The sequence below is a fragment of the Erpetoichthys calabaricus genome, chromosome 4 (genome assembly GCF_900747795.2).
Source record: "Erpetoichthys calabaricus chromosome 4, fErpCal1.3, whole genome shotgun sequence".
NCBI classification, from domain to species: domain Eukaryota; kingdom Metazoa; phylum Chordata; class Cladistia; order Polypteriformes; family Polypteridae; genus Erpetoichthys; species Erpetoichthys calabaricus.
Genome location: NC_041397.2, coordinates 307,119,794 through 307,191,882, shown reverse-complemented (window position 1 = coordinate 307,191,882; position 72,089 = coordinate 307,119,794). Strand labels below are relative to the sequence as shown.

The following is a 72,089-nucleotide window of genomic DNA, read 5'->3' as shown; positions in this document are numbered from 1 at the left end:
CATGTTTTATCAGAAATTTTGCCATCTGTGTTCTTTATAGAAACAGTAGCTGTGTCAGAAAAAAAATTGAAATTCAGAGTCAGTAGTTTCATTTTGCGGACGTGCTCACCCCCTTCGTCTACCGGCTGCTAAGCGAGTTTCTTTCTCATCAAAGGTTTTGTTTTGCCTCACTTTTGTATTAGCGGCTAAGCGAGTTTGTTTTTTCTCGGCGGTTTCACTTTGGCAACTGAGTCGCTTTCTTTCAACTTAATGCTGTAGCCTCGTACTTCTTTCTTCTCCCAACTCGTTAACTAGGGGCTGCCTTGCCTGATCTTTGTGCTTCATCCTGTAGACTCGCACTTCCCGGCAGACAGACAGACAGACACACTTCCATACGTAGACATTTACATATAAGATCATACTGACTAATAAGGTTAGCATAGGAAAGCACAAAAATTTAAAAGATTATTTTACTTTTGAAATAATGTTTATTGAAGTTAGAAGGTGGGGCTTTGCAGCAGTGCTCGTCAATATATGTCTGTGTATCCTAATTTCATTTGTTTTCTCCAAACACAGTGGATTCACAAAGTATTCAGACCCCTTCACCCGATTTTGCTTAAGATGTAATTTGAAATGAATACATTTGACGCTTTTGTCAATCAATCTATACTCAGTAATGACAAAGTGAAATTATATTTTCAGAAAGGTTTGCAGATCTCTCTAAATAAAATAAAATAAAAAAATCTTAGGAAGGAGACGAGGTGTGATTTTTTCAGAGAGACACTTTCACTTCAGACAAGACTTTGTGCCAAGAGATTTAACCAGGCCCGGGGCCGGAAATAAAAGACAAAGAATAGATGACAAAGTAGAATGTTGTAAAGAATTCAAAAACGTTGGAGCGATACACAGGCAGAGCAGGTTAGAGCTAATGGAAGTACGAAAAATCAAAAGTCTCAAGAAAATGATAGTAAAGATTGCATTAGCGCAAACAAAAGGAAATTAATACTCGGTGAAATAACGGAACTGTGAAAAGAGATTGAATATATTATTTGGATTTAAATTTTAAGTCAGAGACTTGTAGATCGTCTAATTCGTGTTGCCATCAGGGAAAAGTAGTGTTTCTTCCCAATGAAGAGGCGTATCCGTGAGAATTAAAAGATTTGTTGTTTGGTGAATGAAGCGCAGGCATGGAGGTTTGCAAGCAAAGTGAACAGGGGGCGAAGCCCCCTAGTTTATCAAAAATTAAAAACTGAAATCTCTCCTTCATACAAGTATTTGAACCCTGCGTTGTGGCACTTCAATTTGTGCTCAGGTGCCTCCTGTTTGCTTTAATTCTCCTTGAGACATGTCTCAAAGTTCATGGGCAAACCTAAACTGATTGGACATCACTTAGAAGGGCACACATATACCCTTCTATACATGTGTATAGAAGACCCCACAATTTGCACTGCATGTCAGGACAAAAACCAAGCCATGAAGTCTAGGAACTCTTATAGAGCTCCGCTGTCAAATTATGGTGAGTCACAAAGCAGAACAAGGGGAAGAACAACCATTACAGCAGCACTGCACCCATTAGATGTTTATGGTCCCCAGATGGAAGCCACCTCATATGACAGATACTCCGGATCTTTCCATCTTTTCCTACTCCTTCCATGCTATGGACAGTGAAGGACACTGTTGTGGTAACTAAAGGGGCGCACCCCACCACTTCCCAAAACCCTAGGGCCTCATATGGGCTTTGACTGTCGCTGAAGATAAGGACAAATTTTGGAGTAGCATATGCTTCCATTCGCATGCCATCGTTTTCAGGGACATCCTTGTATTTTCCAGCAGGACAACATCAAATCACATTCTGCCTGGGTTACAAGTTCATGGTTGTATAAGTGGCCAGTGCCGATTCAGGACTAGCCTGCCTGCAGTCCTGACCTGTATGGAGCATTATTAATTGCAAAAAATGGCAATGAAGGCTTTGTATAGATGAAAACGTGCGTAATCGATGAATGGGCGGAAATTCCATCTAGTAAACTTAACCACCTTGTGTCCTCTGTGCCCAAATGGTTAATACATGCTATTAAAAAAAACAGAGAGGTGACACACTGGGACACACTCGACTGGCCCAACCTTTTTGGAGTGTGCTGGCAGTCATCACATTTGACATGTGTGTCTTTGGGATTTAGGAGGAAAACCAGAGAGCCTGGAGAAATAAACACTTAGAAATGGGGAGAACTAGAGCAACCAAGCTGGGATTCAAAAGAACCCTCTTTGTTTTGAGAAATTTGCCCAATCTTGTTGACGTTTTGGTCTTAAATTCTAATGAAACAGCATGACCTCCGGTTAGCACCCATGGCAACCCGTGATTACGTCTAAGTGTTCAAAATAGTCTCATTCTTATAAATTAATTATAGAAGTCTGTAAAAAAAAATTAGAGTGAAACTGTAATCCCTAATGCAAGATAAAACTAGGAAAAACAAGAAATGTATCAATTTTAGTTATCATTATGAAAGTGTGATGGGATATTTATGGCTAGGAACACCAAGTGCAACCATCGATGGCAAGCAGTGAATGGAAATAGAAAATCATTAATTATGGAAAATCAAAACAAGTACTAAAATTGATTTAAAAAAATTATGATTTTATTTTTAAATATTTTAATGACACCCTCTTTCTTTGATAATTTATAACATTTTCACACCCACTTAATCCACTTTAGGGTAAGAAGATGCCAGGGATTTATCCCAGCTGCTTCATGCATAAGGCTGGAACCAACCCGCTGTTGAAAGCACATTTAAACATACATTTATTGGACTTTGTTATGTTAGGTAGAATGCCCAAAGGGGACTGGGCGGTCTCGTGGCCTGGAACCCCTACAGATTTTATTTTTTTTCTCCAGCCTTCTGGAGTTTTTTTTTGTTTTTTCTGTCCACCCTGGCCATCGGACCTTACTCCTTTCTATGTTAACTAATGTTGTCTTATTTTAATTTCTTATTTTGTCTTTTACTTTTCTTCTCTTCATTATGTAAAGCACTTTGAGCTACTTTTTGTATGAAAATGTGCTATATAAATAAATGTTGTTGTTGTTGTTGTTTTAATAATTTACAAATTAATATAATAATTTCTGTTGACTGATTTTCTGAAACTCCTGAAGCAAATCCTAGCAGCCCTGATCAAAAGAATAAAATCAACTATGACTAAACAGTCAGTTCACCTAAAGACGGGACAGTTTACGGTCTAGATGACACTGGGATACAGTTTCACAAAGCTGACACTAAAATTTATTTCACAGGTGATTTTGCAGTTGTGGAATGCAAAATTCAGTAAAAACTTTATTTGGGGTTTTAGATTAGATTAGATAAACTTTATTAATTCCATGGGGAAATTCAGATGCATATAGCAGCATAAACATAAAAAACAATGATACAGAATCACAGACCAGATAATACAGCCAATCAATCAATGGATAAATAAATAAATAAATGAATTGCCTGATAACAGTGGGCACAAAAGAACCTCAGAGGTGCTTCTTAACACACCATGGTGGAATGAGCCTGGAGGGGATTGAAGGGCTTTTTCATGATGGCATCTAATATTGCCATCATTCTCTTTTTCATAGCAGCTTCTAGTACAATCAGAGTTCGCCCTGATAATTTTGTTCAGGAATTATGCTTCTTTTGAGCTCAGGTTGCTTCTCCAAGAGTGCGTCTTAAAACACCACACTGGCTACTATGGACTGGTAGAACATTTCCAGCAACTTGCTGCACACCTCAAAAGACCTGAGCCTCCTGAGGAAGTCCAGTCTGCTCTGGCACTTCTTGTCCAGCACCACTGTGTTGTCAGACCAGTCCAGTTTGTTGTTCATGAGAATCCACAGGTAAACCTGCAGTTGTGCACCACTTCCGTGTATTCACCCTGGATGGTGACTGGTTTCAGAGGTTCTTTGGCATGCTGGAAGTCCTCCAGCAGCTCTTTTGTCTTGCTGATATTGAGTTTCAGGTTGTTGTTCCTGCATCACAAGATGAAGTCCTCCACAACCTTGCTGTATTGTGCAAAACACCTCGTACATCTACAGCAAACCTTTGACACCTTCTACATTCTATAGCAAACTCAACATTTTTGCTGATCTTGACTTGCAAATGGTTCTCCGTGTACCACAAGACAAAGTCCTCCACAACTTCCTCCCAACCTTAACAATCCCAATGTACGAGAAGAGAATAATTGCTAGAGGACCTATGCCAACCATAGTGACTGTGGATGATAACGTCAGTAAATATTTTTGATCTTCATTATAAGAAACATGCACCATTGTAACATAGTCACAAAGACAGTAAGGCAGCACATTACTGTTTTTGTGACTATCTCCGTTACCTTGTGACTTATCTCTGTTATTAATGAACTGACTGCTGTACCATTTATTGCCAGAATTTTGCAGTATTGGTCTATACAAATATGATAAATAACCTCTATCAAAACTCATAAAAATGTAAAGAAATGTATTAGAAAGGAATGTTTTTATTATCAACAGTAACTCTGTCAAAAATGTAAGGAGACTGTTAATTACTTAATATAGGTTCTATTCAATAAGGGCACGCACAAGAAGGCGACCTTCAAAAGGGTGACCTCAATTGAGCGCCGAATAAAGGCGCGCGTAAATAAAGGCGAGCTTCAAAAGGACGACCTCAATTGAGTGCCGAATAAATGCGCGCGCAAATAAAGGAGCGCTTTAAAAGGATGACCTTCAGAGCGAATTAAATTAATTGTCCTTGATTATGCTAATAGTTTTATTCGCCGTGCCCAATTGAGGTCGCCCTTTTGAAGGTCGCCTTTATGTGCACGCCCTTATTGACGGATACCCTTAATATACATCAGCAACACTAAACTTTTCCATGTTAATGAGAATCCTAGAAGTATGGCACCACACAAAAGCACATGTGCAGTCAATATAACGCATGTCTCCCATGGTTGTTGCACACAACACTTTTGTTTTTTGTACACTAGTTTGCACTCATTGGGTGGAACAATGTCCATGTAGTGCTGTCCTGACAGTTGGAACAAGTCGGATGCCTTGTGATGAAGAAATGCCTTCAGGGCAGCAAACCACAGGCTACAGGTTTCACATCATCCAAGTGATTGTCTTTATCTTGATCACTGTCATTATCATCAAAATATTCTTGTTCCAAAATATGTAGTTGTTTCAAAACATGAGCAGCTTTATACCTTTTTGGCGATGACATAACTACAGACTATTTATAGCATTGTTGAGCAAGCTGTTGAGTCCAAAAAAAAAATTCTATGGCTATCCACAAGATAACTGAGACATGGCAGCAAAGCTCAGCACCAAGATGGCTAGGTCTACAGTGGCTGTATACTGGAATACGAGTTATGTTGTACGTCACATTTTAACAGGCTCAATGAGGTATGACTTAACTTGTACCTCACATTCTATGTGTTAAACACTAAATGACAGGCCAACACATGCAGAATTAATACATGAAAACGCTTCCAGACAACAATGAAACATCTTTCTTCTTGTATGAGTGGCATGAATTTTGCTGGAAGAGAAACACAATTTAATTTGCAGATTTTTTTGCGAGGTGACACAGTAAGTTTTACTGTGAACTTAATTTTGTCAAATCATTTTAGTCATCAGTAGTAACTAACCAATTTGATCTTATCAGCTTTGCATTTCAGGAGGAAAATGTAGTAGCAGATGTAACCCTCCTGGGCGCAGTGTTTCTGGAATTGAAAGGCAGCCAACACCACCGACCCCTGTGCAACTCTGCCATCCAACACTTTAATTTGTTCTTTTCATAATAATTTAATGTGGGCAGGTTTGTCACTTTTGTTGGGGATCTCCTTCAATGGAATGACATATTTAATTCTATGTATTCATTAAATTATATTTTCTAAATTTTCATTGTCACACTTTATGTACCTTCAAGTGTCGTTTTCCTCCCTGATTAATTAGTTCACTATAATGCTTATCGAAATCTTGACACATTTTTAGAAAAAAACATTTTGAGAATGCTCATTTTTATATCATGGTTTCTAAAGCTATAGATGATGGGATTCATCATGGGTGGCACCACATTGGCTATGATTACCATTACGCTATACGCCTCATTAGACAGCCTTATTCCAATACCAGGTAAGCCATATGACACCAAGAGTGGGAAATAAAACAGGCCCATTACTATTAGGTGGGTCAGGCAGGTACTGAAGACTTTTCTTTTCCCATCCACTGAGGAGATCTTTAATGCAGCCTTAACAATCCTAATGTACGAGAACAGAATGATTGCTAGGGGGACTATGCCAACCATAGTGACTGTAGACGATAACGTCAATAAATATTTGGGATCTTCATTACAAGAAACATGCACCATTGTAACATAGTCACAAAAACAGTATGGCAGCAAATTACCACGGCAAAATGAAAGTTCAGCAGCAAAAAACATGTATGGGAGAAGGAGCACAATGCTGGTGATATTAAGCAGCAAGATGCCAATCCAAACCACCTTGTTTGTAACGAGTGTCGGGTATCGCAACGGATAAACCACAGCAACATAACGGTCACAGGCCATCAGTGCAAAAAGAAAAGACTCGCTCATTTCCAAGTGGCACCTTAATATCATCTGAAAAAAGCAGAGCCCATACAAAATAACAGAGGAGTCTAAAATAACAGCCACCATTTTTGGATTGACATTAGAGCTGTTTAGCAAGTCAAAGAATGCCAGTGTCCCGATAAACAAGTACATTGGCGTCTGGAGGTGACGATTACTTTTTATGACCAATATGACCAACGTGTTTCCAAAAAGAGTTACAAAGTAGATAAATATGAGGACAGAGACTGTTTGGCTCCTCTGCTGGGAATCGATTGCACAATGAAGAATGAATTCTGAAACAATGACAGTGTTGTTGTTCATCGTGCCACTGCTCAGTATACCCTGAAAATAAAAAGAGCATATTTTAGCATTCACATTTTAACAAATAAATTATTCATTAATGTATACCCACTGAGCCAAATTTAGAGTCTCAAGTTAACTCACTGTGTCTTTCTTTGGAATGATGTGCGGAAATTATGTTGGAGGATTTGAAGATACAGTGGAACCTCGGGTCACGACCGTAATTTGTTCCAAAACTCTGGTCGCAACCCGATTTGGTCATGACCCGAACTAATTTCCACCATAGGATTGTATGTAAATACAATTAAGCTGTTCTAGACCGTACGAATTGTATGTAAATATATATATTTTTTAAAGATTTTTAAGAACAAAAATAGTTAATTATACCATAGAATGCACAGTGTAATAGTAACCTAAATGTAAAAACATTGAATAACACTGAGAAAACCTTGAACACAGAAAACTAACATTGCAAGAGTTCACGCTACAGCCTTACGAACCGCTTGCTGTAAACACTTTTTTTAATGAGTTTTAAGCACAGGGAAAAAATGAAAATTTGAAAAATCCTTAATTTATACAAAAACAAACCATAAACAACCAAGAAAACTAACCTTGCATGAGTCGAGTTCTGGCATGAAGGAAGTGAGGAGGAAGAACTAGCCACTCGTAGAAGGATAGTTTTGCAGCAAATCGCCATGAATCTTCCTGGCTTTCTCACATAACATCACCTCGCTTACGCTATCCCCTGCAAGTTGCTTCTTGTTCAACGACACTAGCAACAGTTTTTCCACCTCTTCCAGCACTTGAGGCCTCTGCTTGGTTAACACTGTAACTCCTTTTGCAACATCAGCTGCTTTAATGGCCTCTTTCTGCTTTAGAAGTCAAAATCGTAGATTTTGACCTCTTGTACTTGACGGCAAGATCAGTAACACGAACGCCACACTCATACTTTTCAATAATTTCTTTCTTTAATTCGATTTCAATTTTCTTCAAACCTTTCTTCTCTGCTTAGAGGCCATGATTAATTGCAAAATTAATGCAAAAGCACACGAAATAGAGCACAAAGAGTTCACAGCGAATGCACGCATATCTGACCGAGAACAATGTACAGGGAGAGACTGAAGACGTGCGGAAATCATCGGCGCTTACGAACCGGAAGGGAAACTGGCTTGTTCGTCACCCGAGTGTGTGGTCGTGAACAGATGCAAAAGTTTGGTGAACTTTTTGTTCGTAACCCGATTTGTACGTGTTCCAAGACGTTCGTGACCACTGTACATTGATAGATAGATAGATAGATAGATAGATAGATAGATAGATAGATAGATAGATAGATAGATAGATAGATAGATAGAACTTTTTACAGAACTTTTTACAGAAGCTCTTTAAATAAATAAATATACATAGACACACGATATGGCCTGAACACACAGTAGAATGACTAAAACGGAAGAAAATTAAAAAAGAAATAAACCCTCTTGTGGTTGACTTGGCAGTCCCAGTCCCAATGAGGTGCTGTACAGGCACATTGCTGTTGGTATAAAGGAGACCCTGTAATGTTTTTTGACACACTTCTGCTGAATAATTTGTTGGCTGAAAGTCCTCAGTGTCAGTGTATCAGAGAGAGGGTATGCAGCATTGCTGATAATGGCATTCAGTTTTGTTTTAATTCTCTCCTTTGCTAAGACCTCCAGGGAGTTCAGAGTGTGTCCTATAAATGTACTTGCCCTTGTAATTGACTAGTTGATTAGGTGGTCCTCTCCTGAAGTGATGTTACGAGCCCAGCACACCACACTGGCCATCACTGAGTTGCAGAAGATGTGAAGGATCTCACTTCCCACATTGAAGAAACACAGTCCACTAAGGAAAAAGAGCATGCTCTGCACTTTGTTACGTAGTTCCTCTGTGTTCCAGGACAAATCCAACCTGTTATTGATGTGGACCCTAAGAACTTGTAGGAGTGAACCACCTCTGCGTCTATTCCCGGAATAGTGACTGGACATAGAGGCTATTTGGTGTGGTTAAAGTCAAAGACCAGTTCCTTGGATTTGGTGATGTTAAGATGCAGACAACTGTCAAAGTTCTCCCCCTGATTCCTCTCCTCTATCTCATCCCCTTTATCAATACTTCCCATAAGTGCAGAATCCTCTGAGAATTTCTGCACATGACAAGACCTTCTGTTATGTTTATAGAGTGTATAGAGTGAAAAGAAGAGAAGGCAGGACTGTTCCTTGTGATACTCCAGTGTTGCTCACACAGTCCTTATGACTCACAAACTGTGGTCTGTCTGACTGATAGTCCATTATCCAAACACTGTAGGCTTATCCACCTGCATATCTCTGATTCTCATAAGAAAGAGCACTGATGACTTCAGTTCTTTATTTTTCTTTCTTTGCAATTCTTAAAGTATTGAATACTATTGTTAATTTGAATTATATTCTTGATATTTGTCTGGCGTTCATTGTTTGTGCAGTTGGCTGCCATGATTATTGGTTATGATCTCACTGATGATTAACATCAGGACGAGTATTCAGGAATCGATTATTAAACATGGTAACATCGGTTACATGGAGCTAATACAACCGTCACATCTACATAAATGAGGAATGACTAAATAAAAAAAACTAGAAAACAGGGATGAAGAGGATGTGTTCACATCAGTGGTAAACACCATGGCCATTGACCTCTGCCCAGCATTTTTCTGGTGTGAACGTGCTAGACAATGAGCTAAATAACATTCATGCAAGACTAGCTTCATGAAGAGACATCAGAATCCTCTGCTGTTTTTGTGAAATATGGTTAACCACTGAAACACCAGACACCTCAAAACAACAAAGTTTTGTAATGATCAGACTAAAATGGCAGGTAAAAGAAGAGGAGGCGAAGTGTATTTTTTGGCAAACAATGCACAAATATTAGAATTTTCTCTAAATATGGCTCACTATTGATGAGAGAATCGATTCGTAAGAAACTGAAGTTGAAGCAAAACTCAATTGTTCACTTTACTAGAAAGTTCACAAAACAAAATGGTGTTTTTGATTCTAGCAACATACCTGCCACTGACACAAGAAGAAAGGTGTTAAGTTTCTGCTTGGAATTATTTACTAAATGCTGACGTTCTTTCTTCTATGGGAAACGAAACATCTAGCGCCACACATCTGGCATATCAGTTTGTTGTTCTTGGAAACAAATACATTTTTCAAAAATTAAAATTTTCTCTGTTACTTCACCGTTAAATTAGTGCAAATGCTCAGTCATAACAACAGATTAAAAGCAGAACCAAACACCTTGATGTTGCAATTGTGCAGCTCACATTTCGTAAACTTTGCTTCATAAATACAGAATATCTGATTGGTCTGATAAGGCCCACTTTAAATGGAATTGGTATGATTGGTGGGTTTTTAATTAAACTGAAGTATGTCCACTGCAAAGGGCTCTTTATACAACGACTTGCATTGTGCTCTGTCAATTAACTGAGGAATGAGTCATGTCTAAAATATGAAAGAAATGAGCATTTTTAAAGAAATATATCGGGAGATCAAAATTGGCCAAGAAATACGCAACTACTCCAGGCAACACAAGGCACCTGGTAATCCTAAGAATACATTTCATATTGAAATGTAAACTTTTGTTTTTCCGTGCCAGTTCATGCAGTGTTATTATTACAGGCTGACTTATTTATCACATTTATATAGCAACCTTCACAACAATTTTATACAAAGAATGTAGCTCATAGTACTTTACAAGATGTTATAAAACAGATATATAATTAATAGTAGCGACAACTATATGCAAAATCATATTGTAAGTCTCTAATGACATTACAGGAGGAATAATACAACACAAATTACACTCTTAAAAATCCTGGCTCTTTAATGGCACCTAATGGTTCTTCAATGGGTTGTGTGGTTCCTGATAGATCTATTGTTTGGCCAAACACCATTTCATTCTGGGAAGTGTTCTCTGCATATGAAGTTGATTGTTTGTGCTTTAAAAAGCTTTCTTATATGTTGAAAAAACTGAAATATTTCAATGTATGGTAGGCTACCTAGCAGGACACTAACAGACCGAGACCAGTTGGTATTTTACAGATCCGTTACTACTGTATCTATTCACAGTTATTTACTATATGAAGCATTCTACGGGTCAAAACAAAATAAGGTTCTTTCAGGAAACTTCATGTGGATGGGAGTTTTGGCAATCAAAGGACCCAACCATATAAAATTTCCAGAAAGAATCTTTATTTGGATCTGTAACCAGCTCTATATGGTAAATAACTATAAACAGATGGAAACAGATTTGTGAAATACCAGTAAGTTGTGATCTGAAAGGGACTCATGCTGAATACATTGACACCGGCCATGTCCAGGTTTTCTTAATTCTCTTAGTGTCCTGCTAGGTAATCGTACATTAAAAAATTACAGTTTTTTTCCCCCACATAGAAGAGTTTTTCAAAGTACAAAGAACCAATTTCATATCTAGAGAACACTTCCCAGAATGAAATGGTGCTTTGTCAAGCAATAGTTCTTCGTGGAACCACACAAGCCAATAAAGCACCATTAAATGCCAGTAAAGAACCAGGATTTGCAAGAGTATACAGTACAATTCAAAATACCAAAAAACCTCAGAAAAATCTTTATTTTTACTAATTATCAGCCATTATATTATCACAAATAATAACATTCAGATGCTAAATATTTCTACATACTGTATTCCTCAAAATGTTGTTTTCTCAATGACTAAAGTGGACCTAAATGAAAGGCTCAGACTGTCTTTCTGCTCAATCACCACAGTGTCACAGTGTACATCACCTTACCTTCTGATGAAGCGAGTTTTCAAATTCTTATCTTTGATTCACTTTTTTCTTCTTGAATGTCTTTTTAGATATCTCACAGAATTTAAACTTTTCAGAAGCAGTCCCTAATTTCACATATCCCATGTGTCACCCAAACAGACATCAATTCTTTTTATCACCAATTTAGATTTTGATCGTTCTTTTATCTTTCGCATTGAATTTCTTAACTAACAATACTAAAAAACATCAAAAACACACTCTGTAGTATCAGAGGGCACCTACAACTCAACTTCAGCATCGTCTCTATAGCTGCAAGTTATTTAAATCAATTTCCTCCAGTGGCTGCGCATGACATCTGTTACAAAGGGGATTAATTAGACGTGTTTGCTACTAATTAGGCTGGTGCAGCAGTTTAGTACATATATTCATAGCTTCTTTTTTAATAAAATGTATTTTAATTTCAGTAAATTTACTTTCATGGTCCAAAGATTTTAATGAAAGTGGCCTCTTTATAAATTCAAAGTAAGTATTGTTAAACTGATTATGACGACAAAGAATTTTTTTTTTCTTTGTAAGCCTGGCCCTGGGAAATCAAAGTTCAATAAAGGAAGAAATGACAGACTTCTTGATACATATTGTGTAATTATTTTTTTGGTTTGGTTTTATTTGTTCAGCCTTATGTTTCTGAGTATACTGTCTTGTAAGTACAGTGTCCTCACAAACTATTCAGACCCCTTCAGCCTTCTGCTAAAATCATTAACTATTTTTTATTCCCTCATCAAGCAACACTCAATACACCAGAATGACAAAGCAAAAATGAGGATTTCAGGAAAATGTGTGAATATTTTTCCTGGGGGGATAAGTTTTTGGAACAAAACACACCCTGAGGTCTTTCTCTATTTGAAAGGTGATCTAACTCTAAACACAGTTAAAATATCCGATTGCGCCACACAGTTTTATTAAGAGACTGGGAACTCTTGAGCTATACAGATAATAGCACACAGGTTTCTTTAAATTGGGCGGTGAGTAAACACACAATGAAAGACATGACAGCAATTTCAGGAAAAGCAACAGTGACTTGTATTACACAAGACAATACAAAGTACACCAAGAAGATAAAAGAACATAAGAATCTAAAAATATCAGGATTGAAAACCAAAAAGCAGAGTCCACACTCTAAAAGTCCATTAAAAACATAAAAGTGGAGGATACAACCTTTAGTGGTGTGGAGTCCAGTTTGCACATTGTGTTACCAGAACAATTAATCGTCCACCACGGATACACTCTGTTCGCTGTACACTTCTTTCCCAATAGAAGTTTTGCCAAATTGTTGAATCACAGTCGGCATCTCTTCTTCGTGGAGTGAGTATTCTTTTCTTTTTTTCACTTCTGGGCTCCTTGGGTTGCTACGATGACCTATGCACACCTCTCTTCTCGATCCTTTTGTGATTCTTCCCTCTTTCGCTGGACCCACAACCTGCCATCTCTCTGGTGGAACTGTCTCTTCCTCCCAAGAGGTAGGTGTTGCCGTCCGTGTGCCTCACGTCCTGTCAGCCATGTACCCTCGTCTGCATGCAAGCCTCTGTGCTCTGTGAGACTGGTCTTGGCAGCGTTTTCAGTGGACCATCCCTCACTCTAGGCCATCTCCATACCACCCACTGCCCCAATGTATATATCTGCTTCAGTATCTGCCTAGATCAACATGACGATGGATAAAACAATGGTACACGCCAATTTCCTGGGCTTGATAAATAATGTAAACACAGGTTAAACAAAAAGTATTGTTGCCAACTATCAAGCAATACACATATGCTGATTAGAACCCAATGTCCCCAGACATGTTAATTTTCAAGCCAGGTAAATACAAACTTTTTCCAAGGAAGCAGGCAGTTCTGTTATCACAGTACAGTATGTATGCTTAAAGCAGCTGCAAGACAGGTAAATATCTGCGTCCTGTAGACTGCCATCACAGTAACTTGTAACACAATCAGGAGATTTGCCTTTCCACCTATCACCCCTGTCCCAACATTAGGTGCTTTTACGTTTAATGTTTACATATTTCTTTGTCTACGAGAAAAAAAAACAACCAGCGTACAAAAATGTTTCCCTCTGACACCTACACAAATTGAGAATCTGTGCAAAATTTAGTAGCGATAAATTCAGAAGTGTTGATTTGCATAAGGGCGGCATGGTGGCACAGTGGTAGCGCTGCTGCCTCGCAGTTAGGAGACCTGGGTTCGCTTCCCGGGTCCTCCCTGCGTGGAGTTTGCATGTTCTCCCCGTGTCTGCGTGGGTTTCCTCCGGGCGCTCCGGTTTCCTCCCACAGTCCAAAGACATGCAGGTTAGGTGCACTGGCGATTCTAAATTGGCCCTAGTGTGTGCTTGGTGTGTTTGTGTGTGTCCTGTGGGGGGTTGGCACCCTGCCCGGGATTGGTTCCTGCCTTGTGCTCTGTGTTGGCTGGGATTGGCTCCAGCAGACCCCCGTGACCCTGTGTTCGGATTCAGCGGGTTGGAAAATGGATGGATGGATGGATGGATGGATGATTTGCGTAACAGATTAAGACACAAACAAACATTCAGTCGTATATATTTTATTTTTGACTTTCTTCGTATAGATCCTTAGGTACAGTGAATTCAGAAGGTTTTCAGACCCCTTTATTTTTTCACACTTTTTTATGTTGTAGCCTTGTGCTAAAATCATTTCAATTATTTTTTTTTTCCCACCTCAAGAAACACTCAGTATCCCAGAATGACAAAGCAAAAACAGGTCTTTTCCAAATGTACTAAAAATACAAAACTCAAATATCCCATTGACACAAGTACTCAGACGATTGAAGTTTGGCTCAGGTGCATCCCATTCTCTTGATCATCGTTACGTGCGTTTACATGCACTTCAATAACCCGGTTACTCACAGAAACCTGATTTCTAACATGCCATGTAAATCCTTATTCTGGTTAGACTTAGTCGAGTTATTGGCCTCTGAGAAACCTAATTAACAGAAGTAGATTTCTCCATGAATAATCTGATAATGTGACCATGTAAACCCTTAACCAAGTTACTGTTAAGGATAATGTAGTCTGTGCATGTGCGTTGCACTGTCAGCCGCATACAGTATATGCTTTACACACGCTTTCAGCAGCGCACTGATAAAATAAATTCTCAGAGGCAAATGTTCACCAAATCATATCTTTTCTTCTTCTGATTAAAATAATCTGTCTCAATATTTCAGAAAGTGGTAAATTTTTATTGATGAACTGAATGTACAGTGCTAAACTCAAAAACACAATCTCAAGAGCAGTAGGGTAACACATTAAAAGTAATATGCGTTACATATTCCTATTACCTGATAAAGCAACAAGTAAACTGACACAATACTTAAATTACTGAAATAAACATACCTGCGTTATTATTACTCCAGCGGCACTGGGTGTAAGGCAAGAGGCACATGCACCAGTTCATCAGTCTTTTGCAGGGCTCAATGGCACAGTCAAGCAGAAAAAAATTTGCTGCTGTCAGAAACCTATAAAACAACTTGACTAAACATATTTATAAAAGACAAGAACATTCTCACAGGCATTGTGTTTATTTTAATTTATCTGATTGAATTCCTTACCTAAAAACAAGGACCCCTGCTTAGAGCTTCACTTGTTTCTATGGTTATTATGAATATTTGGTGTGCCTTTTTGATTATGAGTTTATTTTGCAGTTTTTGCTTAGACATTTTGGTATTTTTAGTCTTCTCAGGTACAATCTCACCTTTGTCCATGACTTTGATTTAATTCCCAATCCAATCAAAATTCTTTTATACTCTCCTTGCTCAGTTATTAAACAGAAGAGATGACCGTTTACTTGACTTTTTGGTTACAAATCTTAGTCGTTTTCTGGTTCACGTCTTATCTTCTTGTCTGATTTCAAATTGTTTTCTGCCTTACTTGTTCTGGAACAACACTTTCTGTTCAAAAAATATGTAACACCCACTACTTCATAAAGGAAGACAGTATTATTAAATACCTTGGCCACATACATGTTGTGTGTTGCTTAAGTCAGTTATCCCATCTTGTATTTAATGTATGTATTTTGTTATATTCATTTTCTGTTATTATTATTATACTTCTGCCTCTAGTCTATGGCACGCATAAAAATATTTCCTTGTACTGTGTGCACATAACAATAAAGTAGAACTTGACTAGACATATATGGTGATGTGTAGTCGTGATTCAGATGTCTATCATTTTAAACCTGAGGTTACATAACTTGAGGTGTTGGACAGTAACAGCACATAGGCTTTGTAAGGCTTATGGTCAGTATCCTATGTGCCTGGTAAACATCTACCTTGAATGATTACAACAGTGGCTTGGAATTTCCCAAGAACTTCAAGATGGGCATCATGGGCTGCATCAGAACTGGGCAGGAGGAGGAGTATAGGAACCTAATCAAGGACTTTCTTAAATGGTGTGACTCAAACCACCTACAACTGAACACCAGCAAAACCAAGGAGCTGGTGGTGGATTTTAGGAGGACCAAGCCCCTCATGGACCGTGATCATCAGAGGTGACTGTGTGCAGAGGGTGCAAACCTATAAATACCTGGGAGTGCAGCCGGATGATAAACTGGATTGGACTGCCAATACTGATGCTCTGTGCAAGAAAGGACAGAGCCGGCTATACTTGCTGTTATAAAACACAACCATTGGCCATCTCCTGGTCATTCTCTGGCAAGTGTAGGTGGCAGTCAGCTTGTCCAGGTTGTCCACTCCACCTTTCTTTTTATTATAGTCCAAGATAATTATGGGCTTTTTGTCACTTGCTGATGACACAGCTGCGTCTTTGTGAAAAGTGGACATAAGTATCACACTCCGGTGTTTTTTTGGACAATATGAAACAACCGTGGTGGTGTCTGTAAAAGCAAATTTTGAAGAAAGTGGAGTCCTGTCCTTCACCTGCAAAATTTCAGCAGGCAGCTCAGGTTTATTTTTTTTTACTGTGCCTACCATGGTAAGTTTCCACCTGAGAAGTTCTTGTCCAAGGTCATAGCTGGTAAAGAAATTGTCACATGTGATATTGTGACCCTGCAGGTCAGTAGTCATATCGAGGACTACACGTTTTCCTTGATTTTTCTCAGGAATGCCACTTGCATGTTTGCCTGTGTAAATCTGTAGATTCCATGCATAGCTGGTTTTTGCATCACAGGCTGCCCAAATTTTTATGCCGTATTTCCCTGGGCTTACTAGGCATGTACTGCCGGAAAGGGCATTTTCCATGGAAAGGGACAAAACGTTCATCTACTGTTACCTCTGGCCCTGGGTTGAACATCAGTGGAAGGAGCTGCACCCACCTTTCCCAGACATCCCTGATGGAAGCAAGCTTGTCAGATTTTTCTCTAGTTTCTCTGTTGTCAAATCTAAGGACTCTTGATATCATTCGAAATGACTGAAGTAACATTGTTGCCTGGAAAATATTTCTGCCTGTCGACGCATCCCAGAGACTATCAGTGGCCTCATTGCTGGATCTGTAAACACCAGCAAGAAGAAGAACACCAATATAAGCATCCAGGTATTCCTCATCAATGTCATTCCACATGTCGCTATGAACCTTTTTTCCTTCAAGGTTTGTCATAGCAATCATGACTTTCTTTAGTGACAATGGCATAAACAGATCAAAACATGTCTTGATGTCACTTACTCTCGTCACAGCAAACCTTGTGATTCCAGGGGTCATTTTGATGACATTTGCAGCAGCTGCCCTGCCATGTAAGTCAGGAGGTACTGAGCTCCAACAGATTTTACCACTTTTGGATTTGAACGTTTCAGCAGGAGTGAGTGCATCTTCAGCACCGGTGACCTCCTCATCAGACTCATCAGATGTGTCTGTGCCTTCTGGTAGATACTCTACAATGTCTTCCTCCTCGGAAACCTGCTCATCTGTATCACTATGCTGTTCTGTGTCCTCTGCCTCATTTTCAGAAAAGATATGATCCAGAGCTTGGCTTACTGTAAATCTTCTCCTCATTTTTGACTGCTGCAACAGGAGATGTGTACTCTGCAAGTCACCAACGCTAAACTAAATTTGCCTTATGCAAGCCTTACATGTCTGAACCTGTCTGTCTTTGTGTGTAAGGAGACACACAGGCAAAGAGAGAAGCCCCTCAAAGTGTGTTTAGGATTTTTGTTTTGACCCTAACTATTGTTTTATAACCTTAAGTTATAACTGGGTCAAAACTGACCCTACCAACACAAAGGTAATAATTTTCACCAGAGCATGTTATAATTTAGTACAATTGTTTTTTTCTGTTTTATTTTAATTAAATACAGATTCCTGACAAAGTCAAAAAGCCTTGATGCAATAAACAAAATTAGGTAGTAGTTTTATGCATTTAAAAAGTAAAACGGGTCGGTGCTGACCCTAACACAAGAGGAAGGAAAAAGGCTGGCGTCTTTCAACATCTGCAATAAGATGCTGCAGATGTTCTATCAGACGTTTGTGGCGAGCGCCCTCTTCTACACGGTGGTGTGCTGGAGAGGCAGCATAAAGAAGAGGGACGCCTCATGCCTGGACAAACTGATGAGGAAGGCAAGCTCTATTGTAGGCATGGAGCTGGACAGTTTGACATCTGTGGTGGAGCGATGGGCGCTGAGCAGGCTCCTGTCAATCATGAAGAATCCACTGCATCCACTGAACAGTATCATCATCAATACCACCAACTGAATGAGACAAAGAGTGAATCTACGTAAATCACTTGCACTGTTGTGTGTAGAGTCTTCTTTTGGTGGATTGTGGGAGTAATAAGTGAAGTCCATCTGAGACCAGAGCTTCATGACTTCATCCATATTTCATCAATAACACTTTCAGCTAGTGCTTCACTAGCTTGGTGTACCTATCAACTGCAAACACTCATTCTTAGGGCATACACTGGGTTAATGAATTGTCTGTGGACTTGAAATATTCAGCAAAACCACCCAAGTCCATTCAGTGCCTTGGCAAAATGGCCTGCCATATCATTTGTTGAACGTTCGTTGAACTGAATGACTATCACTACCTCATATTGGGAAAGGCTCCTAATATGAGTTTCAGTAATGGCTATAATGTTGCCATTTACCTAAACCTTTGGGAACCATACAAAATAATAAAAGCGCATTTGTTCTGTTATATTTGTACCTTTTGTGAAAGTGCTTATTTGATATTTGGACTTCAGTCTTCACACATTATACAGTTCATGTCAAAATATTGTCATTAGTACTGAAACATGAAAAAATTTTGTCTTTTAGGTATGTGTTCAGGTGTTCAACATTTCTTGTATTTCCTGTCATCCTACACTCACTTAGATCTTTGTCAACACAGAACACACATGAAATGCATGTGTTCCAAATAATATATTTTTTAGGCTATACAGCTCTAGGTACCTCACTCCCTGATAAACAAGGCTTGAGCTGGGAGAGCTTTTTGCCCTTTCTGCAGCGACGGTTGGGGTTGGGTCGGTGATGGCAGGCTGCTTGCTGCTTGGGCTTATTAACACATTTACAACACAAAAGATGCTGAATGGAGAGGTGCGAATGGATTTAAGGTGGGCCGGGTTTACAAGTTTTTCGTAGGCTTTGGTAATTCTAGTGTTAAAGAAGTTAAAATTTCTCCAAATATTCAAATCACCATTATTCAATACAAAATTGCCCACAGGATTTATTCAACTCCTATTAAACAACATTTTTTGGGTTTAGCTCCTGTTCCAGTTTGTAACTTGTGCTCTCTTAAAGTGCCTGGTCATTTTTTTATATCTTTTGGTTCTGAACCTCCTGCCACATATCTTTGTGGACCTACATTTTTCTTTCACTCATTTTTATTCATCATATTCCTTTGAAATCATTTTTTTAATTGATAAAGTGAGTTCTTTATCTGCCCAAAACCCTCCTGGCACATTGCTAAAAAAATCCAAGATTTAACATTTATTGAATGCCTGGAAGAAGTTATATTTTATAACAAACTTCTATTAGAATTTTCTGCTGCTCGAATTATTTTCTCTCCTCAATCCACTATATCATCTTTAGAGAAAGCAGTTGCACTTCATTTTTTTTGTTTCAATTGGGGTGTGTAGGGTGGCATGCTGCCAGCACTGAGGTTTTTTTTTTTGTTTTTTTGTTTTCCTCCATCCATCTTTGAGTGGGATGGACTGAGGAGTTCATTCTCTTTTTAGTGTTGCACTTTTCTTGTTTGGTTTTTCTAAATTTTGTCTTTAAAAAAATAAAAACTGTTTACAAAAAACAATATTTTACCAAATATCATCATCTTTGGGACATTGTAAGCATGCAACTGAATGACTTCATGTGAGGAATATGAAACACAAATCATGCAAGATATTTTTAATGGATGTTTTATGGAATCATTTACTGCATTTCCATCTCTTTTGTATCCATTCTGCCAAGAACTTAAATTTTTTTCTCAGCCATCGCTACAGATTACACGGGTTAATTTATTTTAAAAAAATCTTTTTTGGGAGGAATATTCCTTTTCTCATTTATATTGTGTTTTATTTATTTTGTATTATGTGTTATTGATTATATTTGTTTTAATTCTTTCTGTGTTTTATTTATTTATTTTGCAGTATTAATATATTTGTTTTCCATATTTTCTGCCCTGTCCCCTTTATGTTGAGCCACATGGGATGAGGCCACCTAATGCTGAAGCTGGGACCCACCACAACAGTATTTATGAAGAAACAGCATTTCCAATGGCTGGAACAGCATTGAGGTTTGTTCCTGCTTTTAGGTTTATTCTGCTTTTAGTAAGCAGAGTGATATTAATGAGGCTGTTCAAGACAAAGGACATGGTCAAGGTGTAGCAAAATTGTCAAAAAACGTAAGGTTGGTAGTACAGGCGATGAACTAAGATGTTAGGCAAAAATCAGAGTTAAAATATTTAAGAACAAGATTATAACCAAAAGTACACACAAACAATAAGTATTTTAGCACAAAAGCTTGTACGAGTTTATCTGTAAACTCCGATATCAAACTGCCACTTTAGATGACCTTTTAACTTGGTATGAATTAGTTTTTGAGTTGCAACCTCCATTATCCTGTCCTCAATTACAAGGCTTCCCTAGTGACGGGATGACAAAGTAATGACACCTGTAACAACCAAAATGGTCAGTCAAAATGATACAAATTTTTATAATCTCAAACAAGGCACAGAAACGCAATTTTAATAAGAAAATGGATTCTTTGACCTTAAAATGCCTAGAAAATAATCTTTCCATAACAGTTTTGTGCTTCCATTCTGATACTGGACTTCCTGATTTTGACTTCTGGTTACAGTTCTGTTTTTTACATTGGTTTTATTTGCTTTTAGATTTTCTTTTTTAGATTTTCTTTTTCAGTCCTATTGGTATTTTATTGAATCATCTAATAAAAATATACCACATTAATGATGCTACATTTCATATCCCAGCACTGAACAGTTCTAACCTTGAACAACTTCAGTGTGTGAGCTCTCAGTAATGAATATCATTGGGTTATTCACTGCTTCTGACTTTGTTAAAATTTACAGCCCATCTTTTTGTTACCTAATTCTGGCTATTCTTCTTCACATTGTTCATAGTTTATTTATTTATCACTTCGGTTTTGGCAACAATTAGTCTAATTATTAATATTGATCAAGTTTCCCAATCCCATGCACATCTTCCAGTCCCCTATCATTTCATCTTGCTGGGAGGCAATTCAGGAGGGCCTGCTGCAACTAAAAAAAACAGGTGGTAGTGGTAGTAAACTTGTGGTCCAGCAGACCAGATCTAGAGTGAGGTGCATCACATCACCAGTGGTTCAACTGCCAATTACACACAGGGTCTAAAAATGCACTGCTCCTCCTCTGTATTTGTACTCTAGTCATCCTCTCTAAGATTTGACAAGATCAACAACATTGCTGTTGACACAGAAGTAATATTTACCAACTGTTTTTTGTTGGTGGCTGGGTTCCACACTAGTTCAATTACTAGCACTGCTGTTTCATGGATCTACCTTTGCGTGGTAATATTGTATTCCTGGATGTTTCCCATCTGGAATTTTTACTCGTTTTTTTTTTTATTTATCTGCATTTCCTGGAGAAAATTCTTCATGGACACATAGGAAATTTCCGGAACTATGCCCCAGACAGATATTTAATTTGTATATAGCAAACCTCTGCTTAATGGAACAAGTCAAGACAAGTCGGGGAGTATGCACTGGTACAGTGCGTTGCCGCACCCATTACATGACAAAACAACTTGGGATCCCAGTTGGCAACCCCCCAGGCAGACACGTGGTCCACTCCCACCTTCCGGAAATGACCCTCTATCTGCCGCAGCCAGGTGTTACGTGTGCGACCCCTTAACCTGGTCCATTCACTCAGGTCCCCAACAACAAGGATCTTATGAGCTGGATCACCCTCAGGGAAACGTGCCACATGGCTGTAGTGCCATAACTGACGCTCCCTCACAATGCAGGTAATGTACCTCATTCGGGACTCCATGAGCAACCTCTCATTCGAGACAAAGTCAAACCAACGGTACCCAAGTATTTTATGGAGAGACACAGTACCAAAGGAGTCCTGTCTTCGTCTCAGGTCACTGGATAGCGTCCATGTCTTGCAACCACACAGCAAGACAGGAAGCACCAGGACTCTAAAGACTTGGACCTTCGTTCTTCTGCATAGATATTGGGAGCGCCACACACCCCTTTCCAGTGACCTCATGACCCCCCCATGCTCTCCCAATCCGTCTACTGACTTCATAGGAAGAGTCACCAGAGACATGAATGTCACTGCCAAGGTAAGTAAACCTCTCAACAAGGTCGACACTCTCTCCGCAGACAGACACACTGCTGGTGGCTGTGCCTAAGAGGTCATTAAAGGCCTGGATCTTGTTTTTTATCCAGGACATTCGCAAGCCCAGACTCTCAGACTCCTCACTCAGTCTCTCGAGCTCCCCAATCAGAGCCTCCATTGACTCCGCGAAGATCACAGCATCGTCAGCACAGTCAAGATCCATGAATCTTTCTTCACCAACAGATGCCTCACAGCTGCTGAACCCCATGACCTTGCCCAACCCCCAGTCCATACAAGCATTGAACAGAGTAGGAGCAGAACACACCCCTGACGAACCCCAGAATCAACTGGGAAAAACACAGAGTTCTGCCTCCACTCACACTTCTGCACAGAGTTCTGCACAGCACTTACAGTACCAGAGTACAGGCCGACCAGGATATCCAGCAACCTTGAGGGGATCCCGCAAACCTCAGGATGTCCCACAGGGTAGCTTGATCAACTGAGTCAAACACTTTATGAAAATCGATAAAGGCTGCAAAGAAACTCTGCCAATATTTGCGTTTGCTCTCCATGACAACCCTCAGTACCAGGATGCAGTCGATGGTAGACTTCTTAGGCGTAAAACCAGACTGTTCCGGTCGCTAGTAGGTGAGCAAGTGATCATGGATCCTATTGAGGATGACCCTAGCAAGGACCTTACCCGGCACCGAGAGCAGTGTTATTCCCACTGTAGTTGCTGTAATCCAGGCGATCACACTTTCCTTTCCAGATAGGGACAATAAGTCCCGTTTTCCAGTCAGTTAGGATGATGCCAGTCTCCCAAATGGAAGCAAAGATTGCTTGCAATGCCAGGAGGACAGCCTTTCCACCAGCTTGGAGAAGCTCATCCTGGATACCACAGATCCCTGCAGCCTTTCTTCCCCTCAGCTGGTTCACCACCTGTGCAATCTCAGTGAGATTGGGTGGTTCACAGCTAATTGGAGGGCCAGCCTCAAGAAACGTGGACCCAGAGATATCCAACGTCCTAGCCGGACGGTCAGCTTTGAACAACTGCTCAAAGTAGCCAGCCCAGCTGGTTGCAACTGCAGTGTCATCCGTAAGGACCGTTCCATCAGCCGCCCTCAGTGCGACTCTCGAGGAACACATTTGGATGTACGTAATGCTTCAATTCCTCTTTAAGCAGGACGTGGGTCGCTAGACCACAGATGGTGCATCACTTGCTCACAGATTCCTCTAACAAACGCCTCTTTATATGCCCCCAGAGCCCTCACAGCCGTCCCTGTTAGTTCCCGGTACAGACCAGAGTTGCCATTGAGCCGTGCGCTGAAACTCCTCTCGATGATATACAGGGTGCCCTGCGAGATGAAACACCTCCTTCTGGGAACACTGGTAACACCAACACAACCCTCAGCAACCTTCAGGGTCTTGTCACGGAGGGTCTCCCACATCGCATTAGGATCGTCTGTCGTACCCAAATCTGCAAGTTCATCACACAAACTGCGTGCAAACTCATTACAAACAGCCTGGTCTTGGAGTCTGGTCAAGTCCAGGCTCATTTTCCTAGTAGAGTAGCAACAACAAGTCTGTGAAATGGACTAATGGAACACTCCACCCAAAAATGTTATTTTTATAAGCTAATTACTCTATGTACTTTGTAGTGGTAGCTGTAGAAAACTTTGAATGTCATGTTTCCATGCTGAAAAAACAGAAAGAAGTTTACGACATAATATCAGACAATAGTGTCCAGTGCTGTACAGTGTTAAATAATGTGAAAAATAATCTTGGAAAAAGAAAAAATAATCTTCTGTTACTCGTTTCACATAATCGATATGTCTGTTATATACTTGCTCGCTCAAAACGTGCAAAGCAAATTCTTTTTTGTTAAATATTTACTTCTAGAATTATCAGGGCAGTAGTAAACAGGACTGAAGTCAGGATTCTTGACCACTGAGTGACAAGGAAAGGCAGGTCTTCAAACCAAAACGTCTCTCATCAGAATCTTTAGGTTTCCTGTTTGTCTGCAGTGATAATATAGTATTCTTAATACAAAAAATAGACAACTGAACAAAAGTAACCTTGCAACATGTACCAAGATTCTTATCCACTCCTCCTTTATGCAACTCTGTCTATTCACCAGCTTACAAAGAAATAGATACACACATAACTGTTATAAGTTATCCTATGAATTACTTAGTTTTCATATACAAGTGAACTATTTCAATAAAATTCCTGAAAGTTTTAAATTAAAATTATTAAAAATTTATATCATTATTAAAAATAAAAACCAAATGATAATAATGCTGTTGTTTAGTAAAGTACTCTGAACCATTCTGAAATGATAAATACATCTAATTAATTCCCCAGACTCCTACTATTGTGAATGTTGTTATGGACCCACTGAATGGAATTGTTTTAAATAGTTCAGAGGACTTTATGGTGGGTACTGTAGTCAAGTTATACTGTAAATGCTTTTTCATAATGTTTTTTAATGCTATTACTCAAGTAATTATGTTAGGATGAAAAACGAATGAGAAACACTTAGTTAGGCCATAACAGATAAAGAATTTTGTCCAAATAAAGTGTGGGATATGTATTATTTAGGTTTTGCTTTGGCTACTCAGGTTCCGAGGCACATCTGAGGAGACATAAAGAAGAAAAAGTTAATTCAAGATAAGAATTTGAAAACTGACTTCATCTCAAAGGTAATGTGGTGTATAATTTAAAATTGTTCACCTTACAATGATGATTTGACTTGCTGATTTGGTTTCTGTGAACTGTTAGTGAAAATAAAATAAACGGTTACTTTTCACTTTTACATGTACAGGAATATTTAAGCCGTGAATTTAACTGTCTGACTTATGAAAACAGAGTGGTCCTTAAAAAGTGAATGGATGATCTTGTATTTTATTTTGATATTTTGGATTGTGGTCTAATTTGATTTTATAGCATCTTGTACTACGGATGCTACAATGGCCAATGACTGATTTGAACCTCGGACTCTGGAGCTGTGAGAGAATGTAAGTGAACAAGTAATAGAAAGTAGTAGAAATAAATACTTCAAAAGAAGGTTTTTATGGAACTAAGAACATTTTTAGAAAACCTGAAACCAGTAGTAACATTCTCCTTACTGCTGTCCCACGAGTTCCCTTTTTGTCAAAATTATCGAACAGGAGGAGACAAGCCTATACTGTAGATTCAGTCATTTGTGACAGTGCAAAGTTCCATGCCCCGTTTTTGGTGGGATAATAATGCAATGACATATTTTGTTTGTCTTAAAGGTGAGATAGTGAACATGGTGTTAAGTGATTCACAACTTTAACACGTAAGCAATAAAAAAAAGTTAATTTCTGGATAATGGTAGATAATTTCTAAAGTTAACTGGCCACTGTCCATTAATTAATGAACAGATTTTGCTGGGCCCCATTTATGTTAATCAGTTACACACTACTTTGTATTTCCTGTATGTATAAACCAATCAGTGTCTTTATGTGTATACAAATGGCTAATAACATAATGAAAAGTTGTGGTTAAAATTGAATCAAGCTGAATTAATCTGAGGCGGCACGGTGGTGCAGTGGTAGCGCTGCTGCCTCGCAGTTAGGAGACCTGGGTTCGCTTCCTGGGTCCTCTGTGTGTGGAGTAGGCATGTTCTCCCTGTGTCTGTGTGGGTTTCCTCCGGGGTGCTCTGGTTTCCTCCCACAGTCCAAAGACATGCAGGTTAGGTGCACTGGTGACCAAGTGTGTGCTTGGTGTGTGTTGGTGTGTGTGTGTGTGCTCTGAAGTGGGCTGGTGCCCTGCCTGGGGTGTGTTTCCTGCATTGCGCCCTGTGCTGGCTGGGATTGGCTCCAGCAGACCCCCATAACCCTGTAATTAGGATATAGCGGGTTGGATAATGGACGGATGGATAGATGAATTGATCTGGTAAGGCATCATTATGTTATGCCTGTGGAAACATTGAGCGAGATTTTTCTCAAAACCCATAAATTAAATGTACAAATTTAGAAACCAGAATAAGGTATAATAAAAACAACCTAAAAACATACAGCCTTGGTTATAACTCATACCAGGCAAGCAGTGTAAGCCACCTGTTTAATGTAATATATTCACACACAAAGTCTAACACCCTGGAGATATTATTATCGTTGGATGCAGAAAAACCATTTGATATGATTGAATGGAAATACCTTTTTACTACACTGGAGACATTTGGGTTTGGCCTAAACATATGTACATGGGTCAAACTACTGTTTACCAATACAGAAGCTTCAGTTTGTATTAACAACATTATTTCAGACTACTTCAAATTAGAACTTGGTACTAGACAAGGATGTACCCTATCACCACTGCTTATTGCAATCGCCATTGAGCCACTGGCAGTTCACGTTTGAAATGCTTATGAGATAAAGGGGATTATCAGAGAAGGACTTGAACAGAAAATGTCACTATATACAGAGGATTTGGTACTACAGTATATACATCAAATCCACAAAATACCGTGCCTGTAGTCCTGACAGCACTAGCAGAATTTCAAAAGATTTTTGATTTCTGAAATCAAAATTAATTTGAATAAAAGTGTGCTCTTTCCAGTGAACTCTCCAGCACACAATACAGTATCAGATTGGACACCATCCCTTTTATTAACGCAGAACAGATTAAATACCTAGAGGTAAACATCACAAGTAAACATAAAGCTCTTTATTAACAAAATGTTGCTGCCTGCATGGAATTACTTAAGCAAGATGTGTATAGATGGTCTACCCTTCATCTCACTTTAGCTGGAAGAATTAACACTGTCGAGATGAATATCCTTCCTAAGCTTCTTTTTCTATTTCAAAGTATTCCAATATACATCAAGAAATCTTTTTTAAGAAGTTACATTCAATCATAATGTCATTTATTTGAATTTGAAAACATCTATGCATCCAAAAGACGACCCTACAAAAGACCAAAGGCAGAAGGTGTCATGGCTTTACCTAACTTTCAATTTAATTATTGGCCGGCAAATATACAAGCTATAAACACCTGGACATTGACATAAAAAGATGAACATACACAGGCTTGGTCCACAATAGAAATAAAATCCTGCAGTACTTCTTTATATTCCTTACTTTGTACCCCAGTAAACACAAGTTATCACCAATATACTAACAACCCAATTGTGCTTCATTCACCAATGTAGGACGTACTTCAAAATAGAGAAGCTTTTTTCTGTAGCACCTCTGCACAATAACCACCTTTTTCCACCTTCTCAAATGTACACACAGTTTTTTATAGTTGAAAAACAAATGGGATTAAATTACTTACGGATCTGTACATACAAACCGTCTTTGCATCTTACGAGCAATTACACTCCAAATTCAACTTTTCATCATAACAATTCTTTCACTACCTCCTTTAGAAACTTTACTAAACAAAATTTGCCCAATTTTCCTCACCTCCTACCTACTTCTATTCCAGAAGAAATACTGATCAGTCTTGAGAACTCAGACAGCATTTCTGTAATATATAAAAACATTTTAAAGTCTCTCCCTTTCAAAGATCTCATGCACAGAATTCACTCGAACTCCATATGCACAAAGCATACAATTATTCAATTTAAAATCTTTTATCGAGCACAACTGTCTTGTTTAAAATTGTCCAAAATGTTTCCAGGGCAAGATCCAACCTGCGAATATTGCAATCGAGCTCCAGCCTCACTGGGTCACATTTTCTGGAACTGCACCAAATTAACATCATTCTGGACCAAAATCTTTAATTGCCTTTCAGACAGCCTGGGTGTCACAATCCTTCCTAACCCAGTAACAGCTGTGTTTGGTGGGCTCACAGATAGGCTTAAGGTGGTGAAGAACAAACAAACTAATTGCATTTACTATACTATTGGCACATAGACTTACTTATCTTGCTCAACTGGAAGAATCCTAACTCACCTCTTTTAAGCCTGTGGGCAACTGATGTTATATACTATCTGAAAATGGAAAAAATCAGATTCTCACTTAGAGGATCTGTGCAAAACTTTTTAAAAACCTAGCAGGATCTAATGAATAACATTTAAAGCATTTAAATTGGGGAAAAGGATTTTCTCCTCATTTTATCTCCCCATTTTTTTGTCTGTAGGCCTAGCTCTCTTTCTCATGGGTGGGGGTTGATTTGAACTTAGTTTAGTCAAGTTTGACTTGCTTCTAATAAATTCAATAAAATGTTTAAAAAAGAAAAGAACCTCAAGGGGATCCAAAAAGCACCCCATAATTGTGCCTTCCTTTATAATTAGATGGTTGATTTGCTGGGTTTTCCTTAAGTTATGTAACCGGCCCAGCATGCCACACTGGCTTTTACAGAGTTATGGAACATAAACAAAATGTCAATACAATGAAGGAAATATCCATCTTTTCAAAATTTTCAGGATTTTATCGAGTCAACAATAAAAGTGTGAAACAGACATTTAACACATTAACAGTCTAATTTATTTACAGAGAGACACACTAGCCCAGTGGCCACCTCTTATTCTTTTTGAGGGTACATTTGTTTCTGTTAGTGTTTTAACCCAGCCACAGGGGATGCACAAACCAGTGTGTTTCTTCGTGCCGATCCCAAGCCTGGATAAATGGGGAGGGTTACATCAGGAAGGGCATCCGGTGTAAAATTTTGCCAAATCAACATGCGGACAACAATACAAATTTCCATACCGGATCGGTCGAGCCCTGGGTTAACAATGACTGCCACCAGTACTGTTAGCCAACAGGGTGCTGGCGGAAATTGGGCTACTGTTGGCCGAAGAAGAAAAAGGAGAAGAAGAGGGTGGGAGACGTGTCCGGAGACAGGACGAGAGGAGGAAGGTAAAGAGGGTAGGAACATTGAATGTTGGCAGTATGACTGGTAAGGGGAGAGAGATAGCAGATATGATGGAAAGAAGGAAGGTTGATATATTGTGCGTGCAAGAGACTAAATGGAAGGGGAGTAAAAGGCCAGGTGGATCAGAGGTGGATTCAAATTGTTGTATAATGGTGTGGATGGGAGGAGAAATGGCATAGGAGTTATCCTGAAGGAACAGTATGTCAAGAGTGTTTTGGAGGTGAAAAGAGTGTCAGACAGAGTAATGATTATGAAGCTGGAAATTGGGGATGTGATGATGAATGTTGTTAGTGCATATGCACCGCAAGTTGGGTGTACGATGGAGGAGAAAGAAGATTTTTGGAGTGAGTTGGATGAAGTGATGAACAGTGTACCCAAGGGACAGAAACTGGTGATTGGAGTGGATTTCAATGGACATATTGGTGAAGGGAACAGAGGGGACAAGGAGGTGATGAGTAGGTATGGTGTCAAGGAAAGGAATGAAAAATAATAATAATAATAATTCTTTGCATTTATATAGCGCTTTTCTCACTACTCAAAGCGCTCAAAAGTTAGAGGATAGTGGATTTTGCCGAAAGGATGGACATGGCTGTGGTGAATACGTATTTTAAGAAGAGGGAGGAACAAAGGGTAACGTACAACAGTGGAGGAAGATGCACACAGGTAGATTACATCCTATGCAGAAGAGTTGATCTGAAGGAGATTGAAGACTGCAAAGTGGTGGCAGGGGAAAATGTAGTTAAGCAGCATAGGATGGTGGTCTGTAAATGACATTGGAGATCAAGAAGAGGAGGAGAGTGAGGGCAGAGCCAAGGATCAAATGGTGAAAGTTGAAAAAGGAAGACTGCAAGGTTGAGTTTAGGGAGGAGGTGAGACAGGCACTGGGTGGTAGTAAAGATTTACCAGACAGTTGGGAAACTACAGCAGATGTAGTAAGGGTGACAGTAGAAGGGCGCTTGGCATGACATCTGGACAGAGGAAGGAGGAAAAGGAAACCTGGTGGTGGAATGAACAAATACAGGAGAGTATACAGAGGAAGAGGATGGAAAAGAATAAGTGGGATAGTCAAAGAGATGCAGAAAGTCAACAAGAGTACAAGGAGATGAGGCGCAAGGTGAAGAGAGAAATGGTGAAGGCTAAAGAAAAGGCATATGATAAGTTGTATGAGAGTTTGGACACTAAGGAGGGAGAAAAGGACCTGAACCGATTGGCTAGACAGAGGGACTGAGCTGGGAAAGATGTGCAGCAGGTTAGGGTGATAAAGGATAAAGATGGAAACATACTCACAAGCAAGGAGGATGTGTTGAGCAGATGGAAAGAGTACTTTGAGAGGTTGATGAATGAACAGAACGAGAAAGAGAAGAGGTTAGATGATGTGCAGATAGTGAATCAGAAAGTGCAAGGTATTAGCAAGGAGGAAGTAAAGACAGCTATGAAGAGGATGAAGAATGAAAAGGCCATTGGTCCATATGACATACCTGTGGAAGCATGGAGGTGTTTAGGAGAGATGGCAGTGGAGTTTTTAACCAGATTGTTTAATGGAATCTTGGAAAGTGAGAGGATGCCTGAGGAGTGCAGAAGTGTACTGGTGCTGATATTTAAGAATAAGGGGGATGTGCAGGACTGTAGTAACTACAGGGGAATAAAATTGATGAGCTACAACATTAAGTTATGGGAAAGAGTAGTGGAAGCTAGGTTAAGAAGGGAGATGATGGTTAGTGAGCAGCAATATGGTTTCATGCCAAGAAAGAGCACCACAGATGTGATGTTTGCTCTGAAGATGTTGATGGAGAAGTATAGAGAAGGCCAGAAGGAGTTGCATTGCGTCTTTGTGGACCTTGAGAAGCATATGACAGGGTACATTGAGAGGAGCTGTGGTATTGTATGAAGAAGTCGGGAGTGGCAGAGAAGTACGTAAGAGTTGTACAGGTTATGTACGAGGGAAGTGTGACAGTTGTGAGGTCTGCGGTAGGAGTGACGGATGTATTTAAGGTGGAGGTGGGATTACATCAGAGATCGGCTCTGAGCCCTTTCTTATTGGCAATGGTGATGGACAGGTTGACAGACGAGATTAGACAGGAGTCCCCGTGGACTATGATGTTTGCTGATGACATTATGATCTTTAGTGATAGTAGGGAGCAGGTTGAGGACACCCCGGACAGGTGGAGATATGTTCTAGAGAGGACAAGAATGAAGGTCAGTAGGAACAAGACAGAATACATGTGTGTAAATGAGAGGGAGGTCAGTGGAATGGTGAGGATTCAAGGAGTAGAGTTGGTGAAGGTGGATGAGTTTAAACACTTGGGATCAACAGTACAGAGTAATGGGGATTGTGGAAGAGAGGTGAAAAAGAAGACAGTGCAGGCAGGGTGGAATGGGTGGAGAAGAGCGTCAGGAGTAATTTGTGACAGATGGGTATCAACAAAAGTGAAAGGGAAGGTCTACAGGACAGTAGTGAGACCAGCTATGTTATATGGGTTGGAGACGGCGGCACTGAACATAAAACAGGAGACAGAGCTGGAGGCAGCAGAGTTAAAGATGCTAAGATTTGCACTGGGTGTGACGAGGATGTATAGGATTAGAAATGAGTACATTAGAGGGTCAGCTCAAGTTGGACGGTTGGGAGACAAAGTCAGAGAGGCGAGATTGTGTTGGTTTGGACATGTGCAGAGGAGAGATGCTGAGTATATTGGGAGAAGGATGCTAAGTATAGAGGTGCCAGGGAAGAGGAAAAGAGGAAGGCCTAAGAGAAGGTTTATGGATGTGGTGAGAGAGGACATGCAGGTGATGGATGTAACAGATCAAGATGCTTAGGACAGAAAGATTTAGAAAAACATGATCCACTGTGGCAATCCCTAACGGGAGCAGCCGAAAGAAGAAGAAGAATTTGTTTCTGTTAGTGTTTCACATATCTACATTTTGTCAATCTGTATTTCCTCCACCATCTAAAAGAAAGGTATGTTGGGTTGATTGGAAACTCCAAATTGGTTAAGTAAGTGTGTGTCTGACTATGCCCCACAATGAAGTTACTTCTTGTCCAGTATTACTTCCTGCCCCTTACCTTATACAGCCTGCTTTCCATTAATGCATGAATACCTTGTTCATTTTTTTAATGTGATTGCTAAAATATGCCTTTTATTTTCAGGTTATACTGACCATTGGCAGGATGAACAACAACACTGCAGTTTTTTCGGAATTCATTCTTCATTGTGCAGTCGATTCCCAGCATAGGAGCCAAACAGTCTCTGCCCTCATATTTGTCTACTTTGTGACTCTTTTTGGAAACATGTTGGTCATTTTGGTCATAAAAAGTAACCGTCACCTCCAGACGCCAATGTACTTGTACATCGGTACGCTGGCATTCTTCGACCTGATAAACAGCACTTGTCTGAGCCCAAAAATAGTGGCTGTTGTTTTAGACTCTTCTGCTATTTTATATGGGCTCTGCTTTATTCAAATGATTTTTCATTTACACTTGGCAATGAGCGAGTCTTTTCTCTTTACATTGATGGCATGTGACCGCTATGTTGCTGTGGTTCACCCATTACGATACCCGACACTTATCACAAACAGAGTTGTTTGGGTTGGCATCTTTCTACTTAATATAACTAGTATTATGCTTCTTCTCCCACAAATATGTTTTGCTGTTGAACTTTCATTTTGCCATGGTAATGTGCTATCTTACTGTTTTTGTGACTATGTTACACTAGTACAAGTTTCTTGTAATAAGGACCCTAAGTATACACTGATATTACCTGCCACAGTCACTATGGTTGGCATAGTTCCTCTAGCAATCATTCTTTTATCATACATTAAGATTGCAAGGGCTGCTCTGAAGATCTCCTCTGTGGATGGGAAAAGTAGAGTCTTCAGCACCTGCCTGACCCATCTAATAGTTATGGGGCTGTTTTATTTGCCACTCTCAGTGACATATAGCTTACCGGGGATGGGAGTAAAGCTGTCAAACGAGGCACACAATGCAATGGTAATTATAGCCAATGTGGTCCCGCCAATGTTGAATCCCATCATCTACAGCTTTAGAAACCATGATATAAAAATGAGCATTTACAAGATGCTTTTTCATAAACAGACATGAAGACAATGATAAATAGTGAAGTCTATGAATAAATTAGGAATAAGAAAATCACTTGAAAATAAACAGAAATTAGTTTAGCAATGTTGGATTATATAACATATACATATAATGGGATTTAATTCCATAGAAAGGATAGTCAACAAAGCTATTCAAAATCATTGTACTAACTTTTAAAGTTTCTCACAAAGAGTGATGCGCCAGTAATTCACAGAAGATTAAGCTTGTGGCAAAACTCAAAAGTGTCACTTTGTAATTAACTCTGAACACAGATATAAAGGTGTTTCATTCCAGCCTGGAATGCACCTGGAATTCTCTTCTGTTCTTTTTCCGGGATTCTGGGGTGGTGACCTGCGCCACCACCACCTGATCAAAGCACCGTGATGTCCCTCCATTGATGGATTAAAGACCAGAAGTCCACATGACCGTCATCATCAAGTTCTTCCATGAGAACCCTGAATACAATGAGGACTGATTGAGGTCATTTATGTCAGGTAGAATGCCTAGAGGGGGCTGGGTGGTCTCATGGCCTGGAACCCCTGCAGATTTTATTTTTTTCTCCAGCCGTCTGGAGTTTTTTTTGTTTTTTCTGTCCTCCCTGGCCATTGGACCTTACTTTTTTTCTATGTTAATTAGTGTTCCCTTATTCTAATTTATATTTATTTTTTCTCTTTCTTCATCACGTAAAGCACTTTGAGCTGCATTATTTGTATGGAAATGGACTATATAAATAAATTTTGTTGTTGTTGTTCTGTGCCAAGTCAACAGAGTTGTTTATACCCTGCATCTCATTTCACACATTACCTCAATAAATATGTGCTCAACAGAGTGCTAGTTCACTCACCACAGAATTTACAATTGGATGAACTTGCTTAGCTTTACTACATAAGTATGTGGGGATCCGTCACAAACATGTCTGTGACCCAATTTGAGTTGTGGCCCATAGTTTAAGAAACACTCTATCTATCTATCTATCTATCTATCTATCTATCTATCTATCTATCTATCTATCTATCTATCTATCTATCTATCTATCTATCTATCTATCTATCTATCTATTCTGTTTTTCACTTAAACATCATTGGTTACAGGATCTTATTAACTCTTTAGGTTCAGTTCAGCTTCCGTTCCACCGATGGGGACTGACCTATAAGGCTAAATTAAAAAACAAACAAAAAAATAATTCCTTCATATTCTGGTATAATTAAAGTTTAGCATGTTGCCGTGAAAATGCTGTGTTACATGTCATATACGATATTGCAGTGCTTTTCTTTCTTCTTTCAAAGTTGACTGAACTGCTGTATTTCAGTGTCAACCCCCTTCAGTACGTATTCTTGAAAGACCCTGATTCAGTTTAGTTCAATAGTATTACTTACTAAAAAAGAGAGGTAATTTCAGCTTTCAAAGACACCTCATTCCATTTGGTATGTTTTGTTTATCATAGGATTGGTCAATTTGAATGTTAATATTTGAGTGTCCTCCTTCACTAGTCACCTGTTGGATCGCTACTTTATAAATTAAAACAACAGGCAGGTTATTCAGCAATTTGCTATCTGAATTCTCTATCTTCTGCCCTTTCTGGAAGAAAAATGAGCCACATTAATCAATTATCAAATAGGTCTTTATTACAGTTAATCAATGGATTCTACTCGTGTCAAAGATGAGATTTCAATGACCTTCTGTGCTTTTGAGTTATCATATTTAAAGGTTTTGACCCGCTTACATCATATATGATTTTGCTAACTAGTTAGCTCTGTAGAAACAATGTACACATAATTTTTGGTTTGCTAATTAGGGAACTGATTGATTAACTCTTAGTGGACAATTGCAAAAGTCATGTCTCACCTACATAATACAATGCTTTGTTTTGAGCCAACATACTGTATACTTGTGACCATGAAACGACCCACAAGTAACAGCTTCATATCCTAGAGTTAAAAATAGGACATTGCCTACCATCTAAGGAAATACATTCATCCTATGTGTGAGATTTCCTCTTGAAAATGCGACTTTGAAGAACAGACAAAAATCAGCTCTGTACAGAAAAAAAAACATTGTCAAACAATGATCACATAAGAAAGAATTAAAAGGCCATAAAGCAAAATTCATAACAGATAAATGTTCATATTAATAAGCAAAATAAATTACACACCTTTGAAACAAGGTAGTGTGTGCCTTTCTACTACTTACTTCCATGACATATTGATAAAGAAACTGTAGCTTATCGGGTTTTTAGATTGAAGCAGACAGCGAGTGAAAAAGAAATGAAGGTAGCAGTTTCCTTCAAAACAGTAAAAGGAGGCGTGTTAATTATAGATTTTCATAACTTTTTTTTTAGTTGTTCCCATCACTTTCAGTGATATCTTTTAAGATGTTTGGAAGATTATTACAACACATGGTAATAAGATTAACACTTGATAAAAATATGAAGGAATTTTGTAACTTATTCTGCTGTAATATATGTGCTCAGCATAGCTAATTCTCCATGGAAAGAGAAATGTCTGCCCTTTTTTCTGATGGGTCAGTCAGTCAGTCTCCAACCCGCTATATCCTAACACAGGGTTACGGGGGTCTGCTGGAGCAAATCCCAGCCAGCACAGGGTGCAAGGCAGGAACCAATCCCGGGCAGGGTGCCAACCCACCGCAGGACACACACACACACATACTAGGGACAATTGAGAATCGCCAATACACCTAACCTGCATGTCTTTGGACCGTGGGAGGGAACCAGAGCACCTTTTCTGATGGGTAATATTTGAATATTAAGTGAAGTATGATGAAGCTATTGCCAGTTAAATCAAAATAGCATAAAATAGCCAAGAGTAATGCTGAGTTTAAAGGGTTAAAGGTGAAAAAGGTCCAATGTGATCTGACATGATTTCAGGCTTTATTTCATCAAATGCTGAAATTTTCATAAGATGTATTGCATTAAAAATGCAAGAAGACATGGCCACAATGGAACTACTGGTTACTTTAAGATTTCACAACAGTTAAAAATCACCAGAAGTGATATTTAAAAATTAAATCATGAGAGCACATGATTGTTAATGCATGCTCCTGAAATGGTTCATGCCTATACAGGAAACACCTTAGAAAATGGCCTTGGAGGACTTGCTGCACTTCCTCTGTTAGTCACGTATCGCTATGTGACACAAACAAAGCCTTGCATGAGGTTTTGATACATAGAAGTAGGTGACTAATAGATGAACTGTAGGTATCACCTTATCATTTTCTCCTAATGACTACAGACCAGTGGCACTTACAGTATGTCTCACGTCATGAGGACCTTTGAATGGTACTGGACTATATGAGTCCTCTTGTGGTTGACCACCTGGACCCACTGTAGTTTGCCTAATGGACAAAGATTGGAGTGGTGGATACAATTATCTATCTGCTCCACAAGGCTTATTCTCACTTGGGCAAAGCTGGGAGCACTGTGAGGATTCTGTTTTTATTAATTTCTGTAGTGCCTTCAATACCATCCAGCCATCCCTGCTAAGGTGTAAACTAAGAGATATACAGGTGGATGAGCCTTTGGTGTCCTTGATAATGGAGTGTTTGAAGGACAGACCACAGTTTGTGAGATGCAAGCACTGTTTGAGCAACACTAGAGCACCACAAGGAACAGGCTTATCTGTTTTTCTCTTCACTCTGCACACCTCAAACTATAAATATGAGGTGAGACACAAAAATAACAGGGCTGGGCTTGGGGCTTCCCTGGAAAATCATCAGGAGGTCTTTCTAGAACTATATCCCCTCCTACACGCTGACCGGCTAGGTATATATTGTGAACAGCCCAGTCAGCATTTGCACAACAGTCCCTACACGAGTTGCCACTATAATGTTGGGTGAAAAAAATCGAACAGCGAATCAACATCAAATTTTTTGAGAAATTCAACAAAACGGCCACAGAAGCTTATGAAATGATAAAAACAGTGTACAATGATACCAGTTTCTCACACACAAGTTTTGGCGCAAACATTTCAAGGATGGAGAAGAAAATGTGGAAGATGTTCAACACCCAGGTTTTTGCTTTACCAAGACAACGCTCCCACACACAATGCTTTTTCCATAAAGCAGTTTTTGACTGACAAAAACATTCCTGTCCTTGATCATCCTCTCTATTCGCCAGATTTAGCTCCCTGTGATTTTTACTTGCTCCTGCCAATCAAAAGTTACCTGAAGGGAACACATTTTTCTTCAGTGGATGAAGTGAAGACAGAATCAACAAGCCTGTTGAAGAACCTCAAGCAAGAAGACTTCCAGCATTGTTTCAATCACTGTAAGATACATATGGAGCAGTGTAGAAATCAGGAGGGGGAGTACACAGATGGTGACAATGTTTAGAATGCTGTAATTCATCAATTTTTTTTTACCAATCCGGTTATTTTTGTGTCTCACCTCGTATAGCAGAAGGCGAGGTCACTTATAGAAATTCTCAGAAGATTCTGCCCTTATATGGTGTATTGATAAAGGGAACGAAACAGAGGAGAGGAGTCAGGTGGAGAACTTTAATTGTTGGTGCAAAGAGAACTGTCTGCATCTTAACATCAGCAAAAACAAGGAACTGGTTATTGACTTTCACTGCACCAAAGAGCTTATATGTCCTGTCACTATTCAGGGGACTGTGACGGCCATTCCAGAACATTGTACTTCTCCCTCTGTATGAATGCCTTTGTAGATTTCCAACTGTGTTTTGGGTCATTGTCTTGTTGGAATATCCAACCCCTGCGTAACTTCAACTTTGTGACTGATGCTTGAACATTATCCTGAAGAATTTGTTGATATTGGGTTGAATTCATCCGACCCTCGACTTTAACAAGGGCCCCAGTCCCTGAACTAGCCACACAGCCCCACAGCATGATGGGACTTCCACCAAATTTGACAATAGGTAGCAGGTCTTTCTTTTGGAACTGTTCTTCTTCTGCCATGCAAAGCGCTTTTTGTTCTGACCAAATAACTCAATTTTTGTCTCATCAGTCCAAAGCCTTGTTAAGTTGCAGCTTTGTGCTAAAATCATGTAAATTATTTTTTTCCTCATTAAGTAATAAACAGTAACCCAGAACGACAAAACTTTAGAGTTTTTTGATAATTTATTAAAAATAAAAACTGAAATAGCACAAGTATTTTACTGTACATTACTTATATTTCAATTATAAAGGGTGACTTTGTGTAAAATTTGTGAAATTTTAAAGCACATTTTCCAAAATTAAAATGAATTTTATTTAAAAACTGAGCTCTAAATATGGTTACAGTTGCGCCATAGTAATTAGTCACTCTAAACATTCTGTACCATTAAATTCTGAAATGACAAATATGTATAATTAATTCCCCAGGATCCTGTTGTTGTGTGTGTTGATGGAACCCACTGGAGGGAATTGTTTTAAATAGCTAGCAGACTTTATGGTGGGTGCCATAGTCGAGTCATAGATGTTCTTTTATACTGTAAAAGACTAAAAGTTAATTTATTGCTCTTTTTTTTTCAATTGTTATCAGGCAAAGCATTATTTTAGAAAGAAAAGAAAATGCACAGTATGTAGTTGGGCAATAAAATAAAGAGATTTGTCCAAATAAAGCAAAGGATAAATGTAGTTGGTGACTGCTTTGGCTTTAATTTCTGAGACACATCTGAGGAGACACCAAGAAGAAAACATTAACCCAAGATAAGAATTTTAAAAACCGACTTCATCTCAAAGGTAATGTGGTGTAAAATTTGACAACGTTTACCTCACGTGGACACAACGGTGGCCTGACTTTCTAATTTAGTTTCCCTGAACTGTTAGTGAAGATAATCAATTCATTTCACATTACACTATTTAATTTTATATTATACAATCATCTTATGAGAAACATAGCATTCCAAAATGAATAATTGAATATTTTTATGTTTAATTTTGGCATTTGAATTGCACTCTGATTTGCCTTTACAGTGCCTTGTCCTAAAAAAATAGAATTGATCCAAAGCCTCATTAATATGAAGAGTTACTTTTTATTAAATAACAGTACGTACAAACCATCTCATAAAAAGAAAAAAATTAGATTTGCACATGGAATGTACTCTTCTTTCCATGCTATTACCATTGAATACTATAAAGTCTTCAATCAAGTTTTAATTGATTGTATAAAAAAAACTTTCTAATAAATAAATATGAAACCTGCTTTATCCTGTTTAGGGTTATGGCGATCTGCTGTCTATCTCAGCAGCATTGAGCACAAGGTAGCATCCTTGGATGGAACGTCAGTCCATCTGAGGGCGCAATCATAACATTCATTAATTCAGGATCCTGGAAGCATCAAATGCAAGGGAGAATCAGACCTGGAGGGGGCGCCAGCCCAGCACACAGTGTTCATCTTGAGCTACCACTTAACCTACTTTGTGTACCTTTAGTTTCCATTACAAAAAAGAAATACATTTAAAATATATTTTAAATATATATTTTAAAGTATGTTACAATATACATTAGGGATAATATATGTTGAGAAGATTACAGTACATGTTTTATCATAGAATAAATATACTGCATCCTACTTAAAATGAATTAATGGGGAGGCCTGTATTTAATTTTTAATAGCCATAAAGGGTCTTTTAGAAACACCAAACCAAACACAGTATACTACATGTCTTACATACAACGTATTTATAAACATGTTCATTATAAGAAATTCAGGGTATTGTATGTTTGATTGTATTTCAAAGAAAACTTTAATGTATATGTTTGAACTAAATACAGTTTATTTTACAAGATATGTCCACCTTTTTTCAGGCGTATTGCAATATTTCATTTTTGTAAGGACTGACAGAGAAAAATTGAACTATCCACAGAAAGAGTCAGAGATAATATGCGAGTGATTTGAACCTCTGAAGCTATGAGGGAATAGAAGTGAACCAGTAACATAAGAAAAAATTCATATATTGCAATACATCCAAAAAATATGCGAACATGTCTTTCAGTATAATGTAAAACATAATGCAGTTAAAATATGCATTTTAAGATTATATCTGAAATACAATAAAACCTATATTTCCCTTAAGACATTGTAACAAACAAACAAACATATTTCCAAGTATATTGTGTATCTCAAACACGTGGAAAAAAGTGATAGTATTATTAATTCGTTAAAAGTGCATCCCTTCAATGTTAGCTTCTGGAGATGAATACTCACCAGGCTAACTATAAATGAGCTACAAATATTACCCCTTTTACATTTTTTTTTACAATTTGTAAATTATTGGGTTATATTTTTAATTCGATGTTAAACGATGTTGAAATGCTGAAATAAATATATATTGCATAGTATATTCTAAACACTGTATAGTTTAAAAATATATTTTAATGTCTTGCAGTATATTATAGTGTTTCAGAATTTATTGAGAAATGAATTTTTATATTTCTTAAAAAATATATTGTAATATACAGTACAATAAGGTGATACTTTACATATTTTACAATATATGTCAGTATACTGCAAGTTAGTGTAACACATTTACTCTTGAAATACTTGTAACATATTTAAAAATATGATTTTTAAAAATATATTTTATGTATATTACATTTTTGTAAGAATAACACCCGTTCACAAAGGTTGTAGATTCTCATGTAGCATTTTAAAATACAAAGCATCAACATGCAATCAAAATGATAAACACACAGTTTAAAAAAGTATTAAGCTCTATATGTTAGTATACTGCAAGATATTTATCCTTGAAGTATATTATAACATTTTTTTTAAATAAACTTTATGTTGGAATATAAACTCTAAAATCTGTATTATAACTAAAATTTACAGAATATTTAAAATTATCTTCTTGTAGTTTTCTAAAATGTATGTTACAGTATATTATTCCTAATATATTAAAATACATTGATAATTTTTTTACATTTTGAATTACATTGCAGTATAGAGAAACAATCATTTATATATTTTATAATATATGACAGTATACTGTAAGATATAATTAGAGTATACTGTAATGTTTAAAAAAAAATAATGTTGATAGAAATATATTTAAAATTATATTTAATTTTTGCAAGGGTGTGCTCCAAGCACAACAGAAATCTGTTAACAATTGTGCTGTAGGCTAATTTTAGATAAAGGTGTCATCACAATATATAGTAAGTTTTTTTTATATATAATTCATGACTTTTGAAGGTTCAAATTCAGGATTTACTTTATGCAAATAGTACATTGTAATTCTTACTCTTGCCTGTTCTATGATAAGATGAATTAACATATAGCAGTACACCAAGAGGTCTTTGATACGAATAAACCGTAATGTGTCACTCAGTCTTTAGGAAGTTACATTAAGTCTCTTGCCCTGTCCTTGCTATTAGCGCCAAGCGTAGTTCTTGTTTAATGCCCAGCAGCTCCAGTCGTCTGACTGCAGATCAGCTACAGTTCTATTTCTAAACCGTTCTAATTTTTATCACTTAGGGGAGCTGCACTTTTTCCATATAATGAATTAGTTAAAACACCACTTAGCTGCAGGTTGAGAAAGTTGGTTATTTAAAATAATATTATGCAGATAACAATAGTTCAATTATTTTTGCTGTTCCATTTATTTCTAGAGAAATGACTCTTGTTTTTGGTAATTCTATGGGTTAGCAGCCGTAGAAGGGTGCTTCGGTGTGAGCCATGTGTGGGCGCATGACCTCCACTGCAACTGACTCACTTGCATTGGGCATCCGAGTGTCGCTGAGAACAGCAGTTTAGGCTCCTTCAGATCTCAACTTAATGTTATCTTGAACAATCAGGTGAACAGAATTGACCGGCTTGTTGGGCTGAATGGCCTGTTCTTATTGTTTCTGGTGTTCTAAGGTTAAGGATATCTTAAATCTCAAAACAGATTCCAAGATATTTTAAAATACTACACTGTTTATTTTGAGATGTCTCAAATGAGTTTCAAAATATCATCAAATAAGTTCCTGTGTATTTTCAAATATTTTAAACTGAGTCTATATACATTTTTGATATCTTAAAATTACATCCTTGTGATGTTGGGAGGGTCATTAAATTACACAGAGGGGACTGGTTGTTGATTTGCTCCTGTGACAGTTGGAGGATGCACACTGTAAGAAAACTGTAGTAGTAAAAGTTTGGAGTTTGGAGAAGGAACTGGTCTCATGTGTTTTTTCATAGCAGATACAACAGTCCTCTTTAATTGCCTTTGTTATCAGTGGAACATCATGTCTATGTTCAGATATCTTGAAATGCACTTCAGATATCTGTAATGAACAGGAAGCCATTTTAAGATATCTGGAAATGTAACCATATTGACTCACAGTTCAGATAACTACAAATCATTTTTAGAGATCTCAAATGCATTTCATGATCTCTTAAAAGGGGTGTATGATCCATTTCAGATATCTTAAAATGTATTTCAAGATATATTCAAAATACATTAGGATATCTTGAAAAAGGCATGGACTTTTCAAGATATATGAACATTTTTCATAAATCAGGGACTTTTTAGAATCTCAGGAACGTTTGTTACATTCCCATGGCATGAACTTGGGGCATTTGTGTTCCCTGGTAGGTAGTTCTTTCTACTTTTTTTTAGCTCCTACTCTAGGATATCATGGGAGGGGATCGGGCGAGGAATTGTGCTAACTGGTTGACCACAAATCAGTTAGTTAGTTTGTACTTTGGATCGCTCTGTCCACTATGTCCCATTTTGCATGCTCTCCCTGTCACACGAAGAGTTCATACTGGCTGTTTACTTCATTTTCATCAGTAAAAATGTTTGCAATGCTATATCAAGTCAGTCTATAGTTTTTTGTACCTACCTAGAATTTTTTACCTAACATATATAATTGGAGCATCGACAGCATTTAGTTTTGATTTTTATTTTTTTCTTCATCACTCAATGAACAACATGAGTGATTGGAAATGTGACATTTTCTCATTGAATTTTTTATAGTTGCAATTCACATCTGGAAAACAATGTTCAGTAATGTAGATAACAGTATCAGAAAGGGATTCGTTGTGATAAAAAGGACATGAAAATGCAGTTAAGGGTAAGCCAGAGGAGAGACAGCAATTCACACCTGGGGCTTCATGTAAAACGACGTGCGTAGAACTCACACTATAACATGGCATATGGACAAAAGTGGAAAGTGCTTACGCACAAAAAAATCCATCCATCCATCCATCCATCCATCCATTGTCTCCCGCTTATCCGAGGTCGGGTCGCGGGGGGCAGCAGCTTGAGCAGAGATGCCCAGACTTCCCTCTCCCCCGGCCACTTCTTCTAGCTCTTCCGGGAGAATCCCAAGGCGTTCCCAGGCCAGTCGAGAGACATAGTCCCTCCAGCGTGTCCTGGGTCTTCCCCGGGGCCTCCTCCCGGTTGGACGTGCCCGGAACACCTCACCAGGGAGGCGTCCAGGAGGCATCCTGATCAGATGCCCGAGCCACCTCATCTGACTCCTCTCGATGCGGAGGAGCAGCGGCTCTACTCTGAGCCCCTCCCGGATGACTGAGCTTCTCACCCTATCTTTAAGGGAAAGCCCAGACACCCTGCGGAGGAAACTCATTTCAGCCGCTTGTATTCGCGGTCTCGTTCTTTCGGTCACTACCCATAGCTCATGACCATAGGTGAGGGTAGGAACATAGATCGACTGGTAAATTGAGAGCTTCGCCTTGCGGCTCAGCTCCTTTTTCACCACGACAGACCGATGCAATGCCCGCATTACTGCGGATGCCGCACCGATCCGCCTGTCGATCTCACGCTCCATTCTTCCCTCACTCGTGAACAAGACCCCGAGATACTTGAACTCCTCCACTTGGGGGCAGGATCTCGCTACCAACCCTGAGAGGGCACTCCACCCTTTTCTGGCTGAGGACCATGGTCTCAGATTTGGAGGTGCTGATTCTCATCCCAGCCGCTTCACACTCGGCTGCGAACCGATCCAGAGCGAGCTGAAGATCACGGCCTGATGAAGCAAACAGGACAACATTATCTGCAAAAAGCAGTGACCCAATCCTGAGCCCACCAAACTGGACCCCCCTCAACACCCTGGCTGCGCCTAGAAATTCTGTCCATAAAAGATATGAACAGAATCGGTGACAAAGGGCAGCCCTGGCGGAGTCCAACTCTCACTGGAAACGGGTTCGACTTACTGCCGGCAATGCGGACCAAGCTCTGGCGCCGATCGTACAGGGACTGAACAGCCCTTATCAGGGGGGGCCGGTACCCCATACTCTCGGAGTACCCCCCACAGGATTCCCCGAGGGACACGGTCGAATGCCTTTTCTAAGTCCACAAAACACATGTAGACTGGTTGGGCAAACTCCCATGCAGCCTCCAGGACCCTGCTAAGGGTATAGAGCTGGTCCACTGTTCCGCGACCAGGACGAAAACCACACTGTTCCTCCTGAATCCGAGGCTCGACTATCCGACGGACCCTCCTCTCCAGGACCCCTGAATAGACTTTTCCAGGGAGGCTGAGGAGTGTGATCCCTCTGTAGTTGGAACACACCCTCCGATCCCCCTTCTTAAAGAGGGGGACCACCACCCCGGTCTGCCAATCCAGAGGCACTGTCCCTGATGTCCATGCGATGTTGCAGAGGCGTGTCAGCCAAGACAGTCCTACAACATCCAGAGCCTTGAGGAACTCCGGGCGTATCTCATCCACCCCCGGGGCCCTACCACCAAGGAGTTTTTTGACCACCTCGGTGACCTCAGTCCCAGAGATGGGGGAGTCCACCTCTGAGTCCCCAGGCTCTGCTTCCTCATTGGAAGGCATGTTAATGGGATTGAGGAGGTCTTCGAAGTATTCCCCCCACCGACCCACAACATCCCGAGTCGAGGTCAGCAGCGCACCATCCCCACCATATACAGTGTTGACACTGCACTGCTTCCCCTTCCTGAGACGCCGGATGGTGGACCAGAATCTCCTCGAAGCCGTCCGAAAGTCATTCTCCATGGCCTCCCCAAACTCCTCCCACGCCCAAGTTTTTGCCTCAGCAACCACCAAAGCCGCATTCCGCTTGGCCTGCCGGTACTTATCAGCTGCCTCCGGGGTCCCACAGGACAAAAGGGTCCTGTAGGACTCCTTCTTCAGCTTGACGGCATCCTTCACCGCCGGTGTCCACCAGCGGGTTCGGGGATTGCCGCCACGACAGGCACCGACCACCTTACGGGCCACAGCTCCGGTCAGCTGCCTCAACAATAGAGGCACGGAACATGGCCCATTCGGACTCAATGTCCCCCACCTCCCTCGGGATGTGGTCGAAGTTCTGCCGGAGGTGGGAGTTGAAGCTACTTCTGACAGGGGGCTCTGCCAGACGTTCCCAGCAGACCCTCACAACACGTTTGGGCCTACCACGCCTGACCGGCATCCTCCCCCACCATCGAAGCCAACTCACCACCAGGTGGTGATCAGTTGACAGCTCCGCCCCTCTCTTCACCCGAGTGTCCAAGACATGTGGCCGCAAGTCCGACGACACGACCACAAAGTCGATCATCGAACTGAGGCCTAGGGTGTCCTGGTGCCAAGTGCACATATGAACACCCCTATGCTTGAACATGGTGTTCGTTATGGACAATCCGTGACGAGCACAGAAGTCCAATAACAAAACACCGCTCGGGTTCAGATCAGGGGGGGCCATTCCTCCCAATCACGCCCTTCCAGGTCTCACTGTCATTGCCCACGTGAGCATTGAAGTCTCCCAGCAGAACGATGGAGTCCCCAGAAGGTATGCCCTCTAGCACCCCCTCCAGGGACTCCAAAAAGGGTGGGTACTCCGAACTGCTGTTTGGTGCATACGCACAAACAACAGTTAGGACAAACAGTTAGGTTAAACAAACCTCCTATGAAGAAAAACAATTTTGGACGGCGTTTTCCCTTGCCCGGACGCGGGTCACCGGGGGCCCCACTCTGGAGCCAGGCCTGGAGGTGGGGCTCGATGGCGAGCGCCTGGTGGCCAGGCCTGCACCCATGGGGCTCGGCCGGGCACAGCCCGAAGAGGCAACGTGGGGTCCCCCTTCCCATGGGCTCACCACCTATGGGAGGGGCCAAGGAGGTCGGGTGCAGTGTGAGTTGGGTGGTGGCCGAAGGCGGGGACCTTGGCGGTCCGATCCTCGGCTACAGAAACTGGCTCTTGGGACGTGGAATGTCACCTCTCTGAAGGGGAAGGAGCGTGAGCTAGTGCGCGAAGTTGAGAGGTTCTGGCTAGATATAGTCGGACTCACCTCGACGCACAGCTTGGACTCTGGAACCAATCTCCTTGAGAGGGGCTGGACTCTCTACCACTCTGGAGTTGCCCCCGGTGAGAGGCACCGAGCAGGTGTGGGTATACTTATTGCCCCCCAACTTGGAGCCTGTACATTGGGGTTTACCCCGGTGGACGAGAGGGTAGCCTCCCTTCGCCTTCGGGTGGGGGGGACGGGTCCTAACAAAAAAATCCAGCTGCATAAATCTGTGCGTATGCCAACGTCCATGTTCTTCCACTACATAAATCCTGGTCAGCGTGAAAAGTAACGCACGTGCACGTGCCTGCTGTCCCGCCCCAACTCCTCCCAGAATTATGCCTCTTTGAATATGCAAATCAATATAAATAGCCCTTAAGCTCAGCCTTCTGTGAAAAGACAATATCAAAAGCATGGGGGAAAAAGAAGAATTTCAGTGAATACCAAGTGGAGACAAAGAAAAACGTACTATTTGTTGGTTTAAACAGTGATATAATCAACAAAAGGAAGTTGATCAAGTGACATAGCGTGTCGGAGAAACTCGAAAGCTCAAGTTCACAAAGTCGCACAGTGCCCGAAATAAAAAAGAAATTGTCACATATCAAAGTCGCCATGAAAAGGCTAGTTGTAGTCCACCGTCCGAGTGTCATATTTAAGCTTATTACGGTACAGAGAAGAAAAAAAAGGCACACAGTGGGAAAAAAGCACTAAATGCCTACTTTAATCTCGAAATTTCCACTTTAATCACATAGTTTATTTTGTCATTAAAGTAGAATATCATAAACTTCATCTTAAAATGGTTTAATTTACTAGTTTCTCAAATCCCATCGTAACTAAAGTAGCACGTTAAATGCTTTGTTTTGTATTTGATCTTCTATGTGCGCTATGTGTGTGAATCACTACGTGCTTATGGGCTTTCTCTTCCTCCGACAGGACACAGAATCCATTCGTAATATTACAGCTGTCTGAATAAATAATATACTGAGATGTATACGTGATATAATTTTCATGATGATAGGAGTTAAACCATGTTATTAAACATGGGAACATGGTGGCGCAGTGATTGTTCATGTCTCACGCAAGATGCTTGCTGCGCCATGCGTAACCTCCGATGAAATATTTTATTGTAGCAGTACTGTCTCTTTCAAACGTACTAAACCCTAATTCCTGTCCTTACTTTTCTTTCTCCAAATACTCAATCGCCACACAATCAACTCTGTAATATACGTTAAGCTATCTGTAAGCTCATAACGCCGATTCTTCTAAACTTTTAAGGAACATTGAAATATCTTCGTAGTACGTGTTTAATTATTCTATACATTCAGTGTTGCATCAGACCCAGCAAGAATGCAGCACGAGGCAGGAAAAATCCGTGAACGGAGCGCCAGATCTTTGCTAGCGCAGTGACACCATGTCCTCACATGTTTAATTATTAACAATATAGATTATTTAAATGAAGTTAAAGTTTTATCCGTATAATATAATAAACATATTTTGCTGCATTTCATCTTAAAAATGATATCGTCATTGTTTGTAAATACGCACTTTTATAAAGTGGCTCATGTTGTGCAATATTATAACTGTATTGCAGGTTTACAGTAAGGTAATGGTACTTCTAAGTACAAACAGTTCTACAAGGAGCACTTGATGGACCGATTGAGTGCATTTATAGTTCTTGGGATGAAACTGTTTCTGAACCGCGAGGTCCGTACAGGAAATGCTTTGAACCGTTTGCCATATTAGAGCAGTTCAAATAGGCAGCATGGCTGAGGCAGCGTGTGCTTGATGCTGTATATGACTAATTCTCTGCTGTAGATCTGTGATTTCCCACTCAGATATAGTGATATAAATACTCCGAGTGGTGCAGTGAGAGCAATATGGAAACAGATGATCCACTGTGGCAACCCCTAATGGGAGCAGCTGAAAGAAGAAAAAGAAGGTGCAGTGAGAGTAAAAACGCTAAAGCAGTTATGGTATTTGGAATAGTTCGGCTATTCCCTGGACCATTATATTGTTACAGGTTAATTACAATCAGATGCATTAAACTAATAAACAATATGCAGTTACTTTCAGTGTATATGATAAAGCCGCGTCAGGGATGTGGATCTAAAAAAGAAAGGGTAACCATGCAGGAACAGTAGCACTGCCTTGATGCTGGGTGCCGCCAGTCTGCAAAACTGAGCTGAGAACTTGCGTACGCCAGGGTTGGAGCTACCATGGAAATGTGCGTGGCTTTACGCCAAGTTTAGGTTTTATACATCGCGATTTGAGCGTGGAAATATTCGTACGTTACATGAAGCCCCTGGTTACCAACCTTCAATGTGCATTGCTTGTGTCAGTAATAGGGGTCTTTCATTTGAAACAAATTATATAATCAATATACATTTTCTGAACAGAATTTCAACAACAGGCATGAGAATTGCACCAAATTAGGAAAAGTCAAGGAGCGAGAGGAGCATGACATGCACACTGATTAAATAAAGTTTTAAAAATGCAACTCCAATTGGTGTGGCACTTCCAGTTTTTAAGGCTATGCATAATGTCAAGTGCTCTGCTTTACAGCCTGCCTCATCCTTTTGATATTTTCTGGTGTTCTTACATATCTCAATGATCCAAAAAATACATCGTACACACAATGAGAAGACAGAGATTTATTGAACCACTCAAAAACAGTGTGACAAGAAGGAGTTCTTCCTCACTGAGGCATGTGACACATTTAGATTCAGTATATATATATATATATATATATATATATATATATATATATACCCATCTCTGCTGACTCACCCCATAACAACCCAAAATTATCACCACATCCTTATGCCGCACCCATTATTTTCACTTCGAGCTTGTCTAAGTAATTTTCTCCTTTCTCTGCCTGTTTTATACATGACTACATGAGTAGTACCTGTCCTAGAACATTACCTTATGAAGTGCTTTGACACTAGAATCCCTGAAGCCTATGAAAAAACTTGTAATCCCCAGCCACCTTAATTACTTCGCACCTCTCCGTCAGCATCTTTGTTTTGCAAATGTGACGATCAGCACAAGCAGCAAGCAGCCTCCTATCAAATACCCTCTCCAAACACCCTCCTCGCTGCAGCTGAAGTTGGAGAAAAAGCTCTCCCAGCTCAAGTTTCTTTATCTGGGTGTGAGGTACCTGGAGTTATAGAAGGTAAATAATATATTGTTATTTGGAACACATGCATTTCATGTGTGTTCCGTGTCTACAACGATCTGTGTAAATGTAGGATGACAGGAAATGCGAGGCAAGAAATGTTGAACACATACCTATGTTATAGTACTAATGACAAAATTTCGACATGAAGTGTATAATGTGTGAAGACTAAAGTCCAAATATCAAATAAACATTTTCACAAATGGTACAAGTATAACAAAACAAATGCGCTTTTATTCAAGAGTATGGAATTCATTCACACTTTTTCTAACTGTAGATTGACACGCTAGTCCAGTGGTCACCTCTTATCCATTTGGTGTGTGGACTGGTTCGTGCTAATGCTTCACAATTCTCAATGTGGCTGTTGGTATTACATTGGATATTCTAATTTCAATTAGCACATCAAAACACAAAGTTGTAAGCTCCGATTAAAATAAGAACTCAGTATTTCAAAAGCAAGAATGTAAAGCAATTAAAAAGCTCTTTTGAAGCAATTTATTTGAAATTGTAGTTACAATTTACAAATCTAGTATTGTACTGAGGACAGAACATTACTGGTTATAACCTACTTGTCCGTAATTAATACCAGGTTTACATTTTGTACCATCACATTGAGATTTCATTTAGGATCAGTCTTACAATATAGTAAAAAATACCTCTGAGACACCAAGATTCAATATGCAAAAATATTAAAATATATTGAAATAGATAGATCTTTATTTGGACCTAGGAGTAAATTTAGTTTTTTGCAAAAGCACTTTAAATAAATAAATAATAAATTTGTAGATGCATAAATAAATAAATATATACACACTGTAATGACTATAAAAAAAGAAAATTAAAAAGAAAGAAATGTTTTGACTTGGCTGTCCCAGTCCCAGTGAGGCTCTATACAGACATATTGTTGATGGTATAAAGGAGCACCCATCGCGCTTTTTGACGCACTTCTACTTAATAATTTCTTAGCTGAAAGTCCTTGGTGTTGGCATGTCAGAGAGAGGATGTGCAGCATTGTTCATAACAGCACTCAGTTATAGAAGATGTGAAGGATGACATAATTTCCCACATTAAACAAACACAGTCTCCTATGGAAAAAGAGCCTGCTGTACCCTTTGCTCTATAGCTCCTCTGTGTGCTGAGATCAGTTCAACCAGTCATCAAGGTGGACCCCCAAGTTCTCATAGTAGATGACCACCTCTACATCCACTCCTTGAACAGTGACCAGACATAGAGGCTCTTGGTATGGTGAGGCATATTCTAAATTATATAGCAGAGTAGTTTTTAACTAGTGTTTACAGTATCTTAGAAATATTTACTAATATAATTTCTAAAATGTATCTGACAGTATACAATTCCTAGTATTTTAAAAATACATTAAAAAAAGGTTTATATTTGGGGAAAGTATAATAATTAGCAATAATTTATATATTTTCCAATATATTTTAGTGTACTGCAAGATACTACAATATATTTATCCTCAAAATATATTGTTAACATATTTTAAAATATATTCATATTGGTAGAAATATATATTTTTAAAAATATATTTTACATATCTTTTATTCTTGAAATGGGCTATCACTAGGAAAATGCTATTTAACTTAAAAGTGGTACATGAGGACAAATGGAACATCAATTATAAATGCAAGATAGGAGACACTGTTCTAAAAGAAGCAACCTTTAAACAGGATTTAGGGGTTATATTGACACAGCACTTTCATCATCCAAACAATTTGTAGAAGCAATTGAAAATGTAAATAAAATGTTAGGTTTTAGAAAGCTAAATGCAAATCGAGGGAAGTTATGCTCTGGCTCTATAATGCATTGGTGAGATTTTGTGAAGTTTTGTGTGCAGCTCTTGTCACCACACAGCAAAAAAGACAGCAGCTGTTGAGGCTGTACAGATAAGAGCAAATCAGGTACATCATGGGACTTAAGGACATGTCCTACTCTGACAGATATGGACCATTAGACCTGTTCAGTCTCAAACAGTGGAGGCTATGTCAGGACATAATCCAGGTCTTCAAAATTCTCACAGGCATTCATAAAGTACTCTTTCAACTTAACAGTGAATGACATACTCTGTGACACCAGAGGAGAAGAAGTGCATTTAGGACTGAAACCAGAAAGCACTTCTTTACGCAAAGAACTGGGGGACAGATTAGTTAATAGCTAAACAATCAAATGTGATAGACTAAATAGTCTCTTTTAATTTGTCAGATTTATGTTCATATATTCTAAATGTAGTTGCTAAAATATGCTCTTCTTTCTAGGTTACACTGAACACTGGCATGATGAAGAACAACACTACAACTGTTTCAGAATTCATTCTTGATTGTGCAATCGATCCCCAGCAGAAAATCCAAATAGCTGCTATCCTCATAATTATCTACTTTGTAACTCTTTTGGGAAACTCGTTGGTTATCTTTGTCATAAAATGTAATCGTCACCTCCACACGCCAATGTTTTTGTATATTGGAACGCTGGCATTCATCGACCTGTTAAACAGCACAACTGTAAATCCAAAAATAGTGGCTAATATTTTAGGCTCTTCTGCTATTTTGTATGGACTGTGCTTCTTTCAAATGATTTTCCGGAGCCACTTGTCAGCAACTGAATGTTTTCTCTTTGCACTGATGGCATGTGACCGCTATGTTGCTGTGCTTCACCCTTTACGATACCCGGCACTCATTACAAACAAACTTGTTTGGATTTGTATCTTTATTCTTAATGTAGCCAGTGTTGTGCTCTTTCTCCCATTTGTATGTTATGGTGCGGAACTTTCATTTTGTCGTGATAATGTCCTACCTTACTGTTTTTGTGACTATGTTACACTGGTCCAACTTTCTTGCAATGAAGACCCCAAATATTTATTTATATTATCCCCTACATTCATTTTTGTTAGCATAATCCCCATAGTAGTCATTATCATCACGTACATTAAGATTGCTAGGGCTGCCCTGAAGATCTCCTCGGGCGATGAGACAAAAAAAGTCTACAGCACCTGCCTGACCCACCTAATAGTAATGGGGCTGTTTTTTTTACCACTCGCAGTGACATATGGCTTACCAGGGATGGGAGTAAGGCTGTCTAATGAGGCACGTAATGAAATGGAAATTATCGTAAATGTGGTGCCACCAATGCTGAATCCTATCATCTACAGCTTTAGAAACCATGATATAAAAAAAAGCATTTACAAGATGTTTTTTTCTAAAAGGGCACTGAGTAAATTGTAAATATTAGTCAAATAAACAGTGAAGAAAAGATCACTTGAAAGTATTTAAGAATAAAGTTTAGCAATGATTATATATATACATATAATATATATATATATATATATATATATATATATACAGGGTGGTCCAGATCTAACTGTGCAATTATTGCATTGCAGTGCATTAAAAGTTGCATAGTTAGATCTGTATATATATATATATATATATATATATATATATATATATATATAATGTATAAAGTAATTATACAGTAATTTAATTTCATAGAAATGGATAGTCAACAAAAATAATGTAACTGCCACAAAAAGTTATATAAAAAAATCAAATTACTGTGTTGGATAGCACAGGGGCACAGAAGTCAACATTGTAGCCTCAAAATTCCAAAATTACTGCATCCATGGGTTTTTTTATTTAAGTATAGTTTTCCTGCTGCATCCCACCACTGATGACCTGATACTGTTGGCATCTATTGAGAATGAGCTAAAGAAGAAGCTGAGCTGCTGGATCAAATGGGTTTGGAGCAAAAGTATGGGAGTGAAAAGAGAAACGATGACGTTTATGAGTGGCCAAAGCAACCAAAGCCACTGTGGACAGGTTCAAAGTATTAGGATTCCATGGATTGTCTGCAAAAAAGGTATGGACAGAAACTCAATCAGTTTTATAGTTGTTGTTGCTGGTTGCATGCCAGGCACAGTGAAATCAAAGGAAAATTTGGGATAAGCAGCAGATGAATCAGTATGCAAGCATTGTAAAGATGATCTGAGAGACATTTCACAAAATAATGTTGCTCACTATTGATGGATACGACACCAAAGTTTGTAATGCGTTCTGTTACCTTGCAGTGCAGCGGAGGGATTTAAGGATGTTTTTGCTGCAAGATTAAAATGCGCATAGGTGAACTTAAGAGAATTCTCTGAAGTAATTCAGACTAAAGGAATTTCTCTAAAATTAAAAGGTATAGTGTACAAAGTATGTGTGACGGCCAACCATGCTATATGCTTCTGACACATAGGGCATGAAAGGTGAGGAAGTCACGGCTATACAGCGAATGAATATGAGGATACCATGGCAGATGGCTTGTGTGCCACTGAGAGAGCACAGAAGGAATCCTCAAATTCACAGTCTGGTTGATGTGGAAGATGTAGTACAAGAAGTGAGGAAAAATAATTTATGTTGGTATGGACACGTGCAAAGAAAAGATGAAGATAGGTAGATCAAGAAAGTCATGGCCTTGAAAGTTAGTGGAAGCCGGACCAAATGCAAACCTAAGAAAATCTGAAAGGATGTAGCAAATGCTGATTTGAAATAGAAAGGCAGGAAAGAGATTGAGATGCAAGACAGAAATGACTGAAGAAGACGGATTCATGGTAATGGCTCTACTTAGTTAACCAGGAATAGTACCCTCTAAATGTATGATGATAATCCCAGTGCTGTTTAGGTGTGACCAAGGCGGGCTGAAGGGTACATGTCGCCCCTAGGAAACAGTGAGAGTATGCTCCCCCTTTCCCCCTTATTGATGGGAGTGCGATCATAATTGAATACTTGTATATGCACTTATATGTTACAGATAGGGAGATTGGGGGCAGGCATTTGGATGAGTGATGGCACCCCTAGGCTGGTGCCTGCTTGGCCTTTTTGTAGAGCTGGTCCTGGGTATGGCTAATTGGTGAGACTGAATCAGTCTGGTTAAAGTTGTGTGGCATTGGATGAACTGGCTGCTTATTCAGAATTGATATCAGACATTTGATGACTACAGGTGGGATTGCCTTCTGTGGGTTCAGAAATTCAATAAATGGAAATTGAAATATTAATTAATAAAGTGTTACAAAATCACACAAATATTGATGAGGAAAATTGAATTAGCAGAAATAAATTAGAATTTTTTTTCAAAAATTCTTCCAAATTATTAATAACTGCAAACCATAGACACAAGAATAAAGATATTTATTTCCTGTTTTCATGTGTTTATTCCTTATGTGTCTTCCTGCCAATTTTCAAATAAAGGTCACTAGTGAAAAACAAATACCACCAGAGTCATTGTAAATCACATCTCTTGGAAATGTTTTTGAGTCGTTAGAGGTGTACTGTGGTTGTTCTGGTAGTATGAAGCCCGCTTTGCCAATTATGATGACGGTCTTGCCAATTGCAATTCTAAAGATAGATTTCAGTCAGAAATTATAATCCATGGTACTTGCATCATGAATCTCCTCACCATCTATGGGAATCAAGAAACAGGAAAGGGCAGTTAGTGCTTATTCCAGGGGTGAAAACTCATCAGCGTTTATCATGACGTTTTGGTTCATTCTTCAGCTTCTCCATTGTGGTATGAATCAGAGACATGGAGTAGAACTAATGTAGCTGCAGAAAAAATATCAGAGATTTGTACGAATCCTTAGAGAGCATTACTCCTTTGGTTTCCACCCCAAGAAAAAGCTTTAAAAAACGTTAAAATCCTATTTTTAATGAGTTTCATGTTTCTCAGTTATGAAAGTGATTTTGCAGCTTTGCATTGTGTAGGACAGAGATCTGTTTACAGTATCAGGCATATTCATTGTGAATCAAAAGTAATGTGGATGGTATCTGTATTGTTACCATGCATCGGCTTCCCTTGAAAATCCAGTGCCTCTCTGTTAAATTTGTTCTGGTACCAGTACTACTTTACAGGTTAGTTATTTCCATGTTATAATTTTTACATTCATCAGTAGATAAAGCTAAGATGTCAAAAGAGTCCAGTAAGCAATGGTCAGCATTGAATGAAAAAGAAAAGCAGGAGATGAAGGGAAGCTGAAAACTGTGGTTCCCAAACTTTGGATTGAAGACGACGCACAAGAAGAAGAATTAACTTAATAATATCAATGCTATTCAAATTCAGACATTTCACGGAATGATTTTCAAACAAAGTAGTATCTAGAACTCTTGATTCAGTGCAAGTTGGCAAACTCAGTGTTGAAATTACATCTCTTAGCATTTAAGTATATTGATGAATTGATCTGAATAAAAGCAATGTTTTTTAATCTTGTTTTTATTTGAACAGCACTTTGGGCAGCCATTGCTTGTTTTAAATGTGCTTTATAATTCCAGAAAAGTTGGGATATTTTCTAAAATGCAATAAAAACAAAAATCTATGATTTGTTAATTCTTTTGAGCCTTTAACTGACAACATACAAAGCAAAGCTTTCTTGATGCTTCTCTATGAGCTGACTCAATACAAAGAATGCATCAGTTGTCCCTCTCCCAGGCATAAAACCAAACTGCTTCTCCCATATGAAGGCTTCTTCCCTAAACCTTTTCTCTATAACCCTTTCCCAAATTTTTTATTGTGGGTGCTTTATTTCTCTATAATTTCCACAATCCTGAATATCATCCTTCTCCTTATAAATGTGGAAAATCACACAGGTCCTCCATTCCTCTGGTATCCTCACCTGTTCATAGATCTTCTACATTTGATCCCACAAACTTATCCACACTTCTACAAGTACTTCATCAAATATTATTGCCTCAGATAAATTTCTCAATTTTCTTTTTGTTAAGGAATTGGGGAGGGACACAATAACAACAACAACATTTATTTATATAGCACATTTTCATACAAAAAATAGCTCAAAGAGCTTTACATAACAAAGAAAATAAAAATAAAAGACAAAATACAAAATTAAAATAAGACAACATTAGTTAACATAGAAAAGGAGTAAGGTCCGATGGCCAGGGTGGACAGAAAAAAACAAAAAAACTCCAGAAAGCTGGGAGAAAAAATAAAATCTGTAAGGGTTCCAGGCCACGAGACCGCCCAGTCCCCTCTGGGCATTCTACCTAATATAAATGAAATAGTCCTCTTTGTAGTTAGGGTTCTCACAGAGTCACTTGATGCTGATGGTCATACAGACTTCTGGCTTTTAATCCATCCATCATTTTTGGAACATCATGGTGCTTTGGGTAGATGCTGGTGGCACAAGCCACCACTAAAAGGACACCGGAAAAGGAAACAGAAGAGAGAGTAGGGGTTAGTACAGATTTTGAATGAATAGTTATTATAATGAATTGAATATACAGAGTATCAGGATTAAATTACAGTGAAGTTATGAGAAGGCCATGTTAAAGTAATGTGTTTTCAGTAGTTTTTTAAAGTGCTCCACTGTATTAGCCTGGCGAATTCCTACTGGCAGGCTATTCCAGATTTTAGGTGCATAACAGCAGAAGGCCGCCTCACCACTTCTTTTAAGTTTTGCTCTTGGAATTCTAAGGATACACTCATTTGAGGATCTGAGGTTACGATTTGGAATATAAGGTGTCAGACATTCCGATATATAAGATGGGGCGAGATTATTTAAGGCTTTATAAACCATAAGCAGAATTTTAAAGTCAATTCTGAATGACACAGGTAACCAGTGTAGTGACATCAAAACTAGAGAAATGTGTTTGGATTTTCTTTTCCTGGTAAGGATTCTAGCAGCTGCATTCTGCACTAGTTGCAAACGATTTATGTCTTTTTTGGGTATTCCTGAGAGGAGTGCGTTACAGTAATCTAGTCGACTGAAAACAAACGTGTGAACTAATTTCTCAGCATCTTTCGATGATATAAGAGGTCTAACTTTTGCTATGTTTCTTAAGTGAAAAAATGCTGTCCTAGTGATCTGATTAATATGCGATTTAAAATTTAGATTACAGTCAACGGTTACCCCTAAGCTTTTTACCTCCGTTTTGACTTTTAATCCTAATGCATCCAGTTTATTTCTAATAGCCTCATTGTATCCATTATTGCCAATCACTAAGATTTCGGTTTTCTCTTTATTTAATTTGAGAAAGTTACTATTCATCCATTCTGAGATAGAAGTTAGACATTGTGTTAGTAAATCAAGAGAATCGGGGTCATCAGGTGCTATTGATAAATACAGCTGTGTGTCATCAGCATAGCTGTGGTAGCTCACGTTATGACCTGAGATAATCTGACCTAATGGAAGCATGTAGATTGAGAAGAGCAGCGGACCCAGGATAGAGCCTTGTGGAACACCATATAGGATATCATGTGTCTTTGAATTATAATTACCACAACTAACAAAGAATTTTCGCCCTGCCAGGTAGGATTCAAACCAATTTACGGCGCTGCCAGAGAGGCCCACCTATTGTCTAAGGTGATTTCTAAGAATATTATGATCAATGGTGTCAAATGTGGCACTCAGATCTAAGAGGATGAAAACAGATAAATGGCCTCTGTCTGCATTTACCCGCAAGTCATTTACTACTTTAACGAGTGCAGTTTCTGTGCTGTGATTTGTTCTAAAACCTGATGAAATTTATCAAGAATAGCATGTTTATTGAGGTGCTCATTTAACTGCATAATGACTGCCTTCTCTAGAATTTTACTTAAGAAAGGCAGGTTAGAGATGGGTCTAAAATTTTCAAGAGCAGAGGGGTTGAGAATATTTTTCTTAAGTAGGGGTTTAACTACAGCAGTCTTAAGACAGTCTGGGAAGACCCCTGTATCTAATGACGAATTTACTATGTCAAGAACATTATCAATTAGCACGCCGAATACTTCTTTGAAAAAATTTGTTGGTATTGGGTCAAGGATGCAGGTGGAGGGTTTCATTTGAGAAATTATTTCATGTAAATCAGATAAATCTATCCTAGTGAAAGAATTTAGTTTGTTTATAATGGAATACTGGGGTTTAGGAGGATCCTTAGTGTTGGGGAGATATACTGTTATTTCTAATATCATTAATTTTTTGATTGAAAAATACAGCGATAGCCTCACAGGTTTTACTGGAAATACTTAGGAGGCATTCCTTTGAGTTACCTGGGTTTAACAGACGATCAATCGTCGAAAATAAAAGACTCTGGGATTACTAGCATTGTTGTTTATAATCTTAGAGAAATAGCAGCGCCTCTCAAGACGGACTGTGTATTGTATTCTGTTATTTTAACTTTTAATATTTTTAACTTTTAATATTTTAATATTTCATAGTCAATAGTTAGTTTAGTTTTCCTCCATTTACGCTCAACTCTACGGCATGTTCTCTTTAAATCAGACACTCTTTGGGTCTTCCATGGTATAACAATGCTAGAAGATTTTTTAATTGTCTTTTCAGGTGCAACTAAGTCAACAGCAGCTCTCACCTTAGTATTAAATCTTTCCACCTTACTATTTACATTATCCTCGCTATTATATTCGGCACTATAAACGGACAACAGATAAATGGCTCTATGTATGTAGCTCCTTTCCAAAAAGCAACCAGTGCTTGGTAAACTTAAGGTAAAGCTCTACCAAGTACCTCTCTCAGCATGGTCTAACCGGAAGACTCCCACTAGAGGCCGGAAATTCTTCCTCCTCGCTATCGCCCAGACAACTGCCAATATGGGATCCCTTTATAAGTCATGGCAGATTGAAACTAAGGCACTTCACACTTTCTCTTGTCCTTCCAGTGCTACAAGGTTGTGTGAGGCACGCTCCCTTGTGGGAGACGGACAACACTACCCCAGCCAGACAGAGCAGAGCTATCTTTCCATCTTTGCATGAAATTTGCTGCAACACTCCCTTGTAGCCGCTTATATTGTCAGTGAAGAGGTGCCAGTGAGGCACATTACCACACCCCCAGGTGCATGGGATAAATAATCTGCCACTAGGTTTTTTTTTCCCAGCAACATAACGTACTTGAAACCTATATAGTTGGAGAGCTAATTACCAGTGGGCCACCCGAGCATTACTGCTGAATGCCTCATCTGTTGGATCCATTGCAGAGCTTGGTGGATGCTCTGCACATTGAACTTGCTGGAAAAAATGTAATACTTTATGCTGTGTACAGCTCATTAATAGCTAATCCTTCCTTCTCTAACTTAGCGTACATCTTCTCTCAGTTGAACTGCTTCCTGCTGATAAACAAAATTGGCCTCTTTTTGTCACCATCCCCTGGCATCAAGGCTGCTCTCAAATCTTCCCCTGAGGCGTCAACAAAAGGTTTTGTAAAGTCAGGACAATACAATACAACATTTTTACAAAATATCTCTTTCAGTGTTTTAAAGGCATTTTCACATGACTGTCCATTTAATGTTTCATGGTGCAGATCTTTTGATCAGATTGGTAAGTGGTACTTCAATATCAGAAAAATTGGGAAAGAACCTCCTGTGCCACCACATAAAAACCAAGGAATGACCAGACCTGCCTCTTTGTTCCAGGAAGCGGAGGATCCTTGATTACGGCTATTTTGTCAATTTGGGGTCAGATCAGACAGCCCTCTATGGTATACCCAAGGTATTGCACCTCTTCTTTGGCAGTCACTTTTTTTTTGCAGTTAATCATGAGCCCATCTGTTTTTAACACTTCCACCAGGTGTTTTAGATGCTCCTTCCAGGTTTTGCTGTACACAACAACATCATCTATGTACGTTCTAGCATACTTCTCTGCTCCCTGCAGCACTTTGTCCAAACAGCATGACTGTGAACTGGTACAGACTTCCAGGAGCCCTGAATGCAGTGAGCGGTGTTGCCTCTTCTGTGAGTGGAATCTGCAAATAACCTTTGCAAAGATTGATTGTTGTTAGATATTTTGCAGGACCTAGCTGCTCTACTAGATTGTCCACTCTAGGCACTAGGTAGGTATCAAATGATGATATGCCATTCAGCTTACTGTAGTCCACACAAAACCGCATCTGTCCATTTTAGGAACGAATACTATGGGACTACACTGGGAACTCACCAAAGGTTTGATGATTCCTAAATCTTTCATCTGTTCCAGCTCCTCTCGAAAGACCTCTTGTAGATATGTAGGGATCCTTCAATATGCTGTTCTCAGTGTACCCGGGGAGTTAAGACAAATATTATATTGTATTAGCGGAGTCTTACTGGGCAATCAACAGATGTTCCTATGATGGTCTAACTTTGGCCTTTCTGCATTATGGCAAGCACTGCACCCCTGTTTCCTCTTTCTCTGGAATGGTATGAATTAAAAACTGATTAGAAAGGTTAGAATACTCCTGCCATGGCTTCAGCATATTGATATGGAAAATCTGCCTCAATTTCCTAGGGTAGTCAGGTGGTCAGGCATGTCAGTTTCATAAGTGACAGGACCTTTTTGAGCTACTATAGTGTACGGCCTTTGCCATTTGGCTAAAAGGCTACTCTCTGAAGTAGGTAACAATAACGGTATCTTCTGTCCATCAATAGAGTTTTCAGTATCTGACCGCCTTGTCGTATCATACTTTCTGCCTAAGTTGTGCATTTTCCATGTTTTCCTTCACAAACTGCAACAGGTTGGCAAATTTCTTCTGTAACTTAAGGACAAATGTTAGCACATTTTGGGATTCAACTCTGTCTCTATCTCCCGCTACAGTTTCCTTTAATAATAATAATAGTAATAATAAATTTTATTTATATAGCATCTTTCCCATGTGCGGAAAGGGGTCCTTGCACATGACAGCCATACAACAGCTCAAACGGGGAGAATCCTGTGCATGCCCATGGAACCTCCTGGTAAGCAAACAACAAATATGGTAGCCATTGGTCCCAATCTAATCCAGTCATGCTAATTAATTTCTGTCAGCATCTGTTTTAGGGTTTCGTTAAATCACTCCACAAGCCCATCTGTCTGCGGGTCATATGGTGTGGTCCTTAACCTCTGAATTCCTAACAAGCTATTTACCTGTCAATTTTGCTGTTAGATTGGATCACTAATCCATTAACATTTCCTTCAGGATCCCCACTCCGGAAAATAGCTGTATTAGGGCCCTCGTGATGTTGCTTGCATTAGTCTTTTTCAGGATGAAGGCTTTTGGGAACCTGGTTACATAGTCACACACCACCAGAATGTACTTATATTAAGTGCGGCTACATTCAATGGGACCCATGATGTCAATTGTGATCCTAGAAAAAGGTTCTTCCACCACAGGCAAAGGTATTGGTGGAACTTTGTCTCCTCTCTTCACAGGTTCAACTTTCTGACACTCGGCACATGCTTTTATGCAATTAGCCACATCTTTAGAACATCACAACCAATTAAAATGTTGTGACAGCTGATCAGATGTCTTTACAGTGGAGCACTTCAAAAAACTGCTGAAAACACATTACTTTAACATGGCCTTCTCAAAACCTCACTGTAATTTAATCCTGATACTCTGTATATCCAATTCATTATAATAACTATTCATGGTGGCTCTAAAATCTGTACTAACCCCTACTCTCTCTTCTGTTTCCTTTTTCGGTGTCCTTTTGGTGGTGGCTTACGCCACCACCATGTACTCAAAGCACCATGATGTTCCAACAGTGATGGATTAAAAGCCACAAGTCTGCATGACCATAACCATCAAGGGACTCCATGAGAATCCTAACTACAAAGAGGACTATTTCATTTATATTAGGTAGAATGCCCAGAAGGGACTGGGTGGTCTCGTGGCCTGGAACCCCTACAGATTCTATTTTTTTTCTCCAGCTTTCTGGAGTTTTTTTTTTTGTTTTTTCTGTCCACCCTGGCCATCGGACCTTACTCCTTTTCTATGTTAACTAATGTTGTCTTATTTTAATTTCTTATTTTGTCTTTTATTTTTCTTTTCTTCATTATGTAAAGCACTTTGAGCTACTTTTTGTATGAAAATGTGCTATATAAATAAATGTTGTTGTTGTTGTTTACTTGCCCCATGTGTCCTGACCAGGGGATGCTATGGCTAATGTGTAGTACTTTCTTCCAAACCTAAATGGAAAGACCAGTCTCTGTCCATAGTCATCTTGATGATGAGGAGGAGGTAATCTTTAATGACAAACTTTTCTCCAGTCTTAGACTGCAAACCCTTTGTGGCCTTGTCAAAGCAGTCACATAGACGGGTAATCACACTGAGCGGAAGCCACATTGCTCGGTAAGTCACAAATGTTTCCTATGAGACACAAAGGCAATATGGGCTCACCCTGCTTCTGAGCAACGTCCCAGAGCTTCTGACGCCTTCTCTATCTACAGGCTTTACGGACCATGCCTCTCACAAAGAGCAGCACATCACAGCCAACCTGGGCGTTTTGCTTTTGTCTTGCCACTTTGGTCCTTGTGACAACCAGAGACTCTACCTGCAGAGTACCCTGTAAGAGCTTTTTGATCCCAGGCACATCCAACCATAATAGATTTGGGTAAGACGTGTTCTCCAATATGCCCATGGGTAACTCGTAACCCAAGCGTTAGATCTACAGGTTCACCCTGACCAGATGGATAGGTGACCTCTTCACCATAAACACACCTCAATACTACCTGCTGACCTGACTCTACTACTTGGTCAACCAAACAGTCTTTCGATCTCTGTTAATGCAGGGTACAGTTTACCCACCATAGTAACCCTCACAATCTTCTCCTTGTTCTTGAATGAAGTCTTCTTTTCAGGTAGAGGCAAGGAACAAAACACAGTTTTGTCTCCTTCTGTTTGTTCAGACAAACTTTGACTAGGTGGCCTTTCTCTACATAGCCATGACACAACAACTGAATAAAAGCACACTTGTTTTCTTATACCTTTTGTGAAAATGTTTATTTGATATTTGGACTTCAGTTTTCACACATTATATACACTTCACGTCTGCATGTTGTCATTATTACTATAAGATGAAAAATTTTCTGTTTTAGTTATGTGTTCAACATTTCTTGCCTCGCATTTCCTCTCATCTTAAATTTACATAGATCGTTGTAGACACAGAAAACACATGAAATGTGTGTATTCCAAATAATGATATATTATTTACCCTATACAATTCCAAACACCTCACTACCAGATGTAGAGACTTGAGTGTCTAGATTGACTTCAACTGCCTCCGTGGGGGGATGCCAGTACTGATCGATCCATTTGCAAGTCAAAGACACAGAATAGGAGGTGCAAAGAAATTTAAGGTGGCCCGGCATTACAACTTTTTTCGTAGGCTTCAGTTCTAATTCTAACTAGGTCTCTCTAGCTTGCTAATTCTAGTGTTAAACTTCTCTGTAATCTTGTATGGGCTCTGCATCCTCCAGAAGTTTCTCATAGCCTTCTTAGAAATGACTGTGATGTTGCCCTTTGCCCTGATAGACTCTGACTGCCACATAGCAGTTCTTTATCCCTCAAGATGCCCTTCATTAATTACAAATAAAACTGTATAGATTGCTGTTTTAGTATTACGTTTCTCTAGTTCTGCAACACCACTACCTATTTTGTTCCTTGTTTCTAATCTTTCTTCTTGCCATGGCAATGTCTTACCATACAGTTTTTGTAAATGTCGTACCATGATGCATGTTGCCTGTGCTGAAGGTCCAGAATGTTTAATCACTATGTCAGCAACTGTCTCTTTCTTTTCTCAATTACTCTTATTTGTAATAATTCCATCTTAAATCAAGACTGTTCCGACAGCTCTGAAGATTTCCTCTGTTTCTGAGAAGAGAAACGTTTTTAGCACCTGCTTGACCCATCTCAATCTATGGGTTTATAGATGACATCTTTCATGTCTTTCAATACAACTGGTAAAATCCCATTAGTTCCAGGGGCTTTATTAGTCTTTATTGTATTAAGGCCTTGAAGCACATCTTACTCTTCTGTTTTAAAATGTGTTTTTACTTCTGCATGGGCCATTCTATTGGTTTTTTCCTTTACAAATAGTGAGGTGAAATATTTGTTCAGTTCATTTGCCATTACCTTCTGCTTTTCAATGGTTTCTCCCTTTGTTTCCCTGAGGTTTCTTTAATTCTCCTTAATTATACATATTGTACATTAGTACATACAGTATATTTTCATTTCATCTGCAGCCTATTTGTCCATGTGTAAAAGCATCAAAAACTTTGTTAAGGTTCAGAGCATAGAAAGGGAAGCACAGCTGGAGAGAAAATATCTGTAAGCACTTGCCCTCTGCTAAAGTCCATTGGACTGAGAAACTGAGCCGAGATGGCGATTCCTATCCCTAACTGAGTCATGAAAAATAGAACTGATGGCAAGAATCTGCAAGGTAGAAAAACATTCGTGGAACAACATGAAAGGGGCCATGGAACTTTGGGGCAGCACTAGACAGCAGCTGATGAAAGTGAGACTGGATTCGATGAAGACATTTTTATTATTTCTTACCTTATTATTTTATTTCTTACCTTCTGTGACAGTCTGAGTTAGGTGCAGCTGCAATATCCCTCCTGAACCCAGAACCATCGATAGTCATGACCAGGATGAGGCAGGCAATGAGGATAAATAACAGCAACAGAGGAAGGTAAAAAGTGCAATTTGCTTTTATTTTTCCTCAGTCAGGGGTTCAAAACCCCATGTTGCAAAAGTGCAGTGCACATTATCAATTAATAAACATAATACATAATCTATAAAAAACAGTGCTTCAACTGGAGGTAAAAACTAGTAATAAATAAAGTCTATAAAATCCATAACTAAAACCATGCAGACCTCTGGTTCCCTTTTCATTCAACTCCTGTCAGTCCAGCACATCTTTCTCATTTGTCTCCCCAGCTCACACTGTCAGGTCTTCCCATGTGGCAGAGACACTGACAACCACAAATCCTGTTTTCCGGCACTTGTTCTAACTCCCTCCTTCGGCATCTGCTGGAACGTGGTAAGCTAGACCAAGGGTAGGCAACGTCGGTCCTGGAGTGCCACAGTATGTGCAGGTTTTTGTTCCAACCCAGTTCCTTAACGAGAACTCAATTATTGCTGATGAAGCACATATTGCTTAAGTGACATTTTAATGCTTCATTTTAGTGGTCTCGCTTGTTAAGGTTCTCCAACCTTAATTGCTTATTTCAATCTTAAACTGCTGCATTCAGTGTTTTAATTGCTCCTTATTAGCAATAAGATGTAAAACAGGGGTAGGCAATGTTGGTCCTGGTGAGCCGCAGTGGCTACAGGTTTTCATTCAACCCAATTGCTTAATTAGAAACCAATCATTGCCAATCTCAGACCTTATTTAATTTTATGGCTTGTTAGTCTGTGCAATGTAAGGCTTTTATATCGTAGATTTTTTTCCTTTCCAAGGATATCATCCAAATGATTTGAAGCCTAAAACAGATCATTTTCAGTCTGTCACATTTTTCTATTAAGTGTTTTATTAAATCAAATCATGCATGATGAACACACACAGATGTAATTGGAAAAAAGCTAGCTGGAGAGCTGCTGGCTGCTTTGTCTTTTACATCTTATTGCTAATAAGGAGCAATTAAAACACTGAATGCAGCAGTTTAAGATTGAAATAAGCAATTAAGGTTGGAGAACCTTAACAAGCGAGACCACTAAAATGAAGCATTAAAATGTCACTTAAGCAATATGTGCTTCATCAGCAATAATTGAGTTCTCGTTAAGGAACTGGGTTGGAACAAAAACCTGCACATACTGTGGCACTCCAGGACCGACGTTGCCTACCCCTGAGCTAGACAGCCACATCCTGCTGCCTGCATAGGTGTCTGCAGGACCTCTGTCTTCCTCTCATGCCCCTCCATGGCATATATAAAATCCCTAGCAGACTACTCTGGTCATCAGTTGTGTTCAGCAGGAAACAATCCAGCCCTGGACACTCGCTCCTCAGCAGAATCGTTGTCTGCCTGCCTGCCTCCTGACCACCACACTTATTGGCACTGTGAATTCTGCCACTGTTTTCTTCTTTCCTTTCTCTTCTGATTTTAGTCCGGTCACCTACAGCTCACTGCTCAGGCACCCTTTAAATTGTTAGGGTCACAGGTGCCTTGACTTCGTTCAAGAAACAGTTTGGATATGTGTGGGTCAGCAGATTCGTTCCTGACTTGCAAGTGACATTGCCGGGAGAAGATTTGGTACTCCATGACCATAAACTAAAAAAAGATTTTAGAAAACAGATACATGGATGTGTATTTAGTTTTATCAAGAATTCTATAGCTACCATTAATGATAAGAATGAACCCTCCAAAGGACAAAGTTTAAGAATAGGAAACGAAAGCTCCCGATTCTGTGATTTAATTAATCTCTAGCCACAGTCCACATGATTTGTACATTGGGAATACAAAGATGACAATTGGTTTTAAAAGAGTGGGATCTCTTAGACCTAGCAATGCACTTTTAAAATTTTAAAGACTGCTACTCATCAAAGACAACACAAAGAAAGATTCTTATAAAAAGTACTTCTGAATTTTAAAGTAAGTTTATTTAAACCTGTGTAGAGAAATATTTTGCTTGTAATTGAATTGTTGAAGCTCAGTCATTTGCCTTTTCTAAAATGTGCCTATTCTGAATGTCTGAACATTTGATATGTTATTGATGACGCATCTCAAAGCAAGGTAAAGTAAGCATTTTTTTGTATATAATTTTTTTAATGGTGCTTATATTTAAATTGAAATTTTGGGCTGAAAAAGTAGATGCGTAGGTTGAAATCATTGTGATGATATAAAATTCCCATCAGTCACTCAATCCTTACTTTATATGGTACCCGTCAAACCAATACAAACTCAAGATCAATACAAAGCAAGATCGTTCAATGGATGATAAATTATAAAGAAATACATATTATTATGTGACAGGCAGTTAAAAACAACTGTTTGATAGCAAAAGTGAGCTAACGTTTGATAAGGAAATCTGTTGAGCAATACGTAAAAAGGTTACTTAAAAAGATTCTTCAGAAATATATAAAGAACGTATTTAAACAAAGATATCTTTGGAGCACACCAATACAAGGGTACTCTTGAATTACAAATCTGGTTATGTTAACAGTCCTTTGTTAGACAAAAGCTTTATAGGGTGTGAATATATAAGAGAAGGTTAAGCATATAGCTGATAACATGTTAATCTGTTATAAACAGATCACCCTGTATTAGGTTGCGTAAAGTAAGAGATACCTAATGCTTCATGCTAAAGGTCAGGGGCTATCACTGAAAAAAGTATAACCTCCATTCAACTTAAAATAATTAAGGTAATGATTCACACTTAATATTTTCAATCTGAACCAATATAGTTCTTTTTATCTTATTGAATCCACAATTTTTAAGTTGAGGCAAATCATTTAGAGTGAGTGGGTGCAATTCACTTGTTTTATACTGAAGTAAATCTATTTTTAAGTTGTTACAATTTAAAATGGTTTGTTGGTCGTAACCTGTTTTTACGCTATTAGAAATATTATGAATATAACACATTCTAATGCTGTACTTTTTACATTTATTTAAAAATCTAGTGCAAATGCACAAGCATTTTGCAGTGTAAATCTTAAATATACAACAAATATTTATTAAACATTTCTACAGCTTTCTTGAAAGTATGTTTTATTACGAGTTCTTATACTTAAAATTAACAGTTGAGAGACAGGGTTACTTACCAAAAATCCTCCATTATAAAACTCTGCTGCTGAAAATGACCAGACCTGTATAGCCACGTATACTCCACTCGGAAAAGTGTTCTTCTTTTTTGGCAGTTGGAAAGCCAGCACGCTGGAAAGTTCAACCATAAGAAAATACAAACGGCCCCTCACACAGCACACGAACAACCTAAAATATTAGGTTAACTGAAATAGGATTTTTATGTTTATTCCCTCCGCCATAACTTACTTTGGTACAAACCATTTTTTTTTTACTTTGAATGAGGTCTGAAACCAAATATTTCAAGCTACAACACTAAATGACTAATCTTAAATTGCTTGAAAGAGAAAATTTACTTTGAATGAACAACATCAATGTTATACTTTTTTCAGTGCTAGGGGCTGTATACTAAAGACTAACTCATCCTTCTGAAAATAGTTGGAAAAAAAGGCAATATAACTGAAAAGCTTAATAGATAATAATTGTTCCATAAAGATTTTCTGCTACACTAGACACATTAGACCCCCGAGCCAGTAAACAGCCCCCAGTCCACTTAGACAGGGTGATGTTTTCACATTTCAGCCTCACAAAAGATACATGATTAAATGTCCCCAAAAGGCTACAAATGACTCCAATCGCTTTTATGTCAAAATTCACAATCTTCACCACCTGAGAAATACTCATTACACTTGACAGAATATCCTTAATATCTTACCTGAGTAAAAAGTTTTACATGAGGAGACTGAAATGAAATGAGGGGTAGCATCGGTAATAATGAAAAGGCTAATTGGGTTCACAAGACAATTTATGTAACAAGAACCTGAAAAGATTGACATGAACTTGTGCAGAGTCTGAGATTAGTAAGAAGAGATAAAGACTCAGAGTTTGAGTTTATGTTAAAATAAATACTGTATACTTAAAGATTACTTCATGTGCAATAAGCAAAGTGAAAGTTCCAAATGAAGAGGGTGAAGCTGCTGAGGTAGTCGAATGTAGAGGGGTCCTGGTGTTGACTGTTACCAGCCCTGCAGTTTTTGGTCCACTGAGCCCGCTAAAAATTATTCACTGTTCTCTTGGTTCGCACATAACAAGGGTAACATGAAATAATCAATTCAAACAAAAAAGGCAAAATATTAGAGAAAAGTAATAATAAAAAACAGATTCACCAAGGACACTTTGCTACATTTACAATACAATTTGTTTTCTTTTAGGCCAAAAATCATGAACACATATCACACACAGAACTTCATATTCTTCATATTGATATTCTAAATCATATTTTACAGATAGTTTTCTAAATAAATATTTTTTCAAATCATAACGATTAGGTCACAGCCAATTTCAGTCACATTCATCTTCAAGTCCCAGCCACTGTTATAAACAAACAAGGACACGTGCAAGAAGTTGACTCATAATATTAAAAATAAGCTTCTAATTATCTGCTGTGTCAGTGCCACCATCAGCTTACTGATGTCTAACAGAGAAGTCAGAACTGGAATGCACAATAAAACATTAGAACAATCTAGAAGAGAACCAACCCTTCAGTCCGAAAAAAACTCAGCAATCCTATCCACCTCTTTCCTCCAAAACAACATAAAATCTAGCATCGAAGGTTCATAAAATCCTCCTGTCTTCCATACTACTTGGTCTCTTATTCCGTGTGTCTCTGGTTTTCTGTGTGAAGAAAAACTTCCTAATGTTTGTGCGAAATTTCCCCTTAACAAGTTTCCAACTGTGTCCCCGTGTTCATCGCTGTGCGATGACAATTGATAAGGCATAGGGCTAAACTTTCAAAAAGATGTGCATGTATCTGCCAAAACTAGTTTTCAGTCACGGACAGTTACAGTGGTGTGAAAAACTATTTGCCCCCTTCCTGATTTCTTATTCTTTTGCATATTTGTCACACAAAATGTTTCTGATCATCAAACACATTTAACCATTAGTCAAATATAACACAAGTAAACACAAAATGAAAAAAAATCCAAACCTACACGGCCCTGTGTGAAAAAGTAATTGCCCCCTTGTTAAAAAATAACCTAACTGTGGTGTATCACACCTGAGTTCAATTTCCGTAGCCACCCCTAGGCCTGATTACTGCCACACCTGTTTCAATCAAGAAATCACTTAAATAGGAGCTGCCTGACACAGAGAAGTAGACCAAAAGCACCTCAAAAGCTAGACATCATGCCAAGATCCAAAGAAATTCAGGAACAAATGAGAACAGAAGTAATTGAGATCTATCAGTCTGGTAAAGGTTATAAAGCCATTTCTAAAGCTTTGGGACTCCAGCGAACCACAGTGAGAGCCATTATCCACAAATGGCAAAAACATGGAACAGTGGTGAACCTTCCCAGGAGTGGCCAGCCGACCAAAATTACCCCAAGAGCGCAGAGACGACTCATCCGAGAGGTCACAAAAGACCCCAGGACAACGTCTAAAGAACTGCAGGCCTCACTTGCCTCAATTAAGGTCAGTGTTCACGACTCCACCATAAGAAAGAGACTGGGCAAAAATGGCCTGCATGGCAGATTTCCAAGACGCAAACCGCTGTTAAGCAAAAAGAACATTAGGGCTCGTCTCAATTTTGCTAAGAAACATCTCAATGATTGCCAAGACTTTTGGGAAAATACCTTGTGGACTGATGAGTCAAAAGTTGAACTTTTTGGAAGGCAAAATGTCCCGTTACATCTGGCGTAAAAGGAACACAGCATTTCAGAAAAAGAACATCATACCAACAGTAAAATATGGTGGTGGTAGTGTGATGGTCTGGGGTTGTTTTGCTGCTTCAGGACCTGGAAGGCTTGCTGTGATAGATGGAACCATGAATTCTACTGTCTACCAAAAAATCCTGAAGGAGAATGTCCGGCCATCTGTTCGTCAACTCAAGCTGAAGCGATCTTGGGTGCTGCAACAAGACAATGACCCAAAACACACCAGCAAATCCACCTCTGAATGGCTGAAGAAAAACAAAATGAAGACTTTGGAGTGGCCTAGTCAAAGTCCTGACCTGAATCCAATTGAGATGCTATGGCATGACCTTAAAAAGGCGGTTCATGCTAGAAAACCCTCAAATAAAGCTGAATTACAACAATTTTGCAAAGATGAGTGGGCCAAAATTCCTCCAGAGCGCTGTAAAAGACTCATTGCAAGTTATCGCAAACGCTTGATTGCAGTTATTGCTGCTAAGGGTGGCCCAACCAGTTATTAGGTTCAGGGGGCAATTACTTTTTCACACAGGGCCATGTAGGTTTGGATTTTTTTTCTCCCTAAATAATAAACACCATCATTTAAAAACTGCATTTTGTGTTTACTTGTGTTATATTTGACTAATGGTTAAATGTGTTTGATGATCAGAAACATTTTGTGTGACAAACATGCAAAAGAATAAGAAATCAGGAAGGGGGCAAATAGTTTTTCACACCACTGTATATGTTGCTCTCTCCAGAGTTCCATCTTTTCATTCACTTACTGGTATGCCTGCAGGAACACGTGCAGCGAGCGAGAGAGAGCGAGCGACACACATACGCATACAGGCGCGAGAGAGAGAGAGCGTTAGACGCATTAGAATAATAATACTTCATTACATTGATATACCGGTGTTTTCAGTATTCAAAGCGCTATCCACACAGGGAGAAACCGGGAAGCGAACCCAAAATCTTCCACAGTTTCCTTACTGCAAAACAGCAGCACTACCATTGCACTACAAGGCAGTTAAAGAATGCACCGGCCTCGATTTTGTTTTCACTTCTGTTTACAGCGATCGGATCGTAGCGTGCATTGTTGCAATGTTACTTTTCTTGGTGGCTTATTACATTACGGATGTTTCACATGTTAATTTTTTTCCCTGTGCTTAAAAGACATTA

General features: G+C 39.0%; 1 protein-coding gene across 1 annotated transcript; it reads left to right on the top strand.

Annotated features, from left to right (window-relative positions):
- Positions 1-38,825: 38,825 nt before the first annotated feature.
- LOC127527365 (olfactory receptor 1361-like) lies at positions 38,826-53,072 on the top strand. The gene is made up of 2 exons (XM_051925936.1): positions 38,826-39,090; positions 52,035-53,072. Exon 2 carries the CDS (start codon positions 52,053-52,055, stop codon positions 52,995-52,997), a length of 945 nt encoding a protein of 314 aa, XP_051781896.1. The 5' UTR covers positions 38,826-39,090; positions 52,035-52,052; the 3' UTR covers positions 52,998-53,072.
- The last annotated feature ends 19,017 nt before the right edge of the window (positions 53,073-72,089 follow it).

What these genes read in the sequence shown, in the direction of transcription:
- LOC127527365 (XM_051925936.1), top strand. Translation starts at nt 52,053, where the DNA reads ATGATGAAGAACAACACTACAACTGTTTCAGAATTCATTCTTGATTGT.